Here is a 63,950-nt window from a genome sequence, read left to right on the forward strand (position 1 = left end):
GGTTGAGAAACTGTTTTGAGTTGTGAAAAGAGAGTTGAGAGATTGTGTGAGTCTATTCCTTAGGAGGCTGCAGGTTCTAGCCATGCCTGCATCCACCATTTATTCTGGTTTTGTGTGTGTGTTGTGATTTGTGTAATTTGAATGCATATGATGGGAAAGTTGAAAGGTTTTTGTCGATCCTTTCCCACTTTTTTAATTGTTTGAGGTGTATGTGTGTTTCATTATTTGCCCAGTCTCACCCAAACTCCTCCCTTCAGTCTGCCTCTTGCCTGCTTGTTGCAAGCTTGAGGATCCAAATGAGGGGACAGAAGGGTGACAAAGGGGAGGGGCAATGCTTTTATAGAGGATCCTTTACTCCCCCATCTTTTTAGGATTTTTCCTTTTACAATACCTTTACACAAACCGGGGGCAATCTTTTAAGTTTCAGAGATGTCTCTTTCCTTCTCATTTCCAAGAAGGAAATGATTACTCCTCTTGTGAAAAGGGGGGGAATGTGGGCAGTTTCAGAGAGGCAATGACTCAGAGAAAGGGGGGAGCACCCCTTTGCTCTCACAGCTCCACTCTGCTCTGCCCCTGGCATTCCAGTTTTAGAAAAGTGTGTGTGTTTTTATAAATTTTATATGGATTAAATTTTAATCACTCCTCAACATAGCACATGATGATAAAAACAGGAGAGGGAAAAAAATTTGGACAATAGTAGAGCCTCCATGGACTGGTATGATCTATCTGAATTTTTGGTTTTTTTTTCTTTTGTTTTGACAATTTTGGTTATGGAAACAGTCCAAACACTAGATGGGCTCTTATGTCAATGCTTTCTTTTTGTGGTGATTGTTTTATAGGCTAAAAAGACACTTGGAGAGGCTAGGACCAAAGGCAGGATTAACATGGACACAGCCTTTTTAGTGACAATACTAAGTCTCTGGATTGCTCCTAAGAGAAGACTTAGAGTCAGTTCATTTGAGATGGGTGACTCTATCTTGGAATTCTTAGTGGAGAAGTAGGAGACATGCATGCCATGGGGAAGAAATTTGTCTGCAGCATTTGAAACAGTTATCTGCGCAAGTCTTGTCCTTGTCTCCCTATCTACAGGAACACAGAGCCCTACTGTCGGAACAAGCAGGCATCCTTTTAAGTCTGGAAATCAAGTTAAACCAGATGGAGGGGAGTCGGCAACTGAGTTGGGAGAAACCCCAAAGAAGACACTGGTGTTGCCAAATACTGCTGGACACTGGACTGTGCAGAAAAAAAAAAATGCGCCTGAACTTTTTTTTGTCTAATACCTTGCAGTTTTGATGACCATACGGGTCCCTGAACCTGGAAAAGAGAGTCACAGGGTTCAAGGGAAGCTTTGAAGATGCACTCAATTTAGAACAATAGGGAATTTATATTTCCATATGAAAAGGGATTAGAATACAATTCTGAAATCCAGCCTACCTGTTAGCCTTATAGGCTGGTGCCTGAGTCACGAGTGGACTGATAAACAACTTTCAAAAGAGGGGGTGCTTTAAAACCCAGAAGGAATAAAAGAGATGCACCGGGAGGATCATTTGACAGTGAAGTATGTGTAGACGGGGTGGAAGTGCCTAGGGGAGTGCCGGATGAGGACAGTGGCAAGAGGCCAAATCTTGGCGGGATTTGAATCCTTTCTGTTTTGGTAGGTGACGGTTGACGGGGATATGGATTGGATCATCTATTGTGGCCAACAGGGGTTCATGAACTGTACCAGAGATGTTGTGAAGGGAATTGCAGAATGGTTGGATGCCACTAGTGGGGTGGCCTGGAAGAGTGAAATGGCATTGGATGTGCTGTTGGTGGGCTGTTCACGAGCTGGAAGCAAGCTCTCATGATGGGAATTTTGATCCTGGTAGGATTATTGTGTATCCCATGTCTCATCCCGCTGATCAAAAATATTGTTCAAAGCACAATTGAAAGTATGGCCCCCCAAAAGATTATGTACCAAAGATTAGAGGAAATTGATCCAAAAAAATACATAGAAGAAAAACACATTTTAAACATTTTGAGTTTAAGGCAGGAAATATAAGTCAGTAGAAGAAGGGGGGATTGTGAGCGGGGAAAAATGAGGGGTTCACAGAACCCCTGGATGTGCCTTAAACTCATCTAGAAGAAAAAAGGACTGCCTGAAAGGAGGCAAGGGGGGGGAGGAAAATGGGTGCTAAAACAGTCATTAGGTTTAGAATTTGTAGCTGAGATAGTGGGTAATAGCCGGCGCCAGCAAGGTCACGCAAGGGGGAGGGATTATTAGGATTGTGTAAACTTTTGTGTGAAGGGGGAAATGCAGGCCCTGATATATGTATACAAACATTAGAATTAGGATGAAGCTAAATACATTCCTGAGGATGTGATCGATATCCATAAGTGTCTCAAGGATGTGTTAATTACTTTCATCACATGTCTGTTCTTCCTCTTCCTGACAAAAAGGCAATCACGGTTATCTTGACCTTATGTAAATTAAACTAGGATCTGGTGAGCCATCAGAGTCAAAAACAACGATAAGGATTGTAAGAACATCCTGACATCCTGCTGGCATTGTAAATTTGTAAATCAAGGTGGCTACTTCAAGGTAACAGGAAGAATGTGAGCTGAACCCTCCAAGGAGGGGGATGACAGGCAAGGAGGGTATAAAGGTATAGTGTCAACTTCATTCAGGGTTCCTTCTTGCACGGAGGAACCCGCCTTTGCAAACGCGTTACAAATAAACTCTTTTCTCTGCATCATCGAACCTTGTGGATTGGAATTCTTCTGGGAGGTTTTTCCCGCTGACACCAACCACTTGTTCAATGACTGTTGAAGTTATGACAGTGCTGAAAAAGGAGACTTATGACTGGTCCTCAAAACTGCAGCTGTTGCAGTGTCCCCATGGTCATGTGATCACCATCTGCGACCTTCACAGCCAGCTTCTGACAAGCAAAGTCAGTGGGGAAGCCGGCAGGAAGTCACAAGTTGCAGTCACGTGACATCATACTCAACAACCATGTGTGATTTGCTTAATGACTGCAGCCGCAGGCTCAGCCGCATGTTTGTTGGTGCATGTAGAGCATATGCAGAGTGCTGGAAAGCGTTTGGCCTGAGAGATGAGGAAGAAGACACCATGTGTTTCAGCAAAAAAGTTGTATTCAATCAAAACAGAGAACATAAACAGATTTCATCCAGATCACTGGATGGGCCCAAAATCTTCTATTCACAAAAAAAGCATAGTTACAGTCTTACACACAGGCACACGTGCATGCTGAGCAAAAGGGCTGCTGCCAGAGCTGCTGGCTGCTATATTTAAATGCAAATCAAGCGGAGGAAGCAGAGGGCAGGTTTCAAAATAGTTTCCCATAAATGGTCATCCCACATTTAACCTTCTGACCCTTGATTACATTCCAACCTGAGAACAATGAAGCCTGACCTCTCCACCCTGCCGACACTTAATGGAAGTATTTAGTTACCATGGTTTCCTGGCCCCTCTGTGGCTTATTTCTAGCAGAATAACACATACCAACACTCCCCTTTACTGTATTATGCTAAGGGTATAAGCTGCAGACCAATTTGTTCTGTTAATTCCCTGTGTCTTGGTGCAGCAAGAGGCTTGGTTAGAATACCAACAATCATGTCTTTTGAGACACAATATTTCAACATGATTTCATCCTTGGCTACTAAATCTTTAATGTAATGATATCTGATATCAATATGCTTTGTTCTGTTCTTACATCCTTCAGATTGTACCATAGCAATACAAGCTTGGTTATCTTCATAAACAGTTACAGGCTGGTGCACTTCCATGCCTATGTCCTTTAACAGCTCTTTAAACCATAGAACCTCCTTACAGGTTTGTGCTAGGGAATAAAACTCTGCTTCTGCTGTGGAAAGAGCAACAAGTGTTTGTTTTCTAGAGTGCCAAGCAATGAGTGAGCCTGCATATTTAAGTAAAATGCCAGAATTTGATTTTCTGTCATTAAGATCTGCTGCCCAGTCAGAATCAGCATATGCCTGCAATTCTTCTGTTCCAGAGGTGGACAGCCTCAGGCAGTAAATTCTTTGTTCCTTGCAGATACCTAAACAATATTTTCAATGCTGCTTTTCCAGTAGATGTAGGCTTTTCTACCTATCTATTTAAAATTGACACAGAATTTGAGATATGTGGTGATTAGCTAGAGTGCTTGCCAGACAGAAGAAGAGCTGCTAGAGAGAGGAATGGCAGGCCGGCGGTTGAAGGTGGGAAAAGAGGAACCAGACACCAGGTCGTCTCCCATGTCTCGGGAAGAGAGCTTTGCCTTTCCTCGGCCCCATGTTCACAGCAACGTTGACACTATCCAGTTCTTTTCCTTCTCAAAAGCCATGAATGGTTCTTACACAATCCATTTCTAGACATGAAACACTTTTCCCTGTGCAATTCTCTTCTCTCATCTCCACCACCAAGGGGGATGTAACAAAAGGGTCAGCCTCTTGTCGCTATCACCCACAGCCATCCAAGGCTAACAAGCAGGCACCTCCAGGCAAACACGATCACAGCAGGGGCTGCTCATAAACCTGGAGATCCTATGCTCAAAACCACAATGCCTTTTCTCCTCAACTCAATCATGTTCAGCTGCAAGGCAGAAGAGCCTTTCCACCTGAAGCTTTACAGGGCTTTTCTCACTGCCACAAACTTCCCTAATAGATTCTCTCATAAAATCAGAGTACTCCACTCTTTTTTTCATGTATCTTTTAGATACATGTATCATATATCTGCAGCAGCTTACTGGGACGTTCTCCTGATAGCCAGACACGTGTAGTTGGCCTTTCTCAAACTAACACTTTCCATTTTCTTCTCTCCTCCCTCATCTCTCATACTGAGACATGCTTGACCTAAAAGTATCAGCCAGAAATTAAATACTTAACTTTTCAGCTGGATGTCCAATGGGAGATGAGAAGAGAAATTCAACCCTTCTCTACACTCATCACCTTCTGCCCCTTGTGGATTTTCTTGTGTCTGCAAAGGGAGAACTTTCTTGTGAAGCACTCTCCACAGGCTGGGCACTTGAAGGGTTTCTCTCCTATGTGTAAAACTACATGATTCATAAGGCTAGACGTGAGTCTGAAATCTTCCCCACAATCCGGACATTCATACGGCTTCTCTCCTGTGTGAGTCCTCTGGTGCGACACCAGGTGAAAATTCTGACTGAAACTTTTCCCACAATCTGGACACTCATAAGGATTGTACCCTGTATGAGTCCTCTGATCTATCACCAGTTGGGACTTCCAACGGAAACTTTTCACACAATCCAGACACTCATACGGTTTCTCTCCTGTGTGAGTCCTCTGGTGTGACACCAGCAGGCAATTCCGACTGAAACTGTTCCCACAATCCAGACACTCATATGGTTTCTCTCCTGTGTAAGTCCTCTGGTGTCTCACCAGTCCAAAATTCAAACTGAAACTTTTCCCACAATCCAGACACTCATACGGTTTCACTCCTGTGTGAGTCCTCTGGTGTATCACAAGCTGGGAATTCTGAATGAAACTTTTCCCACAATCTGGACACTCATACAGCTTCTCTCCTGTGTGAGTCCTCCGGTGTGCCAGAAGGTTGGAATTCTGACTGAAACTCTTCCCACAATCTGGACACTCATATGGTTTCTCTCCTGTGTGAGTGCTCTGGTGTCTCACCAGGTGGGAATTTGAAGTAAAACTTTTCCCACAATCCAGACTCTCATACGGTTTCACTCCTGTGTGAGTCCTCTGGTGTATCACAAGCTGGGAATTCTGACTGAAACTTTTCCCACAATCTGGACACTCATATGGCTTCTCCCCAGTGTGAGTCCTCTTGTGATTCACCAGGGTAGCTTCCTTGCTAAAGCTTTTGCCCCCTCTAGAACACTGGTTGGGCTTCTCCCCAGTGTGGGTCCTGTCATGCATAATCACCTGTGAGCTGTAATCTCTGCTTTTCCCACAATATACACCTCTCTAGGGCTTTTCCACCAATGATATTCTTGGACTCTCAAGGAGATCGAAACGATTTCTTTGGTGGTGCTTTGATTCAAGCAACTGTTTCCTTCCTCACAGGGTGAGGCTTGCGTTACTGTCTGCCCTCCGTGGCTAGCCAGGTGACCTCTTCCTCCCCACTGACTTCCAGGTATTTCCCACTTTTTTTGGAATTTGGAAATTACCCCCCTTGACCTTTCCATGGAATATTTGAGTTCCATATAATCAATTTTTTCCAGCTCAAAAACTCTCTTCCAGTTCTTCTCTCTCTCGTCTGTCACCTGCTAGGGAAGGAGAAGAGTTTTGGGGTTCTCTGGAGAAAGTGGAAAAGATTTCATTGCTGGCTTGATTTGCTTTCCTTTTTAATGCTGCTTGTGATTCTCAGTTGTCCAGAAGACTCTTATGGGCATCCTTTTTCTCTGTAAGATTCACACAAAAGTGTTACTTTAATTATTATCTATAAAGTAGCTGCACAACACATGCACACAACAAAAAGCATACATTACAATGAAAAATGAAAAGGGTGAAAAGGGTAGATTAACCTCTAACATTCATTATGACTCATTTGACACATAGAAGACTAGCAAGATCCAAGTTCAAATCCTGAAATTCACTTGTTGGCTTGGGTCAGTCACAGATTCTTAGCACTGCAAAGGGTTATCTGGAAATGCTGGGGATAGATTCTGCACGTACACAGATATGCACACAGAAAGAAATACAGATACACAGACCTGTGAATAGATGTATGTAGAAAATCAATGTGTATTTCAGCCTGCAAAATGTCCCAGAAGTAGGTATGGTCAAACTCTTAGGGCTACTTTTAAAGGGCTGGGTGGTTTTAACGGATGAAATAGTACCCAAAGCCTCTGCAAGATTAAAGCACCAGTTTTGTCCATTCAACTTGTTGTTTATTCGTTTAGTCGCTTCCGACTCTTCGTGACTTCATGGACCAGCCCACACCAGAGCTTCCTGTCGGTTGCCAACACCCCCAGGGACAAGACCGTCACCTCTAGAATATCATCCATCCACTTTGCCCTTGGTCGGCCCCTCTTCCTTTTGCCCTCCACTCTCCCTAGCATCAGCATCTTCCCCAGGGTGTCCTGTCTTCTCATTATGTGGCCAAAGTATTTCAGTTTTCCCTTTAATATCATTCCCTCAAGTGAGCAGTCTGGCTTCATTTCCTGGAGGATGGACTGGTTTGATCTTCTTGCAGTCCAAGGCACTCTCAGAATTTTCCTCCAACACCACAGTTCAAAAGCATCGATCTTCCTTCTCTCAGCCTTCCTTATGGTCCAGCTCTCGCAGCCATATGTTACTATGGGGAACACCATTGCTTTAACTATGCGGGCCTTTGTTGTCAGTGTGATGTCTCTGCTCTTAACTATTTTCTCGAGATTTGTCATTGCTCTTCTCCCAAGGATTAAGCGTCTTCTGATTTCCTGACTGCAGTCAGCATCTGCAGTAATCTTCGCACCTAGACATACAAAGTCTGTCACTGCTTCTACATTTTCTCCCTCTATTTGCCAGTTATCAATCAAGCTGGTTGCCATAATCTTGGTTTTTTTGAGGTTTAGCTGCAAGCCAGCTTTTGTACTTTCTTCTTTCACCTTCATCATAAGGCTCCTCAGTTCCTCTTCGCTTTCAGCCATCAAAGTGGTATCATCTGCATATCTGAGATTGTTAATGTTTCTTCCAGCAATTTTAACTCCAGCCTTGGATTCCTCAAGCCCAGCATGTCGCATGATGTGATCTGCGTACGAGTTGAATAGGTAGGGTGAGAGTATACAGCCCTGCCGTACTCCTTTCCCAATCTTAAACCAGTCCGTTGTTCCGTGGTCTGTTCTTACTGTTGCTACTTGGTCGTTATACAGATTCTTCAGGAGGCAGACAAGATGACTTGGTATCCCCATACCGCTAAGAATTTGCCACAATATGTTATGGTCCACACAGTCAAAGGCTTTAGAATAGTCAATAAAACAGAAAGAGATGTTTTTCTGAAACTCCTTGGCTTTTTCCATTATCCAGCGGATATTGGCAATTTGGTCCAGAGTTCCTCTGCCTTTTCTAAACCCAGCTTGTACAACTGGCAATTCTCGCTCCATGAATTGCTGAAGTCTACCTTGCAGGATCTTGAGCATTACCTTACTGGCATGTGAAATGAGTGCCACTGTTCGATAGTTTGAACATTCTTTAGTGTTCCCTTTTTTTGGTATGGGGATATAAGTTGATTTCTTCCAATCTGATGGCCATTCTTGTGTTTTCCAAATGTGCTGGCATATAGCGTGCATTACCTTGACAGCATCATCTCGCAAGATTCTGAACAGTTCAGCTGGGATGCCATCGTCTCCTGCTGCCTTGTTATTAGCAATGCTTCTCAAGGCCCACTCAACCTCACTCTGCAGGATGTCTGGCTCTAGCTCACTGACCACACCGTCAAAGCTATCCCCGATATTGTTATCCTTCCTATACAGGTCTTCTGTATATTCTTGCCACCTTTTCTTGATCTCTTCTTCTTCTCTTAGGTCCTTGCCATCTTTGTTTTTGATCATACCCATTTTTGCCTGGAATTTACCTCCGATGTTTCTAATTTTCTGGAAGAGGTCTCTTGTCCTTCCTATTCTATTGTCTTCTTCCACTTCCACACATTGCTTGTTTAAAAATAATTCCTTAGTCCATTCAACTCCTCAGCTCCAAATAAGAAAAGGGCAGAAAATACTGTCCCCACCCACTCTGGGGACATCACCATACAATACAGGGAGTTCTCTTTTCTGAGTGCAATGGCGACCAGCAACTCTGTCACTAAGCAGCTTCATCATTAAGTTGCTCACCGAGGGAGATTGGTGGGGAATGAACTGGATATATAAATCAAAAAATAAAGATGACATCACGTGAATGCACAGACTTAAGTCACTTTGAGGGCAAGTTTGAGGGCCACTCCAAGTCTCCTTTTCAGCACCATCCTAACTTTGAATGGTCACTAAGCAAGTGGCATGCGAAGACTCCCTCTACACCTGAACATCCCAAAGGGTCCTCAATGGCTATTTTACAAGAAGCGCTGGTTAAGAAGAGTTGAACCCGGTTAACACGTGGATGGGAGAGTCTCTTGGCTGGACGTGGTAGTGAAAGACCATCCCAGGAGGCGGCAGGGGCAGATCAGTCCTGTTTTGTTGCCAAGAAAGCAAATCTGATCCCGCCCCACGGAGGACCCTAAGCAGCCCCGGCGCTCCCCACACCCGTCCCCCGCTAGCCTTCCGCAGCTGCTGCCGCTCCGGCCCCGCGAGACCGCAGGCCCCTCCTCCAGCCGCTCTCCCCAAGGCGGGAGCCGGAACAGGAGGTTCCTCTACCCCTTCCCTCCTCCAGCGTCCCCTCTAGCAATCCAGCCCTCCATTGTTTCAGTTCCCCCGCTCCCCCTCCCGTTCTGTGTCGTCCTCAGCAACCACAGACCCCGCTGCTGGGTCGACGGCTTTCTGGGCGCGGGGTTGCTCATTTCGAGAGCGCCATCTAGCGCCACGAGGCTGAAACACCCGCTCGTCCGCTCTCCACCCGAAAGCGTCGGCGGGATCTTTTGCTTGATTCTGGGCCATCCAGTCCTTTCCGACGCCCGGCGACCACATGGATGGCTCTTCTCCACGATCTTCTATCCCTGACCTGTTCTTTCGGGTCTCCCAAGGGTGCACTCGTCGCCACTACAGCTGAGCAAAACTGCCGTTTGCAAGACGCAGGAAGGAGCCCGAGGGAAAGCATCGTGCGAGGAAATGGGGCGGGGGAAATGGGGCGCAAACAGGCAGCGACAAAACGCAGCTCCCTTGCATTTTGGGACCTGAATCTCGCTGGAGGGGAGGATTGCTCTGCGCGGCCTCCCCGATTCCCAGAGGAGGTCTCTGCCAGCTTTGAGAAGTCCCAGGCCGCTTGGGCACAACCCGTGGAGGGCACTCGCTTGCAGATCCAAAGCCGATCCAAAGATTCCTGCGCTCTTGCAGGGCTTGGCTCTGGATGGAGATCAAACCCTCCCCGCCTCCTGAAACTTCTTCCTTCCTGATTTCCTGGGGCTCAAAAGGATGCCGGACCCAGGAGCCCCAACTGGGCACGGGCTCCACGAGAGCCAGCCTCCCCCATGCTGGCCAGGGCTGCTCCGAAGCGCGCCCGGGGTCTTGGGGCCGGCGTTCCCGGGCAGCCAGCTTTGTTCCCGCAGGAGGTTCTCACTCTGCTACAGGGCCAGTGCCATTGGGGGGGGGGGCTGCAGGTGGCCTATTTTGGGATGGGGACAGGAAAGAGGCCTGAACCCCAGACTGGCATCCCAAGGCAGGCAGTAGGACTGAATACTGGGGGGAGAAGAAAAGTTTGGGGTAACCAGGGAAGGTGGGGGTTGGGGGGAGTGAAGGGCTGGGAGACCCCAGTAATAAAAAAAGGGAACTCTTTGCTACTCGCTCCCGCCAGAACTCCCCGCGCCAACCTGGCCTCCGGGAGGCTCGGTCAGGGAGTGCTCCTTCCTAGAGGGGCAAAGCGCCGCAGGCGACTCTCCTTTCCTGCCCTTGGCTAGAGAGCCTCCCCTCGGCAACGAGTGCTGGCAAGGGTCTTCTGCGCATGCCCAGTTCCTAGAAAGCCGACCGAACTCCGGCGCTGGTGGAGCATTTGGCCGGCCGGCCGGCCGGCGGGAGGGGATGCGGGGGCGTGGAGGAGGGCGAGGGGTCGGGGATGATGGGCACGGCGGAGGCTGAGCGGGGGCTGGAGAGAGCGAAGCGGCCTCCCTCGGAAGCGCCGGGCCGGGCGGGCCATCCGAGGCAGGCGCCTCTTCTCTGGCGAGGCTCCGGACACGTTTCTCCAGCGCGTCCCTGGGATGGGAACGGGCGTAATTGTTGCTTCTCTGCACCTGGGATTTCCCTTCGCCCGTCCCAGAATCCTCTTCGAAATGCGGCTGTGCTGCTGGGACGGGGGGGGGGAGAAGTGGGGGGAAGACTTGATGGAGGGCGCTGGAAATGGGGAAATGGGAAGAGGAGCCCCAGGGCAGGCGTCCAGCGAGTAAATTTATTCATTTATTAGTAAGTAAGTAATTGCTCTCCAGGTTCCTTCAGGCCAGTGTGGTTGAGCTCTCTGTTGCCTTAATCCCTGCGTGTCCCTTTTTCTAGAGTTCGGTCTCGCCTTTATCTTCTTTAGTTTCGATTTGTTCAAGGCTTGACTTCTTCTTTGCCTTTTCTGCTTGGCTGTTCCTGGCTGGTTGATTCTTGAAGAGTGGATCCGGTTTCAAGAGGCTGCAGTACCAAAAAACAAACAAACCCCAAACAAACAAATTGACCCCCCGAGCTGGGTTTGGCCCTCTAGCTGGGCTTAAATGTGGGGCTCAGTGTCGCTGGCTATGATGGTTGGGGCTCAGATACCAGGAAAAGAATACACGGAAGGAGACACCAGGGAGATTACGGTGCATAAGGGTTTATTAATAAAGTCCCACTGCTTGCGACGTTGAAGAGTTTCTTCCCTGAGATGCATCGGGAAGCTCCAGTGGTGAGGAATAATTGCCATGGGAAGTGCTCACAAGGGGTTGCCTTTATGGGGCAGATCTGATATCCCCTCACTCCTGCCCCCACCCGAGGAATGCTCACCCCGCTCAGGAGAGGACAGACTTTCCAGCTGCTGCTTCCCCAGAAGTCCCCTCTGCTCCCAGGCTGAATGGCAGGAGGAATTTTTGCTGCCCCCAACAGAGAACTGCAGTCGAAAGCAGAATCACAATGTTCTCCTTTAGAAACCCCTTTTCCCCAATGGCTCTTTTAATAAAAATCCCTCCAGAGTGAAATTCTAGGCAGGCGGTCTGCAACCAGCAGTCTTTTTAGTTGGGACACCTCTCCCTACCCCCCTGCAAGGTCTCTCCTTTCCCCTGGAAGGTTTTTCTGGTGGGGGAGGCAGACTGAAGAGGTTGGAACAATGGAAGAGAATTTAGAACGCAATTGAACTACTACTCTTCTGTTCTTACACGGGGAACCTGCTAGTCCTAGAGTCTTCATAAAGAAGATCAAAAGAAGAAAAAAAAGACAACAACTGAGAGGATGAGCTTCAGAGGAAGCTGAAAGGGGGAAATCCAGACTTCGGTCTGAGGTGTTGGGATCAACACCAATCAGCTGAATGCAGGAGCAGAAGCCACAGCTTGGTCCCCATCAAATTTTCCAAGTTACAAGCAGGGATGGGGCAGTGCTGTGAGTGGCTGCTGGGGCGTATGGATAGGGAAGTCTTTCAAAGGACACCTCACCCTGATTCTAATCCATATTATTTTATCCCCCCCAAGCCAGGGGTAATGCATTTCAGGGCGTTCAGAGAGCCCAGCCTTCCATAAGCATTCGAGAAGGGATAGGATTTCCAGAGGACACGAGGAGAGAACCCTTTTCTTCCACAATTTCAGAGCGTGCAGCTGTGAAGCTCACAAATGGCGATCACACAATCGCAGGACACTGTGACAGTTGTAAATGCCCACCAGTTACAATTGCAAGGACCACCTGTAAATCTACTTTTTCAGCACCATTAACTTCAACGGTAACTAAACAGAGCAGTTGTTAAGCAAGGACTATTTGTAATGCAAGAAAGATACGTTTCTCAAAACCACACGTGCGCCCAGTCAGATACGGAAATAAAACTTTTCTATTGTAGAACTAATTACAACTGAGCACCAAGGGTATCATTACTTCATCAAAAAATTCTGTGCCCTGTATTCAATATAGACCTTTGGGGATATAAAAAATGTTCCAACACTGGAGTCATCTTTTGGAAGGCTCCCCACACCCCATCCATGTTTGGTCTGATTGCAAGTCCCTAGAACATCCACAGACTTGGCAGAAACTCAATCAGGTGGGCACTTTTCATATATAATTTATATTCCTTGCTCACAAACAGAGAGAGAGGCTTTTTTTCACAAGCCTGAATAGTGTGTTCCCTATGGCCCATCTCAGGTCACCAATCTGAAACTTGAGAATTTTGCCACCTCCTGCTGCATTTTGATTACTGAAACCTTCCTGATTTTAATAAATGAGTGCATTTGCAACAGCAAAACCCATATGTGTAAGCTTGGATGGATGATCTTCAAAGAAAGAAATTTCTTCCCATTTTCTTAGAATGGGGGATAACATGATGCACATTTCACCTTTTCCAGGAAATGTAAATCTTACCCAAAAGTGTTTAGAGTTGATACCCAAAGATTTGCTGAGTAAAGATAATAAATCCTGCAAATACAATATTCACATCAGGAATAGTATGTACTATTCTGCATTTAGAAAGATCAGTAAACGAAATGAAATTATTCTTTTTATCTTAAAAGAGATTTTGCAAGGACATAAAAGTACATAAAAACAGAGCATATTAAATTGATTATGCAAGCAACATGTATAAAAAACACGTACTACCAAATCCTAGACATTCTTTCTATCTTAAGAGGGTTGAACAGAGAGAATCTACTAATCTAGCATCAGCTTTTCTATAGTTAAATGAACACTCCTCTCAGCCAGCACATTTCTAATTATTTATTGCCAAGTCAAAGAGTCACCCGGGTCTACACGGTCATGTTTAACACACAAAATTACAGAACAATGAACTTTTGTACTCTAATTCCTATCTTAAGGTACTGCTTGTACATGCCGCCACCTCTCAGCGATGTCCTGATCCTCTAGCACGGTAAACAAAACTGCAGGTTATTTTGCATTTTTAAAATGATGCACCCTTTATTTTGGGATTTTTGGGCCTCACGTCATAGCAAATGTAAAACGTGAGTTTCCTCTTCACAGTTGCTGTTGAGTCAAACCTTTAACTACCAACTCTGACAGGTTGTTATACCCTGTCTGCTCTTGGGATTTTACTACAGATTTATCTCCTGAGTATCAGAAATCTGATTGCTATTTCTGTAGTCTCAGATTTGTTTACAAAAATGGTTCGTTTAATTCCTTGTAAGCATCTCAGCCAGAAATTGCCAGGCTGTTAATTGATAATGTATTTCAGTATAGTTACACCATTTTGAAAAGAGGGGTCCAATTTACAGTATAAAATAAGACTGGGAAAGTCTTATTTGAATTCTTCAGCTTTCAGACTCATTCATCCTCCACCTATTAGTCAGTCAGCCGGTATCACAGAATGGCCTAATGCAACTCTAGAGTAATACAGGTGTTCCTTGCTTAACAACCACTCATTCAGTGACCGTTCAAACTTATCACAGCACGGAACGAGTGGTACTTAAAACTGGTCCTCGAACTTAACAACAGTTGCAAGCCCCACAGTCATGAGATTGCATCGTGGGCACTTGGCAACCATCCTGCAATTACAATGTAGCAGCATCCCAGTCACACGATCGCCATTTGCGACCTTCGCTGCTGGCTTACGACAAAGTTCATGGGGAAGCCAGCAGGAGGTTGCAAATGATGATCATGTGACAGCACGCTTAACAAAAGCACAGGATCCGCTTAACAATGGCAAATGGAACTACTGTCACTAAGCAGCACAGTCGTGCAATGTTGCGCTTTGTGGTAGTGTTGCTTAGCAACAGAAATTCCGCTTCCAATTACCACTGTTAAGTGAGGATGACCTGCACCCTTGTTGGTCTTTCAACCAGCAGCAGGACAATTGGCCCGGCTTCCTACCTTTGAATGAGGCTGCATCTAACACTATAGTGCACCCTACTGCCACACTGCCTTTTGGGACTTACTCGACTGCTTCCTGCTAGTTTTGGATCTCTCTCTCTATCCCTTGTGCTCCAATGACCCTCCACCTCCACCCATTTCTGGCCAGGGAGGGGGGAGGATGGATTCAAGGTGGAACATATTTTGGATTCCTGACGCAGGGCGGGTTGGAGTATTTAATTCGCTGGAAAGGCTGCCCTAACAGGTCCCGGAAAGCTGTAGATGTACGACGACCCTGACCTCAGTGCCAATTTCATTTGCAATAGCTATATAAACAGAAGCCCCCCTCCTTCGTTACCTGACACACCTACAAATTCATTGGACTCTTATGGAATTGGAACTCAGAGGCAGGGGTGACATTTCCGGTGGAGGCACGGCGAGCTAAACACGTCTCCAGGAGAACAGAGATGACGACCACGGCGAAGACGGAAGAACCAACAAGCAGACCCTTTTCCACTCCAACCTGGTTTTGGATCAGCTGCCTGCCTCTGCCCCTGATTTGGACTCTTGTCCCGTGATGTTATGTCTATGGGGAAGCCTCACCCCAACTCTGAGCAGATGGACTCTGATCTGGCCCTTGACAGGTAGGGAAGTGTACATTACCTTCAACAGACTTCTGGCAGGAAAAGAAGGGCTACTCTTTGGCTTCCACCAGAACTGCTGCAAAACTGTTGCCCAGGATGATGGGGCCTCCAGATACCGAGATTGCGACAGGAGGCCAGCTTAATGGGGGAGGCCACATACTGCTATGTTCACCACCCAGGAAAGATTCATAGCCTGTCTGCCTGGACATTCCTCTTTTATCAATCAAGGGAACAACTTTCTCACCAGTTCACAGTGAGTGTGAACTGTAACAGACTGGGGGATAACAGGGTTCCAAAAGTGACAGGATCCAATTGTTTATATTTCTGTAACTTTATTACAGTGTCTTCAATAAATCTTGTTCAAAAAAACCCAGAGGACTTGCTTCTTCTTGAGTTGGGCTGCCAACAGCTTGACAATATACTTTCACCTCCGTGTGAATCCTCTGATGGGAAGTAAGGTCACTGCTCCATCTAAAGCTTTCTCCGCACTCCTTGCATTTATATGGTTTCTCCCCTGTGTGTATTCTTAGATGGTTGGTAAGGGCACTGTTGCTACTGAAGCTCTTTCCACATTCCAGGCATTCATATGGTTTCTCCCCTGTGTGAACCCTTCGATGGTTGGTAAGGGCACTGCTGCTACTGAAACTCTTTCCACACTCCTTGCATCCATATGGTTTCTCTCCAGTGTGTATCCTTCGATGGTAGGTAATGGCACTGCTACTACTGAAGCTCTTTCCACACTGGATACATTCATATGGTTTCTCTCCTGTGTGGATTCTTTGATGGTAAGCAAGCGCACTGCTGCTACTGAAGCTCTTCCCACACTCTGTGCATCCATATGGTTTCTCCCCTGTGTGGATCCTTCGATGATAGGTAAGAGCACTGCTGCTACTGAAGCTCTTTCCACATTCCATACATTTATATGGTTTCTCCCCTGTGTGGATTCTTTTATGAATGGTAAAATCATGGTTCAAAATGAAACTCTTTCCACACTCCATACATTTATATGGTTTCTCCCCTGTATGAATCTTTTGATGGCAAGTAAGGTTACTGTTTCTACTGAAGCTCTTTCCACATTCAGTGCATTGATACGGTTTCTCTCCAGTATGGGTTCTTTTGTGTGTCGTGAGGCTACTGCTCTCACGGAACCTCTTTCCACACTCCGCACATTTATATGGTTTTTCCCCTGTATGGATTCTTTTATGTTTTATAAAAGTATTGTTGAGACTGAAGCTCTTTCCACACTCCATGCATTCATATATTTTCTCTCCAGTGTGGATCCTTTGATGGGATGTAAGGGCACTGTTCTGACGAAAGCTCTTTCCACACTCAATACATTCATATGGTTTCTCTCCAGTGTGGATCCTTTGATGGAAAGTAAGCGCACTGTTCTGACGAAAGCTCTTTCCGCACTCCAAGCATTTATAGGGTTTCTCTCCTGTGTGGATCCTTCGATGGCAAGTAAGCTGAGGGCTTGTATTAAAGCTCTTTCCACACTCGGTGCATGTAAATGGTTTCTCACCTGTATGGATTCTTTTATGTACTGTAAAATCACTGTTAAAACTGAAGCTTTTTCCACACATCATGCATTTATATGGCTTCTGTCCTGTGTGGATCCTTTGATGTCGAGTAAGAATAGTGTTTCTACTGAAGCTCTTTCCACACTCTGTACATTTATATGGCTTCTCCCCCGTGTGAATTCTTTCATGTGTCATGAGGCTACTGCTCTCACGGAATCTCTTTCCACACTCCACACACTTATATGGTTTCTCTCCTGTGTGGATTCTTTTATGTTTCATAAAAATACTGTGTAGACTGAAGCTTTTTCCACACTCCATACATTTATATGGTTTCTCTACAGTGCAGAACATTTGATGAGATGTAAGGGTACCGTTCTGATGAAAACTCCTTCCACCGTCAAAACGATTACATGGTTTCTCTGCTGTGTGAATCCTTTGATGGCAAGTAAGCTGAAGGTTTGTACTGAAGCTCTTTCCAGCATCTATATACTCAAATGATTTCCCTCTGGTGTGGATCTTTTGGTGGGAAGTTAGGGCACCACTCTGACAAAAGCTCTTTCCGCACTCCAGGCATTTATATGGTTTCTCTCCTGTATGAATCCTCTGGTGGGAGATAAGGGCACCATTCTGACTAAAGCTCTTTCCACACTCTGTACACTTATATGGTTTCTCCCCTGTGTGGATCCTTTGATGGCAAGTAAGGTGAGCACTTTTACTAAAACCCTTTCCACACTCCATGCATTTATATGGCTTCTCACCTGTGTGGACTCTTTTATGTACTGTAAGATCACTGTTCAATCTGAAGCTCTTTCCACACTCCACACATTTATGTAGTTTCTCACCTGTATGGGTCCTTTGATGGCGAGTAAGAATACTGTTTCTGTGAAAGCTCTTTCCACACTCTATGCATTCATAGGATTTCTCACCTGTGTGGGTCCTTTGATGAAACATGAGGGCACTGCTAATACTGAAGTTTTTTCCACACTCAGAGCATTTATATGGCTTCTCACCTGTGTGGACTCTTTTATGTACTGTAAGATCACTGTTAAATCTGAAGCTCTTTCCACACTCCGTGCATTTATATGGTTTCTCACCTGTATGGATCCTTTTATGACGAGTAAGAGTACTGTTCCTACGGAAAGTCTTTCCACACTCCACACACTTGTACAGTTTTTCACCCATGTGGGTCCTTTGATGGAAAGTAAGGGCATTGCTGCTACTAAAGCTCTTCCCACACTCAGAGCATTTATATGATTTCTTTTCGGTGTGAAATCCTTCAGTGGGAGGAGGAGGACTGCTCAGACTGAAATTCTTCCCAGTCTTTAGAAAAGTATGTGAATTATTTTTCCTATAGAGTTTTTCAGGTAAATTAAGAGGGAAGGAAAGAGTGATACTTTCCTCATGCTGTCTGTATTTATATTGTTTCCATTTAGTCTGGGTTTTGCAATACTCATTTAAATCAAATTCATTTTCATCTCTTTTGCCATATCCTGGATATTTCCCCTTTCTGTTTCTTTCTGGATCTGCCTGGATTGGGAAGTTATGGAATTCAGCACGCAGAGGAAGAGGAGATTTCTCCCCTCCACTCTTTGAGTAGATTCTGTCTTGCTTTCTTTGATCCCCTTGATTTTCAACCATCACTTCTTCCAGCTCACGCTTGGTTGTTTGCAAGGGCACTACCCTTGCCTCCTTGTCATGCTCATTCTCCTGACCATCACCTGCTTCGAGAGAAAAGAAATTCCTGTTATAAATTTTATGCAGAAACTGAGACAGCCATTAGGCAACATGATCCACTAACTGCAGCTGTTACCTCATAATTGTTAAGATTTCCCCTGTTCAGTCTTTCTATACTTTGTTCAAAATAAGTAGGCCTAATTAATGTTGAAAAAAGTCCTTCTGATGCTTCTTGCTTTTAAGGAGGTCCTTCTCTCTCAAGAGGAAGAAATACATCAAACTTTGCTGGAATCTATGGCAGGAGGGAAGGGGGGAATGTTTCCCAGCCTCTGCATGAAAGAAACTAGCAACCCTCCTTATGCTAAATAATATTAATATGCTGGCCAGGTTTTCAGAAAGAACCTGTGAGCGGAATGTGGAACGGTAGATGTGTACATCTACTGCATGGTTGAACGTACATTCAACTCCTTTGTTATTTATACCCAATATATAATTTATATTATTTGTAAGGTGGAGTATAAGCAAAAGGAAAGTTGAAAAGGAACTAAAGGAGGTAAGAGAAAGGAAAATAATTAGGTATTGCATAGTTAGCCTTCAATACACGAACTGATACAGGTGTTGGAATGGTTATTAGTACATCTGTTGTACGCAGACCTATGAAAGCATTCGGAGGGTAGAAAGTGGGGTTTCTGCCTGTTCTAGGTCCCCTGCTCCTTGTTCAAGAACAGATGAAGGCAGTGGGGGGACAAAGAGGGTCCAGTAAAGGGAAAGAGTCTACAGACCTGGGAAATACTGGAATCAACAGCTGCCTGACTTTAAGCTTTCAGGCAAAATGATGCGTAAACACAATGAAAGGCAAGATTTCAAATTGTAGAGTTAAGTTTGCGGTGGTCTCTCAATATAGGTGGTTTAGGAAATACAATCAAATGTACAAGAATTGCAAAGTATCTGAAATCAATCAAGTCACCTCTAATAGTAATGTTGCAAAATACAAAATTAAGTCACAAGTACTTAAGCAAACATGGCATCCAGAGAGAACAATTCTGGGAGTGCAAGGTACAATTGAAAGCCATGCCATTTTTATGGGATGCCTATTTCGCAGCTGGCTTGCTATGTATTCAAGAAATTACCGTTCCACGAATGGATGCCCCTAGTTAGAGTCAGATGCAAGATACCTATCTGTAAAGTAAGCTGCTGGGAAGGCCAGAGTCACAACCTCCTCAAGCCATTGATTAACTTGGTCTTGATGAGATTAGAGAGAATGTGGAAGCCTCACTTAGGACATCCTCACCTCCGAGATGGGAAAGGATCCCATCACACATCTCAGGGGGGACCTGCTCATCTCTTCCCTTTCTTAACACTCCAGATATTTCATTTATCCAGATGTTCCCTAATTACCTCTGACTACAAAACACCCTGCCTAGTTTATTGAATCTAGAGCAAAGAGGGCCCTTACCGAGAATAGCCACATTCCTAGAAATCTCCAGCATGACCTCCCTGTACAAAGATTTTTGGCTAGAATCCAGCAGTGCCCACTCCTCCTCTGTGAAATACACGGCCACCTCCTCAAAGGACACGGAGACCTGAAAGGAAAGGAAATAATCCTTAGCAGACAGTCCCACGAAAGACTTCTAAGTTCCTTCTCTTCTTTCACAAACCAGAAAAGCAGAGCTTTGCAAAGCGTGAATGGATCTTTTATTGTAGGAAGCTCCATTCGGCTTTCTCTCTGGATGCCCAGTTAGTCGCTGTGGTGGAGGGCTCTCCAGCGGTGATACCGGTGCTGAACGTACAAAACGTAGCATCCAGGTTGGAGAAGGGACAAAGCAGAGCGCCATTCGGAGGGTCTCCTGCTGGTCCAGAATGATGCAGCAGAGATCCTGGGGGGTGAATATTCCCTTCCCCCACCTGCCTGGGCTGAGCAAATTACATCAGTCTTACACAACAGCATCCATATGCTTGGAATTTGCTTCCTACAAGAATTCAGCATTGGAGATGGTGTTGGAAATCCTAACTCTCTCACAGCTTCAATCTCTCTTTTATATTCTATTCTACTCTAAAAAAAAATAACAACATTTTTATTGTAGCAGCCATTTAGCCCACGACTGTATGGGGTTTTTTTACATGGGGAATCTGTAGTTGACAGTTAATTTAAATGTGCCTGCGTATGTCTGTAGCAGCTTGTATAATACCCATATTGTTTCAATTATCTGGTTTTATTTTTTGTTTTGAGCACTCCTGTATAAGCAGAAGAATTTGCTATTTTTACACATGTTGCAGACATATTTGTTACTATAAACTACCACACAGGAAAAGTACTCAACTCTTTCAATTAATTACTGTACCTTTCCCAGTATTAGTCTCTCAGGTCAGCCCATAGGTTTTCCCCCTCCTCTTTGTATCTCCACAACAATCTTAAAAAGTAAACCAAGCAAAGTAAGTTTGAGCTCTCCATATTGCTAAGGAAGTGGCCACGCAGAGTCCTCTAACAAGATTTTGAGCCCCCAAACGGTCCCCTGCTCTTCTGAAGCACCCCCTACCTGAACTGGAGGCCCAGCTGCCGTTTCTGCTCCATCCCAAAGACCAGGCGTTTCAGGGATTTCCATCGATGCCCTTCTGTTCCTGTGAGTGAGAGAAAAGCAGGGGAAACAGACTATCTGAAGGCCTTGTGAAGAAGCTCTAGGCTAGAGAAGAAACCTCCTTTTAAACAATGAGATGACCTAAATTGGATGCTCCTCACAGATACTCCTAAAAACGCTACAGACCCCATCTGCAAGAGAATTTCATCTGGCGGGGTCCCGGAGGCAGGCCTTCTCTGCAACAGCCCCTGCCCTTTGGAATATCCTTCCCCCGGAAGTGAGATTGGCTCCCTCCCTCCTGGACTTTAGGGAACAGCTAAAGACCTGGTTCTGTAATTATGCCTGGGGTGGGAGAGAGAGCAGCCATTCCCGGGGATGGTTAGTTTCTTAGAAGGACCCAGCTCCGCCTGCAAATCAGAGAACTTCCAGCCATCGGGGTTTTTATCATATTTATTTTATTGTGTATTATAGTGTTTTACAGTTTTGTATTTTTATTTATGTTTTATTGTAAACCGCCCAAAGTTTCTTTCGGGAGATGGGCGGTGATAAATTTGATTAATAATAATAATAATAATAAAAAGCAGCTGACAAGGACTGGACAGATCTCCCTTTCCCTCAGGATGTCTTGGGACCACCTCCATCAATGGCTCCTGCACCTGAAAGACCAGTCACCATAAAAAAAAAAGAGCCTAATTTATCAACAATTTTCCGATGAGCATAATGGCACGACTTGCCTTGCCTTTGGCCTTTCCACCAATACCTCACCAGTGTCCTCTTGCCAATCCTGCTCTTCAAACTGATACAGCTCCGTGATTCTGCTGTATTTGCCTGCCTCACCATTTTTATTACTTCTATTCCTTTCTTAATTCTAATTATCAGTTCTTTTCCTCCTGCCTTCTGCTCCCATCTTCAGTGTATGGCCTTTCTATGGTTGTAGTTTTACTTAAGTCTGTTTTACCTGTTCTCCTTGGAGAATTCTGGTTTCAGTGTAGGAACCTGCTTGGTTTCCTCCGCCTGTGCTGCCGGCAGCCAGGCGGGGAAGCGCTTTCCAAGCTCCCTGGATCGCTGCAGGCGCCGAGAGGCAGCCGGGAAGCTGCGGCGAAGCGCCCAGGCGGCGCCTCCCTCCCGTTTCACCGCCGGGGGCAAAACAGTCCCGCCTCCCCCACTCACCGGCCGCTCCCTCCCTTCGGCTCGCGAGAAAAGCCGCCGCCGCCGCCGCGCATTCCCGCCTCTCCGTCCCGGCGGAACTTCCCGCGGCCCCCAGGAGGCTCGGAACGAGGGAGAGCGAGCGCGTCTTCCTAGAGAGGCAGCACTTCCTGCCTCAACCCGCTGCGTCCCGTCCGCGGGGCGGCAGCGGCTGGCCGAGTTCTCTCGCGCATGCTCTGTTTCATTCGGACGCTCAGCAGCGGGCCGGGCTCCGTGGACTGGATCCCGCCGTTATTCCTGTGTGGAATCGCGGTGGGACCAGGGCCGGTTGGGGGGAAGTCGTGGTCGTTGGCCGCTTCGTGCGAAGCATAATGTTTGCTCCTCCCGTGAGCAAAAGCAGCGGGGAAGCGAAGCCCCGAAACTCCCAAAGGGACTTTCCGAGACATCTGCCTTCCACGCTCCTTCCTTCCGAGCGACCGCAGAGGACTGTGGGTGGCAGCGGGTGTGTTGTGCGCATTCGGTGGTGCACGGAGGGGAGAGGCCGGAAATACCCCCGCTGCAGAAACTGGAGTGCTCCTGCTTCTCGTGAGACCTTCCGTTCTGCTCCCGCTGCTCTCCTACCCTGCTTGTGGCTCAGACCCGAATGCATCCTCTCCACTATATGCTTCCCCGTGAATGGTAGGACTGCGTCAATCCCTCTCACAGCCACCCACATCCTAAATCCTCTGGTGATGTCCCAGCAGATACCGTACTGCCATCTTCCTTGCAGCTTTTCTTCATGTACTTGAGCACAGTTCCTGTATTTCCCTCCAGTCCCTTCTGCAGATTGAACTGTCCTTCCCGAGGATGTGTTCCCCACCACTCTTGTGCTACCTGGGAGCCTGGAAGGAAGATCCTGTTGCTTTGGGCATGTTTCGTACAGGGAAAGTGGATTTTGGGTGGGTGGGTGGGTGAAGGTGGGCACCTTGGAACAAAATGCTGGAAATGGAGGTGGGAGTGTTTGAGCACAGGACAAGCGGCTGCACGGAAATCTGTCTGCACCTCCCAACCTGTGCAAAGGACACTTTGGGTCACACGATTGCTGGTGTAACAGATTTTACACCCTTGGAGACTGGTTGCACAGTCTCAGAATAAGGGGAGAAATGTTTCTTTGACCCCATTATAGCTAAGGAGAATCAAAAGCTTGTGGGGACCATGGTATTCACAGCACTTATTATTATTATTATATCCCACCTTTATACAATTCATAATGCTCCCAACTCGTATTTTCCTCACACCAACAGCCCTGTGAGGCAGTTTGGGCTGAGAGGGACTGGCCCAAAGTCACCCAGCTGGCTCTCACACCCAGGGCCGCAACAAGGGCACCAAAATGAGCACTGGAGGGGCGCCAAAATGGGCATGGAATCCATGTTTGCCCCGGGTGACACAGACCCTAGTTACGGCCCTGCTCCCAGCTAAGAGAGGACTAGAACACATGGTCTCCTGGTTTCTAGTTCAGCACCTTCACTGCTGCACCAAACTGGTCCTCTGGGTTGGTTTTCTTCCAGCAGAAATTTCATTTCCAGGCTGGCTGAGATGGACTGGAGGTCAGAGAAAGGCAGCGTTGAGAAAAGGAAACAGTTGTCAAGACAGGATGGGGAACATGGCCTATGTCCCCCCTCTTTCCACCACTTCATTCCTCCAGACTAGTGTTTCTCAAACTCAGCAATTTCAAGATGCTGGCTGGGGAATTCTGGATGTTGAAGGCCACGCAAGGTAAAGTTGCTGAGTTTGAGAAACACTGCTCCAGGTCAACCCTCTCTGGGCTCAGATTCCCGCTTGCCTCCTCTTGAGCCCTCATGGGCACTGGAGGGCTCAATCCGCCATTCCTGCAGCCCCAAAACAATACTAATATAAAATGACATTTGCTTTGGGGAATGTTACGTTTTACTAGCCATGGGCAATCAAGGTGACAGTCACGTGAATCATTAGACGGGCAACCACATTTGACTTACTGTCTGAGAACCAAACTGATTGAAGTCCAATTACAGTGTTACAGTCTGTGCTGTCTCTGCGACCTTCTTCCATCTGTTTCCAGCTTTTCTGAAAGAAACTGCTTGAAGCGAAGACAATAAACTTCCTCCTGCATTTCCTTTCATGTCACCCATGATCAGGCGCCGTTCTCCTGAACCTGATTTACCCTCAGCCGAGTCAGCAGTGCCCCGCCCACTCCCGCCAAGCCACGCCTCCCCCTCCGCGGCCCGACCGCGGTTCTGCTTGGCTTGCGGAGCGTGAGATCGTTTCTCGGTAGGCTGAACGTTGAGCCTCCAACCGGCCGCACCTCCGGCGACAAGTGCCTGGACCGTGACCGAAGGTGACGTTCTTTGGGGGCGTCGAGAAGCGTCGCCGATGGGGGTTCTGGCTGGGCTGGCGTTGGTCCTCACGCTGGTGGGCTGCTCAGGTGAGTGCGGGGCTTCCAACCTCCTGTACTGGGCTGCAGGTCCCATCTTCCCGGCCCAGGCGTGTTAGATCGGGACGGTGGGGTGCGGCGCACCCGGCGGCTGCGGGTTGAATGGGGTGTGCTTGTTTATGTATGCCCTTCCGAGGTAAACGCAAGTGCGGTTTCCGGCAAGCCCCCTTCTGCGTGCACGCATCCAAACCCGAAGAAAGGCGTCGGGGGAACTCATGGAAGGTGCGTTCGGCTGCATTCGCACAACACGCAAAGCCAGGTTGATTTTAGCCTTGGATCGTTTCTGTGGCTTAGCGTATAGGGCGAACCCAGCCCGTTCGATTTGGTGACGGTTCACATACGGGATAACGGAGAGTTAGGTCCGGTTCTGCGTATTGTGTGGACGCAGCCCTTCACGGACTTCTCCCCCTCCTCCTCTGTTAATTCGAGTCTTGGCACGGGCGCGGGCGGCGGGCGGCGGGCGGAATTTCCCGAACTCCGGTGAACTTTCGCTTTCGGTGGCTCCGCGTTTGGCGCGAGGCCCGCCTAGCAACCGGCGATGCAACCGCAGCTGCTGCTTTTCCCTCCGTTCACCGCGAGGAGCGTCGGCAGTTTCCTGGTGCGTGGCGGAGAGAACCGCCCGGAAAGAAGCGCGAGAGCTGCGGGGCTCGAGGGGGTGTCTGATTGTGGAGGGGGGCGCGTGGGTGCGAGGGCTGCCGTACCTGGGTGCCGAAGCTCGGGCGGCCGCTGGATGGTAGCCGGGCGTGTGCGTTTCGTGTGCACCTTGTCGGCTTGGGCTGCTCAGATCTGCCTGGAAGCGGAAGATTTTTGGGCAGCCTCGTTGGGGGGGATCTTCTGAGGGGAGGGGAGACCTTGCCGGGCTCAGGCCCTCTGAAAGGGAAGCAGCAGCTGCTCAGCCTCTTCCTCCCACCCCCACTTTAATTGCTGCACGGGGTAGGGAGGGGCGCTCAGTCAGGCCCGCAACTAGGGTCTGTGTCACCCGGGGCAAACAGGGATTCCGTGCCCCCCCCCATGGGTTGGTGAGGGAGGTGTTGGCAAGTTTTATTATTCTATTATAGATTAAATTAATAAAACATTCAGTATACAAATATTTATGGGGGCGTAGCTCAGTGGCTAAGACACCAGGCTTGTCATGAGTAATGATGGTGAGCAGGAGGGGCTCTCTATCCAGGGGGGAAAACGCATGCATAGTACTGAGGAATTAAGCAGCCATTCAAAGAGACACAGATCAGGCCCGCGTTAGCTTTTGGGGTTTATATGTCTGGGTTTTTCCCAAGCTTATTCAGTTTGTTAGGATTCTGTTTATGTAGCAGTAATAAACACTAGAGACCTACTCCTCGTCTCAGTGTGTGTCTCACTGTTAGGACAAGGCTCATCCACTGGAAGGTTGCAAGTTCAGGGACCTGAGTGCCCCTGGAAGAGTGAGCTCCCACACTTGCAGAAGTGTCTTCGGACAACGCTGGCTCTTCGGCCATGAAACGGAGATGAGCACCACCCCCTAGTGTGTCATTAGACATGACTAAATGGGAATCTTTACCTTTATACAAATACTAGTTTGTCATTTTGGCACACACACACCCAGCATGGTGCCTGGGGCACATGGCCCACTTGCCCACCCCCCCCAGTTGCTGCCCTGTTCCCCTCCCTCCTCTTTTCCTGCTGGGCAGCCAACTCACCAGCCCCTTCCAAGGCAGCTGTAGTTTTAAGTAGCAGCCCAAACTACCCCGGCCTCTGCCCGCTACTTTCTCCCTGCCCCCAGAGAGGGAGAAGGCTCTTGCCCTGCAGAAGGAAGACCTCAGATTTACCATATAAACTGTGAATGTTTATACGGTAAATCCTTCCTTCGCACTTGAGTACATGTATGTGCCATCAAGTTGGTGTTGACTCTTAGTGACCACATAGATTTTCTCCTGAATACTTCACATATTCTATGTACTAATGTGGTTGCTAAGAGTCAACACCAACTTGATGGCACATACATGTACTCAAGTGCGAAGGAAGGATTTACCGTATAAACTTTCACGGTCACAAGTTAAATAGCTGCTATAATAAAAATGTCTTTGCCAGACTGCTTAAAGTTGTGTGACAAACTCATAGGGCATACTGATTGGCTAAGGTAGTCACATTCACCAGCATCTGAAAAGTTGCAAATTAAATTTTATTATTAAAAACTTCAAGATTATAGAAGGCGCATACACACACAGTCTATGTATGTCTGTGTGTATATGTGTGTGTGTGTGTAATTATAAGATTATAAAAAGCACAGATTTATTTATTTGTCATATTTTTATGGCTGTTCATCTGTTCTGGCCACCCATCTGAAATTTATTTATTTATTTATTGTATTTTTCCACCACCCATCTCGAAAACATCTCTAGGCTGTTTACAAACAAACAAAACAGTAAAGATTAAATATCAATTAAAAGATACATTAGAAAATATAAATACACAAATATAATAAAAGCCCTAAAATATACAATATTTTTTCAGTGTTGCAGATGCGCTAATTTACAGGTAGTCCTCACTTAATGACCCTAAGTGGGACCAGAATTTTCATCTAACAACTTCAACAACAATGAAGTTGTTAGGTGAACCATCACAGCCTGAAGTTGTTCCTCCAGTATTCTGAAAAACAGAAGAAAAACACATGTTCTTCCTTCCTTCATCTCCAAGTTTAAGCTCTCAATTGAAATTACACACTGCTTCCAAGGAAGGACAGCAAAACTGGACTGAGTTAGTCCTTTTCTTGAGCATCCCAAGGGATCCATGGTCACTGATCAAGTGAAAGGCTACAGCTTAACCAGGAATGAAGGACATGAGACTGTGCATTAAGCAAGGCAGCCATCTTGGTATAGTGGTCAAGGTGCTGGGCTAGAAAGTGGGTTCTAGTCCTCCTTTAAGCCAGTTGGGGGACTTTAGGCCACTCCCTCCCTCTCAGCCTAACCCACCTACAGGGTGGTTGTGGTGAAAACAGGAGGAGAGAGCATTATATAAGCTGCCTTGAGTTGCACAAAATAAAGATGGAACACATCTAATAAATAAGAGCTACTCAGCTCCTATTCTGAGTCCTCTCTTTCAGGCTGTAGATTCAAAATCAGAATTTTGAAAACTTATTGTGGGCTCTCTTGCATAGAGGCTGCTGAGTGGGGAATTCAGAGTTACTCTTAAATTGGCCCTATTACACCTAGAACAACAGTGAAGTATCGGTCTGTTGGGAAAGAGGCTTTCTTTACACCAGCTCCCAAGTTCATGAGAAGACCAAGGACTGAACTGAGAGCACCTTCATTCATGCTATTCTTATAGGAGGTGGTGGTATCTCATCAAAGCTTCATAGATGGGATCCAATTCATCTTTGAATGGGAGGCTAGCAGGAAATCTCAGGGCTGTAAACTACATTGAGAAGTTGAAAACTCATCCTCAGACAAGGCAGTGGGAAACCACTTCCGTATCATTGTCAAGAGGAATATATGGACATGTACATACACCTTGACTCGAAGGACATTTCTTGATTCGTGACGCAGCTCGGGTTTTTTAGTCACCATTTTAGACCATCTCTTCGTTACTCTAAATTTTGGGTGGAGATTTTGGAAGCCATGAGTCTTCTGAGAAGCCCTTAACCTCTTCTTCGAGGACTGTTTTCCCACCATGGCAATTTCCAGGTGTGTGCACTTCAACTCCCAGAATTCCACAGCCAGCATGGCCATTTAGGAGAATTCTGAGAGTTGAAGTCTGCCCACCTAAAAGTTGCCAAGGTTGGAAAACAAGGCCTTAAAGCAGGGTCTCTGACCAGGGTTCCGTGGCACCCTAGGGTTCCTGGGAGATCACAATTTATTTAAAAAATTATTTCAAATTCGGGCAACTTCACACTAAAGAGGTCAGTTTCATTCTTTATTTTCAGTTTAAGAACTGTTAATGCATATACTGTATACAGGCCTACCCATGAAACTAATATCATAATTTTGTAACTTCCGGCCTATATTTGAGCCTGAATGTGCAGCGGTTCCCTGAGGCCTGAAAAATATTTCAAGGGTTCCTCCAGGGTCAAAAGGTTGAGAAAGGCTGCCTTAGAGCCTAAACAAGAATGACCATTCCCTCTTCCCAGTTAGATTTTTTTTTTAATTTCCTTACCAGGTTCGTTTCTGAGCCGGGACCAAAGAAACAGGCAGTTACATTTGAACTTAAATATTATTTTTCACCCAAGAGCAAAAGCTGTGAGGTGGGCGGCCACGCAGAACCCCCCTCCTTACAGCCCATTATGTACCTTCCCTTCAGCTCCTTCTTTAGAATACCACCCCTTGCTCAGTTACCCAGACTCCACCTTTGCATCATTGCATACTAGGAACTTCCTTCCTTCCCTCTATCTTAACATCATTCCATATAAGGAACTTCCTTCCACCCTTGCTAGGGCCCCTTGACCATTACTGAACGATGCCTTTCCTCTGGAGAAGCTGTCCTTGGAATGTACACCTTACCTTGTTTCTAGGGACACAGCTATCTATCAAGGCCTGTGAGAAAGGAAGAGTAAGAAGGCCAACTCTTCAAGGAAATCTAACATGGTTTCAGAGCCATCATAAGAGTGCAAATGTTTCTAACATATGCATACTAAATATAAAATATATGAATATGAAATATATTTGTATTTAAGTTCTATATATGTAAAATCTTCTATCACCACAAAGGCATCTGTAACTTGGCATCTCCAGCATACTTACTAAAATATCCAAGTAACACAGCCAGCGGAAGGAGAGCAACCGCAGTTATTCCCCATCTGAAATTCAGAGGTTGAAGCTGCAACGGGAGAAGAGGAAAAGGGATAGTTTCCCTGCTGAAATGTGACTGAAATACTTGGATGTAATCTGGAGCAGTTCCTTCTTTCTAATGTTATGCTCAAGTTTGTATGAAAAAGGCAAATAATGTTATGCTTGTAAATCGATATCCTAAATTCCAATTAATATTGATAGAATATTCTTTCCTTTTTTTTAATTTCTAGTACCCTGTTATCTAAACAGCAGAATGTCAATCATTTGAATTAATACTGTACAAATAAGATTGTATCAAAACAATATAACGTATCAAGATTTACAACAATATAATAAAAAGAAAAAAATGGGACTGGATATGCCCTCGGGATTTTTAATGGGAAAAAAAATTGAAAGCACCAGACATGCAGCTGTAGAGTAAAGGCAGTCATGGGAAAGTAAAAATAAATAAGAGCAGAGTCCAAGCGAGATTTATATGCATTTCTTGGACAGACAGATGTGAGCCCCAGTAATAGTAAGTAATCAAAAAGAACCAGTCGTGTTTACATTTCTGAGACCAGACAAGGCAAAATAAAGCAGACTGATAAGATTATAGTTTGTTTATTGAGTAATCCAATTTATAAGGATCACAGGCCTTCAGGACATCTGGCCACCCTGTAACAAATGAAATCATAAATAAGAAGATCCACAAGTCATTTGGTAATAAAATGAGGCCCTTGTGTCTTTCAAGGCTTTTTCCCTCTTGTATAATACAGCTCTTATATTATACATATCCTCCTATTTAGGTTTTGTCTTGCTGTAAAAATCCCCCCACCCCCCGCCCAAGAATCAGCCAGGGATCCCTTCAGGTCAGACAGCCCTGTCTCTCCCCAGCCTCTCACCAGGCTCTTCCATGGCCACGTCCACAGGCTCCTGCAGGCTGCCATACTCCACGTGGCACCAGTAGCGGCTCCTCTCCTTGGGATCGATCTGGATACTGAGCCAGTAGTGGAAGGTCCCGTCCGCGTTGGGGGCCACAGACCCACAGAGGGTGTCCTGCAGCCAGACCGCCCCGTCCCTCCTCCAGGAGACGTCGATCTCCTTGGGGTAGAAGCCATCCATGCAGCAGACGTGCGTCTCCATCCCTTTGTCAGCCTCCGTCCTGTTGCTCACCGTCACCACTGGGATCTGTGCAGAAACGGCACCGCCGGAATTAACTCCGAGCCCCTCCAGAGCCTGGAAGGTGGAGGAGAAACCTAACAGGCAGGAAAGCTCCCACTACTTAGTTGTAACGCAGGGATTTAACACTCCACCCCTGAAGCATCTCCAAGAGTTTTAAGAAATGCTCCAAATCTGAAAATGCTCAACCACAAGGACTCCTGATTTTGACTCCTTCCCAGGGACCCAGTCTGAAAAATCACTGGCAGCAAATTGAGGGTCCAAGGAAATTCCACAGGGACTGCTTTGAACTCATGGATCTTGGGCTGTTCCCTTCAGAGGAGGGATTCTGGAGCTGCTCTTTTAAGTCCCCTTTCAGAAAAACAACACAGAGGTTTCTCCCTCCTTTTTGGGCCCTCTTCCGCTCCCCTGAATCTTAGGCTGCTCCAGGCCTCTTTCCAAGGGACAAAACCCAAATTGCAAGAGGGGGAGAGCCAGGCTTTCTTTTTTGGCTATGAGGCCAAAGCCTTTTCAAAAAAGGTTCTTGGTCAGTATACTGGACTCTGCTGGGCTGCACTGGTTTGTACTGAGCCCGTAACCCTTGATGGAGTTTTTTAAAGGTTAATAAAAGAACTCCAAGCAGCTAACAACAATCTTGCAAGGTAGAAGCATGAACCAAAAGAGAACTTGCACATTAAGCTTAATTAAGTTCAGAAATAAATTCAGTCTTCACACAGTAGTTAGATGAAGAAAAATAGAGATAGCTTGCTTTTATTCAGTAGATCTGGTTACAGGTAGATTCATAGTAGAAAGTATTTAATCATCACTGGTTCTCTGTGGACATTTCCATAGAAATAGAAATGCCTGCATGCAAGCGAGATGAAAGGAGAGCTGCATTCTGCAGCACCTCCTGCTTGCAGGTCTGCCAAAAGAGTAATGGAGATTGTTAATCCCCAAACCCAAGAAGGAGGAGGAAGTGGAAATCAGGTGACCCATATGACATCGCACAAGAACAATAGAGATGTGTTTATTAGAGAGAGACCCCCTTATGCTTATGAGACAATGCAGAGTTGACCCCTGATAATTCCAACAGAAATTTCCTTGAGCTGAGCTGAATTGTTGTGGTGACTCCCTTATCTCAACTGACACCATCCTAAAGAACGCAGCCTGGGAACGGAGTGGTAAATCAAAAGCAGCTGTAAAGATTCAATTTCAAAAGAGAGGCAGGAAAACACAATGGACTTAATGAGGGGGCTGCGGGAACTCAAATCACTTGTGTCTTTGCAGGACAATGGACTACATCTCAATAAAATATCTTTCCTACATCCTAAGTGGCTTGTAGTGAGGCTTATTTCCATTGAGGTATCTGGCCCCACAATCCTCACAACTTGCTTGTAATGATGTGATTCTGAATAATAGAATACAAGTGGGATTTTTATTAGGGTCTTTACCTCAGAGTTTTTCAAGTTTTGCTGCCAGTTATAGAGGATCCAGGCAACCCCATCAGACTTGATTCAAGAATTAAAGTCTGAACATAGCAGGCAGGCCTCCTATAGAAATTCCAAGCAGACCTATCATGAGGCAGGCTATTTTACAAAGGTGCCTCAGGGCAAAGCTGGTGTTCAGAGGCAGAGGAGTGATTCAAAAACAAAGAAACCCATCAAGTGTCATTTTTGCGGCAAGAGCGGGCACTTAAAGACAAAATTTTGGGCCAGGAAGGCAGATCAGAAAAACAAAGAGAAAGCTCCAGAAGCGAGTCTTCTTGCATTTTCAGCCATTAATAAAAGTTGCTCCTCCATCATAGACAGTGGCTGCAGCATGCATATGATAAAAGATTGTGATCTCTTCATTGAATTGAATCCGAGTTTAAAGGAAGGGATTGGCTTGGTTGATGGAAAAACACGGGCACCTTAGGACGGGCTCTCCTAAGGTGCAAAAATGGCGCCACCCAGAGGGATATGATTGCAACTAATGTTCTGTTTGTTTCAGATTTAAACTTGAATCTAATTAGTGCATCTGCGCTGATGAAGAAGGGCCATACTCTTCGATTTAAAGGTGACAAAAGTGAAATAATGGATCAAAAAGGTGTCATTTCAACAGGATTCCTAGATCAAGGATTAATTTTTCTGAATTGTGAGAGGCCAGACATGGCATGCTTTTATTCAGTAGATCTGGATACAGGTAGATTCATAGTAGAAAGTATTTAATCATCACTGGTTCTTTGTAGACATTTCTATGGAAATAGAAATGCCTGTGTACAAGCGAGATGAAAAGGATGAGAGCTGCATTCTGCAGCACCTCCTGCTTGCAGGTGGATAAGGCTGAGCCTGTAGACATAATCTACTCCAGTTTTCAAAATGTCTTCGATAAAGTCCCTTATCAAAGACTTTTCAGAAAGCTTAGCAGCCATGGAATAAAAGGGCAGGTCCACTTGTGGGATTCCCAGTGTCTTGTCCTAGGACTGGTTCTTTTTAATAGATTTTTAAAGGATCTGGAATCAGGCATGATTAGTGGAATTTGCTGATGAGACTAAATGGTGCAGTGGTAAAAACACTAAGGGACTGCGAAGAGCTCCAAAGGTTCTCTGCACATGCGGGGGAGTGGGCATCAAAACTGTGTTGCAGAGTATTGGAAAGCGTTTGGCCTGAGAGATCAGAAAAAACACACCAGGCATTTATATAAAAATAAATGTATTTAAAGAAAGCATAAAACACAAGCAGTTTCCATATCCAGAGCCCTGGATAGGCACAAAAGCTTCTTATATAAACATATTTACAAGCTCATACACGCACACATGTGCTCTGAGCAAAACGAGCTGAAGTGGGCTAGAACGAGAGGCTGCAAAAACGAAACTGAAATTTCTGGTAGCAAGTCCAGGCAAGTCCTCCAGGCTTTTCCTTATTTGGTCATTCTTTCCACACCCCAACCTGAGGACAATTAAGTCTGACCTTCTGCCGATACTTAAGAAAATATTCAATTACCATGGTAACTTCTCTGCAGCTAAATTTTCTGGCAGAAAAACTGTAGAGGTCAGCTGATGTGATGCCCCCTGGGGCCAAAAATCCTAACTGCATTAGGATTTAAGTGAATGGGATCAGAGCTAGTTGTGACAAATGAGGAAAGAGATTGTGGACTGATGGGAAACAGTTCAATGAAGGGGTCGACACAGTGTGCACTGCTTAGGTCCTTCTGTCCCCCACTTGGACAGACTTGGATGGTGCCCCAAGTCTTCTGGGCTTCCCACCACCTGGCTGGGCTCCTTCCTCCTTTCTCCACCAGGGGGAGCTCTGGCTGCTTTCTGGGTCCAGCTCTGCTGCTCTGAAGGGCCAGGAGGGGCCCTGGGAGGCAGGTGGGGAGACCCTCCAGGGAGCAGGGGCACAACTAGCAAAGCTCTGGTGTCTGCCTGAGGGGGGCAAGAGAAGGGCAGAAGAAGTGGGGTGGCAAATCCTTGTGATGAAAGAAGGGAAAATGGCTTATGCTTCTAGAGAAGGTTTATCTCAGCAAAAAGCAGTGTAGAGTTTTACACACACACACACACACAAACCTGATTGCAGCCCTCCCCTAAATAAAATTCCTTTAAAGTGAATCTTGTGCCCCCAAAGATGGCAGAAGTGGGGGCTGCTGAGGAAGGGCTTCCCCCCTTAAGGGCAGCCCCACTGAGAGGGGAGTGCAGGAGTCCAGCCCTGATGGATCAAGGCTGGGGAGCCACAGCAGCTCCCACCAGCTCAGGAAGGCCCCAAATGGGGGGGGGGTCTTTCCTTTTTGCCATCCCCCCCAAGATGGGATGGATGCCAGGAGGGGTCCTGTGCCCCCTTCCAGAGCCCCAGCTCCACTTGACATCCCTGCCCAATTCTTCCAACTGGAGGCAGAAAAGAGGCTCCTGGCCTTTGGGCCCCCCTTGCCCCTCCAAAAAGGGGGTGCAGAAATGCTTCTCCTGGGATAGGGGGAGCCTGGGGGGGGATCTTGAATCTGCACTTGATCCCTCTCTTCTCTGGGAGGGAGACAGACAGAAGGAGAAGGACTAGCTTCCACCAGGACCTTCTTGGGACCCACCTACCTTCTGTGGATGTGGGGGGAGACCTGCTATTCCCTTCCTCCCCTTTCCTGGGGGAGAGTCTGGGGGACGGACAGGAGATTTTATCTCATTTTATATTACTATTTTTTTTTACTTTAAAAATATTTTTAGTAACTATACTCTGCACAGAGAACTTCAGTTATATGGCAAGGATAAAATTATCCTAATTTTTTAAAACACTAAACTTATTTTTAAAAGAACCTTTATAAAAAGTGTGGAAATGGCCTTTCCCCTGGGAAGGACCCCCTTTCTCCCCCCTTCTGCTCCTGGGGGGGGAATGTGGGGCAGGAGGAGCCCCCCGACCCATCACTCACCGCTCTGGTTGTAGAGAATCCTCAGAGTCTCCAGGTCATTTCTGAAGTCCTCCTCAACGCACTTTCTGGGTCTCTGTCCCAGTACTGGGGGTGTTCCTTGCCCACCTTCTCCATCCAGGAGACTCGAGACTGAGCCTTCTTAATGTTGCTGTCATAGTAAACAACGACTTGACTGTCCACGTACCCCAGACCAACAAACTGGGGCAGCCCCTGACTGGGGTCCAACATGGAGCTGTAGAAATACTTCATGGAGTGCGAGGAGGAGCCTGGAAGGGACCCAGAAGGGCAGAGTTACTTTGAGGGGCTTCAGCTGAGGGACCCCGTTCCGATGGGGCACAGCAGGGTCCAATGTGAGGGTCTGGGGAGGAAGAAGAGACTTGGGGGGGGGCCTGGGGGCAGAGGGAAAAGGGGGAAAGGCGGGAGAGAGGATGGAATAGGAACCAGAGGCTGAAGGGGGGAAGAGGGAGCGACCGAGAGGCAAAGTGGTGGCTTCTGGAGGACCTGAAGAGTTGGGGGGCAGAGAGGTTGGGGGGTGAGAGCAGAAGGGGAGGGGAGGCTGGGCCAGAGGGAGAGCAGGACCCCCAAACCCCATCTGTCCCCCCAATGGTTCCCTCCCCCCTCCCAGTGAGGCCTCCCTCCCACCCTCTCCTGGATTGGGGAGACTGCCCCACAGAAGCTGCAGTCACCCCACAAAGAGGAGGAGGTTCCACCCCAGAAGGTCAATAGCAGCAGGAAGCCCCACCTGGTCACCCCAACTTTCCATTTACAGAAAAAAACCAAAATGGATTGTTAATAGGTGCAGATTTGAGGGGAGATTTTATAAAATGGGGGAGGAAAGGGGGTGAGGAGGCATCCGGGTGAGGCCAGAGTCCTGGGGGGGGCAAACCCAAACTGCTTGCCAGGGAGATGTGGGCAGGCAAAGCGGGGAGCGAAGGGGGTGAGAATGGAGCCTTGCAACCCCCGGGAATCTTCCTGCTCGGCCCCTGCCTACTGGGAGGTTCCCCCTCTGGGCCCAGAGTTGAGGCAGCTGAGCAGGGACTGGCTTTGACCCCAGGACTGAATGGGGCCCACCCTCATTCCGCAGAAAATCTCACTGCTGATTATCCCAAGATTCCTTCCTTTCAGCAACACAATCCGGGCACTGAAACCTTTCTTGCAAGGCACCAGGTTGACTCCAGATCAGGGCTTCTCAACAGGGGTTCTGCGAGGTCACTGGGGGTTCCCTGGGAGATCATGATTTATTTAAAAAATTATTTCAAATTTGGGCAACTTCACATTAAAGAGGTAAGTTTCATTCTTTATTTTTAGTTTAAGAACACTCTTAATGCATATACAGGTCTATGCATGAAACGAATATTGTAATTTGTAACTTCTGGCCTACATCTGAGCCTGAATGTGCAGGGGTTCCCCGAGGCCTGAAAAATATTTTGAGGGTTCCTCCAGGGTCAAAAAGTTGAGAAAGGCTGCTCTGGATCTAAAACCCTTGGTTCACTTTCCAGAGCATGTTCAGGAAGTTGTCCTCCTTCCTGGCCAATCCGGCACTTTTCTTCAGCAGCACTTTGGAAATCACCCTCGACAAGCAGAAGCACAGCCTCTGCGTGTTGGAAAGGGCCACGGAGGTCATCTAGTCTACCCCCGCTCAGTGCAGGAACCCAAATGAAGGCCTCTTTCTTCCCTCCACGATGGCTCTGGCCTCCGCTTGAGCCTTTCCAGGCAAGGGGAGCCCCAACTCTAGCCAAGGGGTTCCCTGGTCAAACGGCTCTTGCTGAAACCTTCAAGCAGAATTTGCATCCCTTTCACTGAAATCCATCACTTTATGAATTATTTGTTTGGATTTTTCTAATCCAATTAAGAGAAAACTTTGTTACGGCCAAAGAGCAGCACAGAATTATACCATGAAAAAAAGGAAATAATTGCGATGAAGAAGGGCAACATACAAACACCATCATCACAGAATCAGATCTACCACAAGAATTACAAAAACCAGTATGGCAGGAGAATCAAGTCCATAAAAATAGACAATAGGCAAACCAAACTTTAGCAGAAATAGATAAGGCTGTCATGCGCTGCCTACTACTAAGTAAAACACAGACACTAATTCAGGGAAGATCAGGTTCTGGTTTATTTCAGCATAGTGCATAGCTAGAAAAAGCTGAGAGTGAAGGGAGCGTGCCGGTGTGGGGTTTAAATAGCCCGCGCCGGTCAGCGCCCCCCCACCTTGGGTTGTGTCATCCCCCCAAGTCCTGTATGCTTCGTTGCCGGTAGGTGAGGGGTCGCGGGGCCCCTGCTGGTGCCCCGGGCTTCACTCATAATCGTTTTCTTCCTCCGGCCGGTGATTGCTGTCAGCTGGGCGATATCCTTTGCGTTCCTGCTGACAGCTTCAGGTGTGCCTCGTGATCCGCCCTGTCTTTGTCGCTCTTTCTTTCCCCTTTGTGTTCTCTTGACTGGTTTTTCCGGCCGGGGTCGTTCCCTTCTCCTCGGGGTCTGTGTCTGTTGTTGTGCGTCGCTTTGCTTATCTTTTAATCCCTTACTCTTGTTTCCGTGGTATTGTCATGTGTGCCGTTGTGCTGATGCATTCAGCTCAACAGTGCTCATGACAAAGGCATGGACAAATCTAAAGCTAATATTAAATTATCCCAGTTACAGCAGCACTCCCATCAGAAAACAGGGGAGATGTGAAAAACTCCTGGGAAGTCTCCCAGCAAGGGTGGGATGAAGGTGCTTTGCCCATGGCTGTAAGAGACAAGCTAGCTGCTTCCCCCCCCCATACACACACACAGGGGCACAGTCCTTTGGGGAGGTCTTTTCTGAACCTCCCCTGGGGCACCCCTGAAGGAAGAGCACCCACTCGGCCAGGGGGAGAGCTCTGCTGGGCCCTGAACAGACCAACGGGGAACGGTGAGAGGCAGGATTTGGGAGGCAGTGATGCCCTGACCCACTGGCATTCTACAGGCTTGGCCTAGATCGGTTTGGTGCTCCACGCCCATAAGGCACTGCTTGATAAGCCATGTTGCCTGATCATAGCCCTTACCAAGTACCTGTCAGGGTCAGTCTCGCTTTGCAATAAGACACAGACTCACTTAATGGGTCTTAAGGATTTCTGGTTTATTGGAATGGTGGCTGACAGAATGAAAAACAGGAACGGGGGGTGTGGTGTGGAGGTGCCCCTTTTATACCCTCTCGTAGGGCCCTGGGCTCCTCCACCCTTCATTGTCCCAATCCCTCTTGATGGGGTCCTTGATGGCTGCATGGGCGTTTTCCCGGTGTCTTCCTTTGTCCCCTCGAATTGGGTGTGTCCTCCAGGGCACCAGGTGCGGCTTATCTCTGCTCGTCCGATGTCCTTCTTTTCAGCTGTCTATGGGTCCATGGGTGTGGGTGCTTTGGGTGCTTGTTTTAATCCCTGGTTTAATTATCTCCTTCCTCTATTCCTTAATGATCATGATCTACGTTGTGAGGCTCTTTTGTGCCTTGCAACGAGGTCATGACATGCTGCCCCCCAAAGATGTCTTTATGGTGCTGGTTTCTCTGGGTATGCCTCGTGGAACTGTCTAGCTAGTTGTCTTGCCATGACATGTTGTGCCTGGACCCACTCTGGGTGTGGGAAATGTTTCCATTTAACGAGGTATTGCAGCTTACCTCTTTGCTTTCTTGAGTCCAGTATCTCTTTTACTTCAAAATGCTGTTGGTTGTCTATCATTACGGGTGGGGGCGGAGGTTCTTCCGTATGCCATTTGGATGTGCTTGTTGGTTTCAGTAGTGCACAGTGAAATACTGGGTGGACCCGTCTCAAGTTGTGGGGCAGTTCCAGTTTGAAAGTAACTGGGTTGATTACCTGTGTGATTTTGAAGGGTCCGATGAATTTCGGTGCCAGTTTCTTCGAGGGTTGTGAGGTTTTTATGAACTTAGTGGAGAGGTAGACCCTATCTCCCACTTTGTAGTTCGGTGCTTCTGCCCTGTGGTTGTCCGCATATTTTTTGTACGTGGTTTGTGCGTCTGCTAGGGCCGTTTGGATGATTGGCCAGGTTGTTGCCAGCTGTGCCGCCCAGTCGTCTGGTGAGCAGGGCAGGGTTTCAGGTTGCGGCAGTTCTGGTATTGGTACAAAGTCCCTTCCATAGACCACCTTAAATGGGGTGTGGCCAGTGCTCTGATGTACTGCATTATTATAGGCTACCTCTGCGAAAGGTAGTAGGTCTACCCAGTTGTCTTGTTGGTAATTTATGAATGCCCTCAGGAACTGTTCCAATGTTGAGTTTAGGATCTCTGTAGATCCGTCCATGTGTGGATGCCACGCAGTGGACAGTGCTTGCTTGGTTCCGATTAGTTTTAAAAATTCCCGCCAAAACTTTGACGTGAACTGTGTGCCTCTGTCGGTCACCAACCTGTAGGGGGCGCCGTGAATCCTGTATATGTGTGTTAGGAACAAGCGTGCCAGTTGTGCGGAGGGGATGGTTGCGCACGGGATGAAGTGTGCCTGCTTTGAGAAATAGTCTTTTACCACCCATATCACTGTTTTCCTTTGGCTGGGTGGGAGGTCCACAATAAAATCCATGGAAATTTCTTCCCATGGGCGGGAGGGGCTGGCTACTGGCTGTAGCAGCCCTTGGGGTTTCCCCCCTTTCCGTTTGGTGGTGGCACATGTGGGGCAGTTGGCCACGTAGTCTTTCACGTCTTTTCTTAGGTTTGGCCACCAAAATTGCCTCCTCGTTAGGTGAAAGGTTTTTACGAACCCAAAATGTTCCGCAGTCTTGTCATCGTGCGATCTGTGTAAGATTTCCCCCCGCAATGATTCTGGCACATACAAGGCTTTCTCTTTCCAGGCGATGCTGTCCTTGATAGATACATGGTGTCGGTTGTTTTGCAACCATGTATCTGTTTGTAGTGCTTGTGTGAGTCTTTGTTGCCAGTTCGGTGAAATTGAACGGCGGCTCCGATCGTTCCCTGTCGTTCGTGCTGGCGTGCGCTGATTCCTTGTCTGGCTGCGCGTGACAGCTGGGCAGCCCAGCTGTTTCTCTGTCCATACCGTCCCCACGATGTCGGAGGCTTGCGTGTCGTCCTGTGGCCATCGGGAGAGGGCATCCGCCAGGAAGTTCTTCTTGCCTGGTATGAATTTCAGCGTGAAATTGAACTGGCTGAAAAACTGAGCCCAACGCACCTGCTTCGGGCTGAGCCGTTTTGGCGTGCTGAGTGCCTCCAGGTTCTTGTGGTCCATCCAAACCTCGAAGGGGCAGGTGGCCCCTTCCAGCAGGTGCCTCCACGTTTCCAGAGCTGTCTTTACTGCGAACGCCTCCTTTTCCCATACGTGCCATCTCCGCTCTGTTTTGGAGAATTTGCGGGAAAGGTAGGCGCAGGGTTTTAGGTGGTTGCCGGAGTCCCTTTGAAGCAGGATGGCTCCAATGGAAAAGTCGGAGGCATCTGCCTGCACCACAAAAGGCTTGGTGGGGTCAGGGTGTTGTAGCACTGGCTCAGCTGTGAAGAGGTTTTTTAGTCTCTCGAATGCCGTTTGACAGTCAGCTGTCCAGTTTAGTAGCGCCCCCGGGTTTCTTGATTTGCGCATGTCCCCCAAGCCCTTAGTCTTCAGCAGGTTAGTTAGGGGTAAAATCGTCTCTGCCAGCCTTGGCATGAACCCCCTGTAGAAGTTAGTGAATCCGAGGAGGCTTTGAAGTTGTCTCCTCGTGCGTGGGCGCTCCCACGCCAGTATGGCTTGGACCTTGCTTGGGTCCATTTCTATTCCTTTAGCTGAAATCCTATACCCTAGGTAGTCAATTTGTTTCTTGTGAAACTCGCACTTGGAGAGCTTGGCAAACAGCTCTGCCTTGCGGAGTTTCCTGAGCACTTCTTTTACCAAGCGTTCGTGCTCACGTTCCGTTTCCGTGTAGATTAATACATCGTCGAGGTAAACCAAAACCCCCTTAAAAAGGTGGTCACGCAGGACCTCATTAATTAACTGCATAAATACCCCCTGTGCTCCTGCCAGTCCGAATGGGAGCACCTTATATTGAAACGCCTCCAATGGGGAGTTGAAAGCAGTTTTTCACTCATCCCCCTCCCGTATCCGTATGCGGTAATAGGCTTCCCTTATGTCCAGTTTAGAGAATACCCTACCCTTTGCCAGGTGGGACAAGATGTCCTTTATTAAGGGTAGGGGGTATTTATTTCAAATGCTTGCTGCGTTTAATCCGCGGTAATCTGTACAGAGCCGCAGTGACCCGTCTTTTTTCTCACGAAAGAGGACTGGCGCTCCTACTGGAGAGTTTGCAGGCTCGATAAAACCTCTTGCCAAGTTTTTGTCCACAAAGTCCCTTAATGCTGCCAGCTCCCGCTGGGTCATGGCATATATTTTGGGTTTGGGTAGGGGTACCCCCGGGACCAGTTCAATGGTACAGTCCATTTTTCTGTGGGGGGGGGGAGTTTGTCCGCCTCTTTCTCGCCGAAGACGTCGGCGAAGTCCGCGTATTTGGTTGGCAATCCCTCTGGCAGTGCCGTTTCTCTGTGCTCTGCAGTCGTCGTTGCCCCCCCCATGGCCGCTCGGGGGACCCTGTTCCCTGAAGGTGCTTGGTAACACCCGTCAGCAAACTTAATCTCTCTGGTTTTCCAGTTGATGACTGGGTTTTGCTGCACGAGCCATGGGATCCCCAGTATGAGTAGGGGTTGCCCCACCGGTGCCACGATGAAAGCCAATTTTTCCTCGTGGCTGCCGAGCCTTAGCATGGTTTCTCCGGTGTATTGGGTGACCGGGCCCCCTCCCACTGCAGATCCATCGAGCTGCGTGAACACCAATTGGTGCTGAAGTGGATAGCAGCGGAGGTTAAGCGCGGCTGCCAGGTCTGGGTGCATTAGGCTTTTGGAGCAGCCCGAGTCAATTAGTGCCCAGACCTTTTCAGTCTTATCCCCATGGGTGAGGGTGACACGGACGTAGAGGGTGGGGCATTCCTCACTCACCCCTTTGTCGTTGCGCCTGTCAGTGTCCTCCACCTGTCCTTCGGCGCCCCTTAGGCCAGGTGGTTGTCGTTTCCCATCGGCTCGTCGGGATTGCTTCCCTCCTCCTCTGAGCTGTAGGGGAAGTGTCTGCGTCGGTACTTCCCCTTCGCTGCTGGTCGCTTTCTTGGTGCAGGGGTTGGTGCGGTTGGTGCCCTCCTCGTGCTCTCTCTGGGTGTCGATTTGGGGCATGCTGCTGCCTTATGGTCTTCCTTGCCACACGTGAAGCACTGCCCTTTAGCGAAGCGCTGGTCCCGTTCCTCCTTCCATGGTTGGGGTCTCACCTTCCCCTGCCTTGCAGCTGTGCGTGGGGCTCTCGTTGCCTCCGTCTGCTGCGCTTCCTTCTTGGCGTGAAGGAACGTGTCGTGGGCGTCCTCTGCTTCCCCCGCCAGCCGGATCCATTCGGTCAGGGAGTTGGGATTGTTGCGGCAGAGTGCCTACCGGATAACGTTTAAGTTGAGTCCTTGTTTGAATTTCTCAATCAGAGTCGATTGAGACCAGGTGTCCACTTTTCCGGCTAGGGCTTGAAACTCCATGGCATACTCTGCCACGGAGCGCTGGCTTTGTCTGAGTGTGTTCAGTGCCCTTTTCGCTTTTTCTTGCTCCAGGGGGTCCCTGAAGTGCAGCTCCAGCGCCTGCAGGAATTCTGTGCTGTCCTGCAGCGCCCGGGCTCCTGATTGGCACAGCTGGACGTACCAATCGGCGGCCCGACCTTTTAGCTTTATGGCCAGGGCATTCATTTTGCCCCTTTCAGTTTTGAAACAGGGACCCCATTCCTCGAGGTAGTACCTCGCGTTCGTCAGGAAAAAGGAGAGTTTGGAGGGGTCCCCGTCAAACTTTATGCCAAAGTCCTTGGCAGCTGTTCTGGTTTGGCTCCCGGCCCCCTCTGGGCCGTGCAGCGGGCTCCATGGGGCCCGATGCGGGTCGGATTGTCTCCAGTCCTCTTGCGGTGTTTGTGTCTCTCTCTGGGTCTCCTCGCAAGTCCGTCGACCCGTCGCCCGGGTGGGGGGGTGGGACGTTCTCCCTCGGGTGGGCTCCTGGAGCCAGGCTCCGCTGTCGTCACCGCCGTCCACCGGGTCATCCCTCCGCCTCTCATTCGGGTGCGCCTCCAGTCGTCGGGTGGGTTCCTGGGACCGGGCTCCGCTGCCGTCGCCGCCACCGAGGTCGTCCCGCCGTCTCTCACTCGGGGGTGCCTCCGCGCTGCTGCCGCCGCGGGGTCCCTGCACTGCCGTCAGCTGTTGTAGCATCAGCCATATCGCCTGCACCCCTTCCTCCAGCACGTCGAGCCTCGCCGCCGTCTGCAGACTCCCGCTGGTGCGCTCGCCATTCTGCTCGCCCTCGCCGTTGGCCGTCGTGGAGGACGGACCTTCCCTTGGTCCCTCCGGGGTGCCAGGTGCTCCCTCGCCTCCGTGCGCCCTGGGTGGCGGTTCGTCTCGCGCTTCCTCCAGGGTTGCCTGTGAGCCTGGAGAGGGTCCCCTCATCTCGCCCCCGGTGGCCCGCGGGCTCCAGGGCGCCGGGGTGGTTCCCTCCCCCTCCGCTTCCCCCAAGCTGGATCCCATACTTACCGGGGCGTTACACCGCCCGGACCTCAGCCACATCCCGCCCGAGGGGAGCGGGGCTTCGTCGCTGGGTGCCGAAGGGTTGCGCTGCCTCGCTCCGTGGGTCTCCATACCTAGCTGGGTCCCTCACAAGGTTGTTGGATAGGTGCTAGGTAAAAAAATTTTGGGGGGTTCCCGTTTTTATGTCAGGGTCAGTCTCGCTTCGCAATAAGACACAGACTCACTTAATGGGTCTTAAGGATTTCTGGTTTATTGGAATGATGGCTGACAGAACGAAAAACGGGAACGGGGGGTGTGGTGTGGAGGTGCCCCTTTTATACCCTCTCGTAGGGCCCCGGGCTCCTCCACCCTTCATTGTCCCAATCCCTCTTGATGGGGTCCTTGATGGCTGCATGGGCGTTTTCCCGGTGTCTTCCTTTGTCCCCTCGAATCGGGTGTGTCCTCCAGGGCACCAGGTGCGGCTTATCTCTGCTCATCCGATGTCCTTCTTTTCAGCTGTCTATGGGTCCATGGGCGTGGGTGCTTTGGGTGCTTGTTTTAATCCCTGGTTTAATTATCTCCTTCCTCTATTCCTTAATGATCATGATCTACGTTGTGAGGCTCTTTTGTGCCTTGCAACGAGGTCATGACAGTGAAGCAAAATGACATCACCAAATTGTGACTGTGAGGCTGAAAAACAAACTATCCAACATATAGTGACAAATATTGAAGACTGTCATGGCCAGGTCCAAACACTGTGGCAATCCACTTCATCTCTCATTCATTTGATGAATCTGTTACATGCAGAGCACTCTGGGATTTCTTTGGATGAAGCCGCTCCAGTACTCAGCTAACTAGTAGATTTAGGATTGAAGTAGCTGGAGGATGGATTGGCCACAATCATACTATGCCTGGGACAATCTGTGGTAGATAGGATAAATTAAGTAGTCTGATTGACATGAAGGCCACAATAGAAATGGTGGCAGAACAGAACTTTTTAAGAGAAATATTAGCACTTTATTTTCACATAGTGATTTTAATGGTTTCTCGCGTCTGTGCATCATCTTCTGTGTAAAAAAGCTATCACCATGGCTGAAACTTTTCCCACAAACCTGGGATTTCTATGGTTTCTTCCCCATGTAGAATCTTTTATGGGAAGTAATGGCATCATTATCAATAAAGCTCTTTCCACACACCATGTATTAACATTTCTCTCATGTGAGAGTCCTTCGGTGAGAATCAAGGCCACTATTCACACAGAAGTTTTTGTCACATTTTGCATGTTTAATATGGCTTTTCTCTTGTGTGGATTGATGGGAATTAAGGCTGTTTACACGAAAGCTCTTTCCACACTCTGCACATTTATATGGTTTCTCTCCTGTATGGATCCTTTGATGCGAATTAAGGCTACCATTCACACGAAAGCTCTTTCCACATTCTGCACGTTTCTATGGTTTCTCCCGTGTGGATTCTTAGATGGGAAATAAGGTTACTGTTCTGACTAAAGCTCTTTCCACAAACCATACATTTATAAGGTTTCTCTCCTGTGTGGGTCCTTTGATGGAAAGTAAGGCTACTGTTGGTACTAAAACTCTTTCCAAATTCCAAGCATTGGAAAGGTTTCTCCCCTGTATGGATCCTTTGGTGGGAAGTAAGGCTTCTGCTATTACGGAATTGTTTTCCACACTCCATACATGCATATGGTTTTTCTCCTGTGTGGATCCTTTGATGGCAAATAAGATTAGTAGTTCTTCTGAAGCTCTTTCCACACACCATGCATTTATATGGTTTCTCTCCTGTATGCATTCTTTGATGGGAAATAACGCTACTATTCACACTAAAGCTCTTTCCACACTCCATACATCTATATGGCCTCTCCCGTGTGGGTCCTTTTATGGTAAGTCAGGCTACTGTTCACACTAAAGCTCTTGCCACATTCCATGCATTTATATGGTTTTTCTCCTGTGTGGATTCTTTTATGTCTCATAAAGTTTGTCCTTTCACAGAATCTTTTTCCACATACCACACATTTATATGGCTTCCCTCCTGTGTGGATCCATTGATGACAAATAAGAAGACTGCTCCTGTTGAAGCTCTTTCCACACACAAAGCATTTATTTGGTTTCTCCCCTGTGTGAGTCCTTTTATGGCAAGTAAAATGACTGCTGCTACTGAAGCATTTCCCACACACTGTGCGTTTATATGCTTTCTTCTCTATATTAAACCCTTTGAAGGAAATAAGATGATTGCTGAAAGTGAAATTCTTCCCACATTTTATATATGGTTTCTGCTGAATATGTAGTTTTTGATGTAAAGTAAATGGGAAAGAATGACTGGGAGTTTCCCCATCCTGTCTGGATTCTGCAACATTTCCTTAAATCAGATTTATTTTTAGCTGCTTTGGCATACTGTGGATAATTTCTCCTTCTTTTTCTGGGATCATTTTATTGGGTTAGGCAATCATGGATTTTCACATACAGAGAAGTAGATTATTTCTCCCCTTCATCCAGTGAGTGGTTTCTCTCATAGATTTTTGGTTCCCCTTGATTTTCAAACATTACTTCTCCCACTTCAAGTTTGACTCCTTCTAATGGCACTAATCTTGGCTCCTTGTATTTCTCATTTTTCCACCCACCACTTACTTGAAGAAAAGAAAAAATCCTGTTAGAAATGTTAAATTAAAACTGAGGCTATCATTTGGCATAATCACCCATTACCTTCATCCCTCTTTATGTATTTTATCAAACTAAACAAACTTGTTTATGGCACTTCTGGAACATTTCTCACTTGTCAGAGGGACTTAGGCCAGTGACATTGAGTTAATGTGCTCTTGATGAGATTAGAGAGAAACTGGAAAACTCACTCAAGAGCATACAGGCATCCAAGATAGAAAATGATCCCAGCACGCATCTGAGTAGCTATCTCCCAATCTTACACCTTCCTGAAGGATTTTGATAAACAGAGTATCTCCTCCTTCTAACCAAGAAATGTCTCCTTAGCACTTCTTCCCCAGGTGTTGATCCTAGAGGAAAGAGGGTTCTTACCCAGGGTGGTTGCATTCTGATTAGAGAATTCTCCGGCATAACTTCCCTATACAAGGCTCTCTGGCCACAATCCAGCAATGCCCACTCCTCTTTTGTGAAATATACAGCCACCTCCTCAAAGCACACAGAACCCTGATGGAGAAAGAAAATGTTGCTTAGTAGACAGTCCCAATGTCTGCAATGGAGTCAATGGACCTTTTTTTGCAGGATACATTTTTTGAGTTTTGTGTCTGGATGTCTAGTCACTATAGTTGGGAGGCGTCTCCACTGCTGATGCCAGTACTCTAATTGCACAAAACATAGCTCAGTTGCATTCTGATTAGAGAATGGCAAAAGAGATGCCTTTGGAGACTCCCACTGGTCCAGAACAACTTAAAAAGGGTGATTCAGGGAGCAGTATCCCCCACCCCTACCCATCAAGTAAATTATATGGAATTTACACAACAGGACATATGGCAAGAATGTTTCCTGGTATTGTTGAAAATGCTGAAGATGACCTTGGAAGCTAAGGAAGGGCAGGGACAGGGTGCATGCAAGTATAGGGAGGCCAGGGAAGGAGGGTGCTGCTGGGTGTAAGTATGTGTGCAAGTGCAGGGAAGCTGAGGAAGGAGGGTGCTGGTGGGTGGGTGCGTTTAAGTGTAGGAAGGCCTGGGAAGGAGGGTGCTGGTGGGTACATCCATGTGTGCGAACACAGGGAGACCAGGAAGGGAGGACGCTGGTGGGTGCGTGCATGTGTGTGAGCACAGGGAGGCTGGGGAAGGAAGGTACTGGTATGTAGATCCATGTGTGCAAGCACAGGGAAGTGGGGAAGGAGAAAGCTGGTGGGTGCGTGCAAGCATGGGAAGGCCCGGGAAGGACAGCACAAGGTGCATGTGAGCATAAGAAGGCCTGGGGAGGACGGCACTGGTGGCTACATGCATGGTACATAGGAAGTGGGGGGGACTTCCCAGAGCAACTTGCGACCTTCCCTGCCAGCTTCCCATTGTCTTTGCTTGTGGGAAGCCTGCAGGGAAGGTCGCAAATAGAGATCACATGACTGCAGGACACTGCTGCAACTGTGGTATGAGACAGTTGCCATGCACCTGAATCACAATCACATGACTGCGGGGGTGCTGTGACAGCCAAAACTTTGAGGACCAGTCGTAAGTACCACTCCTTCAGCTCCGTTGCAACTTCGAATGGTCACTGAATGAGTGGTTGGTAAGCAAGGACTACCTAAAATCATTTAGCTTTGTTTCTGATATTTTACAAGGCAGTTCCGTATTTCACATTAGTATTGTTTAGTCCTTCTGCAGTATGTTTTATGCTGTCCTTGATGTTTAAATTCTCTGACTGTATTTACATTGTTTTTAGCAATCCAATCCAAAATAGAAGAATTTGCTATTTTTCCTGTCTGTCTGAAGGATTCTAGTTGTAGTAACATACCACAGTACCAAAAAAGAAAGAACTGCAATTTTCCCATAAATAAATTTTATTTCCTGATACCAGCCTTTCATGCTGTTTCTTTGGTTCTTCAGAACAAGTCAAACCAAGTCAAGACTTCCTGGTGACCCTCTTCAAGGTTAAATTGATATTGCTCTATGAGGGCTGCTTTGTATTTGGCTCTTATTTCCAGTTAAAATGCCCTGACGTTTTGCCAGATGCTTTTGTTCTTCTTTTCCTTTCAATTATCCATTCTCTACCTTTTCTTCCCTTCAAGCTTGTGGCCTTTTCTTATTTGCAATTGCATCTATGTTTATTTTTTCTGCTCCTCTTGAGGTATTATGATTAGAGTTAATGTTCTGCTTTGTTTTTCTTTGCCTATTGCGATAGGCAGCCCCCTGGGTCCACAAGCCTAGCAATCAATGCCCAATATGTTTATCCTGAAGGCACATAACCTGAACATATTATAAATGGGCTTGAAGGGCAACTGTGATTCCTTCCAGTCTCTAATTGCTTGTCAGGTTTAAGTTTTTAGTTTCTGTATTTTACCAAATATATGGCCTGATGTCATGAGTAAGGATGGCGAGCAGGGGGCTCCCATCCAGACTGTTAAGCGCATGCGTAGCACTGAGGAATTGGGCAGCCATTCAAAGAGACACAGATCGGGTCCGCCTTAACCTTTGGGGTTTATATGTCTGGGTTTTTCCCACGCTTCTTCAGTTTGTTAGGATTCCTGTTATGTACAGGCAATAAAACATTAGAGACCAGTTCCTTGTCTCAGCGTGTTTCCTGGCTGTTAGCTATATTTCACCCAGTTAAAAGTGCTTTTTATCTTACAATGTTTTTTATTCTTTATCAATTCTTTCTACTAACTAGCACTTTTAGAATATATCTGTGCTTCTTTTTAAATTATTTATTGTAAAATACTGACAGTCACCTTGATCGAAAAACAGAACCTTCCCATACTGGTCTTTCATCAACAGGTTCTGTTCTTAAATACAAGGAATCACATTTCTAATGGATATTCAAGGCCATTGACAACTGCTTATATTTTTAAATAGTTCATAAGCACTGCCAAGCATGAACTGAAGGGAGGGAACTCAAAGTCAGATATGCCTATCAGGATATGCCTTAAAGACACAAACTGTATAGGAAATGTGTTTCAGATGGACAATTGGTGGATATATAAGCACCCCTTTGATTCTGGGTTGAGGTTTACCTGAAATTTGGAGGACTCATGTTATCACTCTCTTTTTTGTCTGTATTTGTAAAAGGAATATAAGTATTATCATGTATAAAACATCAAACCTTAACATTTGTTTTGCCACATTTATTTAACAATAGACTAATTAAAATAATCTGCATTGTTTTTCTGAGTTTGTGTCTTGCTCAGCATTTCAACATTCAAACTTCAGTAAATATACATGGGACTATAGCACTTATTTCCAAAATTGTGTTTTCTTGCCAAGACCAGAAGTAAGGAGCAGTTAAGTAGGAAAAAGTGCTTCAATGAACTATTTGTTCCAGGAGCAAAGAAGAGGAGTTAAGAAGAGACACATGGGAAACAGATATCTTGTCCTCTGCTCCAATTCTTGTATCTATGGGATGGAAATAGTCTTAGGTTTCCATGCTCTCCTCTGGAATTATCTGGAAGATGAAACAACTATTTGCCTAAAGAGGAAATAAAAATCTCCTCCTGCTATAAATTCCAAGAAAGACTGACTAGACATTTAAGAAATTATGGACATTGCAAGATACATTATTACCCATGCAGCTACCAGAATGAAATTCTCTCACCAGCTTCTTTCCCAGCTCCTCATCCTCTGCTTGGCTCAGGAGGAAGCCTTCAGCCAGGGCCACTGCTTGGGAACAGGTTTCTGCTTCATATTCCCTGACCCAACTCTCCATATCTGGGGGCAGGACAGCCAAGAACTGCTTCAGGATCACCAGGTCCAGCACCTGAGCTTTTGTGCTCCTTTCTGGCTTCAGCCATTGATGGCAGAGCTGGTGCAGTTGGCTACAAATCTCTCTGGGCCCTTTGGCCTTCTCATAGCAGAAACTTCTGAAGTGCCAACACTGAACTTCTGAGCTGGCAGTTTCCTCAAAGAGGATCTTCTGCCTGGTTGTTTCCCAGAATTTTCCACTGCTCCTAGTTTCAATGCCAAGAGGCATTGAAACAAGGCATTTTGCTACTCCCAGTCCTGCTGACCTTTGTACTTCCATTTTCTCTTTGCGTTCCAGTGTAGCTCCAAACATAACAAAAGAAGTGACTTCCATTCATAAAGTTTTAATTTTATGAACAGGCTCTGTACAAATATCACAAGGCTAATGTTCCCTCTTTGGTTAAGAATTATTTTCAGATATAGCCGTAAAAACACTTCAGAAGCAAATTAACATGGTTCAAGGTTCCAATCTGAGGTAAAAAAACATCAGAATAGCAAAGAACTAAAATCAAAGGCAGAATCACAATGCTTTTGTTTAGAGACATTTGTTCCATTGGATCATTTAATTAAATTTCCTCCAGAGTGAAATGGGACACAGCTCTTCCCTTTTTTCTCTGCTGGCATTTGAACAGGAGTATTATTGACTGCAAGCTCTTTTTTTTTTCCAGGTTTGAGCAAAAGGGGATCTTTCCCAGCCTGGAGAATCAAGGTCCTCTTAGCTGAAAATGTACTGCGGTAGCTCTCCATACAATCAGCAGACCCAGTCCTGGCCTTACCTCCAGTGCCCTTGGCAAAGAAGGGCCCTTCAAACACCTTTAAAAAGCAGAAGACTAGACACCGACTCCTGCACGACATACAAGGCAAACTGTCATGACCTCGTTGCAAGGCACAAAGAGCCTCACAACGTGGATCATGGTCATTAAGGAAAAGGGGAAGAGGATAATCAAACCAGGGATTAACACAAACACCCAAAGGCACCCACACCCATGAACCCATAAACAACTGAATGGGGAGACGTCAGAGGAGTGAAGATAAGGAGCACATGGTGCCCCGGAGGACACAACCGTCGCAGGGAGACAAAGAGGACACTGGGGAAAACGCCCAAGCAGCCATCAAGGGTCCCATCAAGAGGGATCGGGGCATTGAGAGGTGGGGAAGCCCGGGGCAATACAGGAGGGTATAAAAGGGGCACCCCCACACTACCTACCCCGTTCCCGTTTTTCGTTCTGTCAGCCATCCTTCCAATAAACCGGAAATCCTTAATACCCATTAAGTGAGTCTGCGTCTTATTGCGGAGTGAGACTGACCCTGACATAAAAACGGGAACCCCAAGAAAAAAAATTTTCCACCTGGTACCTATCCAACAAGCTTGTGAGGGACCCAGCCAGGCATGGAGAACCAGGAACCGAGGAGGCGCAACCCTTCGGCGCCCAGCGACGAAGCCCCGCTCTCGCAGGGCGGGATGCAGCTGAGGTCCGGGCGATGCAACGCCCCGGTAAGTATGGGACCCAGCTGGGGGGAAGCAGCGGGGGAGGGACCCACCCCGGCGCCCAGGAGCCCGCGAGGCACCGGGGGCGAGACGAGGGGACCCTCTCCAAGCCCACAGGCAACCCCGGAGGAAGCGCGAGACGAACCGCCACCTTGGGCGCTCGAAGGCGAGGGCGCGCCTGGCACCGCGGCGGGAACGAGGGACGATCCGTCCTCTACCACGGCCAACGGCGAGGGCGAGCGGAGCGGCGAACACCTCGGCGGGAAGCCGGGGACGGCGGAGAGGCTCGACGCGTTGGAGGAAGGGATGCAGGCAGTGCGGCAGATGCTCCAACAGCTGACGGCGGCGCAGGGACTCTGCGGCGGAGGCGGCGCAGAGGCACCCCCGGACGAAAGGCGGCAGGGCGAGCGGGGCGGCGGTGACGGCGGAACCCGACCCAAGGAGCCCAACCGACGACCGGAGGCGCACCGGGATGCGAGACGGGGTGGAGACCCAGTGGACGGCGGCGACCACGGCGGGACCCGACCCCAGGAGGCCACCCAACGATCGGAGGCGCGCCCGGACGTGAGACGGTGGGACAACCTCGGCGGCGGCGGCGCCCGGCCCCAGGAGCCCACCCCACGACGGGAGACGCGCCAGGCTGAGAGGCGGAGGGACGACCCAGCGGGCGGCAACGGCGACGGCGGAGCCTGGATCCAGGAGCCCGACCGAGGGAGAACACCCCGCCCTCCCCCCTGAGCGACGGGACGACGACCTTGCGAGGAGACCCAGAGAGAGGCACCAATGCCGCAAGAGAACCGGAGACACCCCGACCCGCAGCAGCTCCCGCAGAGCCCGAGGCACGATGTAGAGGGGGCCAGGAGCCAGACCAGGACACCCGCCAAGGACTTTGGCATAAAGTTCGATGGGGACCCCTTGAAACTCTCCTTTTTTTTGACTAACGCGAGGTACTACCTCGAAGAATGGGGTCCCTGCTTCAGAACTGAGCGAGGCAAAATCAATGCCCTGGCCATAAAATTAAAAGGGCGGGCCGCCGATTGGTACGTCCAATTGTGCCAATCAGGCGCCCGGGCACTGCAGGACAGCACTGAATTCCTGCAGGCACTGGAACGGCACTTCAGGGACCCCCTGGAGCAAGAAAAGGCGAAAAGGGCGCTAGAGACACTCAGACAAAGCCCGCACTCCGTGGCAGAGTATGCCATGGAGTTCCAAGCCCTAGCCGGAAAAGTGGACACTTGGTCTCAATCGACACTGATTGAGAAGTTCAAACACGGACTCAACTTAAACGTCCTCCGGTGGGCACTCGGCCGCGACAACCCCAGCTCCCTCACGGGGTGGATCCAGCTGGCAGCAGAAGCGGAGAACGCTCACGACACGTTCCTCCACGCAAGGAGGGAAACGCAGCAGATGGAGACAGCGAGACCCCCACGCACCAGCGCAAGTCAGGTGAGGGCGAGACCCCAACCCTGGAAGGAGGAACGGGACAGACGCTTCGCTAAAGGGCAATGTTTCACGTGCGGCAGGGAAGATCACAAAGCAGCCGCATGCCCCAAAACGACGCCCAGAGAGAGCCCAAGGAGGGCACAAACAGCACCAACCCCAGCGCCAAGAAAGCGACCAGCAGCGAAGGGGGAGTACCGACGCAGACACGTCCCCTACAGTTCAGAGGAGGAGGAAAGCAACCCCGACGAGGCAGCGGGAAACGACAACCACCTGGCCTAAGGGGCGCCGAAGGACAGGTGGAGGACACTGACAGGCGCTTCGACAAAGGGGTGAGTGAGGAATGCCCCACCCTCTACGTCCGTGTCACCCTCACCCATCGAAATAAAACCGAAAAGGTCTGGGCACTCATTGATTCGGGTTGCTCCAAAAGCCTCATGCACCCTGACCTGGCAGCCGCACTCGGCCTCCGCTATCCACTTCAGCACCAATTGGTGTTCTCGCAGCTCGATGGATCTGCAGCGGGAGGGGGCCCGGTCACCCAATACACCGGAGAAACCGCGCTACGGCTCAGCAGCCACGAGGAAAAATTGGCTTTCATCGTGGCACCGGTGGGGCAACCCCGACTCATACTAGGGATCCCATGGCTCGTGCAGCAAAACCCAGTCATCAACTGGAGAACCAGAGAGATTAAGTTTGCTGACGGGCGTTACCAAGCACCTTCAGGAAACAGGGTTCCCCGAGCAGCCATGGGGGGGGCGACGACGACTGCAGAACACAGAGAGACAGCACTGCCAGAGGGACTGCCAACCAAATACGGGGATTTCGCCGACGTTTTCGGCGAGAAAGAGGCGGACAAACTCCCCCCCCACAGAAAGACGGACTGCACCATTGAACTGGTCCCGGGGGTACCCCTACCCAAACCAAAAATATATGCTATGACCCAGCGAGAGCTAGCTGCATTAAGGGACTTCATAGACAAAAATCTGGTGAGAGGTTTTATCGAGCCAGCAAACTCTCCAGTGGGAGCGCCAGTCCTCTTTCACGAGAAAAAGGACGGGTCATTGCGGCTCTGTACAGACTACCACGGATTAAACGCAGCAAGCATTTCAAATAAATACCCCTTACCCTTAATAAAGGACATTTTGTCCCACCTGGTAAAGGGTAAGGTATTCTCCAAACTGGACATAAGGGAAGCCTACTACCGCATACGGATACGGGAGGGGGATGAGTGGAAGACTGCTTTCAATTGCCCATTGGGGGCGTTTCAATATAAAGTACTCCCATTCGGATTGGCAGGAGCACCGGGGGTATTCATGCAGTTAATTAATGAGGTCCTGCGTGACCACCTTTTTAAGGGGGTTTTGGTTTACCTGGATGATGTATTGATCTACACAGAAACAGAACGTGAGCACGAACGCTTGGTAAAGGACGTGCTCAAGAAACTTCGCAAGGCAGAGCTGTTTGTTAAGCTCTCCAAGTGCGAGTTTCACAAAAAACAAATTGACTACCTAGGGTATAGGATTTCTGCTAAAGGGATAGAAATGGACCCCGGCAAGGTCCAAGCCATCCTGGCGTGGGAACGCCCACGCACGAGGAGACAGCTGCAAAGCCTCCTGGGATTCACTAATTTCTACAGGGGGTTCACGCCCAGGCTGGCAGAGACGATTTTGCCCCTAACTAACCTGCTAAAGACTAAGGGCTTGGGGGACACGCGCAAATCGAGGAACCCGGGGGCGCTACTGAATTGGACAGCTGATTGTCAAACGGCATTCGAGAGACTGAAAACCCTCTTCACAGCTGAGCCAGTGTTACAACACCCCAACCCCACCAAGCCTTTTGTGGTGCAGGCAGATGCCTCCGACTTTTCCATCGGAGCCATCCTGCTCCAAAAGGGCTCTGACAACCACCTAAAGCCCTGCGCCTACCTTTCCCGCAAATTCTCCGAAACGGAGCGGAGATGGCACGTATGGGAAAAGGAGGCGTTTGCAGTGAAGATAGCCTTGGAAACGTGGCGACACCTGCTGGAGGGGGCCTCCTGCCCCTTCGAGGTCTGGACGGACCACAAGAACCTGGAGGCACTCAGCACGCCAAAACGGCTCAGCCCGAAGCAGGTGCGATGGGGTCAGTTTTTCAGCCAGTTCAATTTCACGCTGAAATTCATACCGGGCAAGAAAAACTTCTTGGCAGACGCCCTCTCCCGACGGCCACAGGACGACACGCAAGCCTCCGACATCGTGGGTACAGTATGCACCGAGAAACAGCTCGGCTGCCCAGCTGTCACGCGGAGCCAGACAAGGAATCAGCGCACGCCAGCACGAACGGCGGGGAGCGATCGGAGCCGACGCTCAATTTCACCGAACTGGCAACAAAGACTCACACAAGCACTACAGCAAGATACATGTTGCAGAATAACCAACAACATGTATCTTTCAAAGACAACATCGCCTGGAAAGAGAAAGCCTTGTACGTGCCCGAATCACTGCGGGGGGAAATCTTACACAGAGCGCACGATGACAAATCTGCAGGGCATTTTGGGTTTGTAAAAACCCTCCACCTAACGAGGAGGCAATTTTGGTGGCCAAACCTCAGAAAGGACGTAAAAGACTACGTAGCCAACTGCCCCATATGTGCCACCACCAAACGGAAAGGAGGGAAACCCCACGGGCTGCTACAGGCGGTAGCCAGCCCCTCCCGGCCATGGGAAGAAATTTCCATGGATTTCATTGTGGACCTCCCACCCAGCCAAAGAAAAACTGTGATATGGGTGGTAAAAGACTATTTCTCGAAACAAGCACACTTCATCCCGTGCGCGACTATCCCCTCCGCACAACAGCTGGCACGTTTATTCCTAACACACATATACAGGATCCACGGCGCCCCCTACAGGTTGGTGACCGACAGAGGCACACAATTCACGTCAAAGTTTTGGCGGGAATTTTTAAAACTAATCGGAACCAAGCAAGCACTGTCCACTGCGTGGCATCCACACACGGATGGATCTACAGAGATCCTAAACTCAACACTTGAACAGTTCCTGAGGGCATTCATAAATTATCAACAGGACAACTGGGTAGACCTACTACCTTTTGCAGAGGTGGCCTATAATAACGCGGTACACCAGAGCACTGGCCACACCCCTTTTAAGGTGGTCTACGGAAGGGACTTTGTACCGATACCAGAATTGCCGCAACCTGAAACCCTGCCCTGCTCACCAGACGATTGGGCGGCACAGCTGGCAACAACCTGGCCAATCATCCAAACGGCCCTAGCAGACGCACAAACAACGTACAAAAAATATGCGGACAACCACAGGGCGGAGGCACCGAACTACAAAGTGGGAGATAGGGTCTACCTCTCCACTAAGTTCATAAAGACCTCGCAAGCCTCGAAGAAATTGGCACCGAAATTCATTGGACCTTTTAAAATCATACAGGTAATCAACCCAGTTACTTTCAAACTGGAACTGCCTTACAATTTGAGACGGGTCCACCCAGTGTTTCATTGTGCACTACTGAAGCCAACGAGCACATCCAAATGGCACACGGAAGAACCTCCACCCCCACCCATAATGATAGACAACCAACAACATTTTGAAGTAAAAGAAATACTGGACTCAAGAAAGCAAAGAGGAACACTACAATACCTCGTGAGATGGAAACATTTCTCACACCCAGAGTGGGTCCAGGCACGACACGTCATGGCTAGACAACTAACAAGACAGTTCCATGAGGCATACCCGGAGAAACCAGCACCATAGAACATCTTTGGGGGGGCATGTCATGACCTCGTTGCAAGGCACAAAGAGCCTCACAACGTGGATCATGGTCATTAAGGAAAAGGGGAAGAGGATAATCAAACCAGGGATTAACACAAGCACCCAAAGGCACCCACACCCATGAACCCATAAACAACTGAATGGGGAGACGTCAGAGGAGTGAAGATAAGGAGCACATGGTGCCCCGGAGGACACAACCGTCGCAGGGAGACAAAGAGGACACCAGGGAAAACGCCCAAGCAGCCATCAAGGGTCCCATCAAGAGGGATCGGGGCATTGAGGGGTGGGGAAGCCCGGGGCAATACAGGAGGGTATAAAAGGGGCACCCCCACACTACCTACCCCGTTCCCGTTTTTTGTTCTGTCAGCCATCCTTCCAATAAACCGGAAATCCTTAATACCCATTAAGTGAGTCTGCATCTTATTGCGGAGTGAGACTGACCCTGACAAAACTCCTTCACGGGAAAGGCATTTTCCAAGCTCCCTTCACCGGTGGAGGCGCCAAGAGCCTGCCCGGGATCTGCAGGGAAACCCAAAGCACTCAGTCGATGCCTCCCTCTGTCCAGAGCTTCTCCTTCTTGTGATTTTCTTGCTGGGGAAAAAAGATTCTCCCCTCAACCCACTGATTACCCCTTCCCAAATTTCCGAGGAAATATATTTGGAAAAATTTTGGGTTTCCCTTGTGAGAAGAGCAGCTGCAACTTACATCCAGGTCTCCAGTCCCCCCAGAACTTCCCACAATCTCTAGGGCTCCAGGAGGTTTGGAATGAAGGTTAAAAAGAGATAGAGCGTCTTCCTAGAGAGACAAGTTGATGCTTATTTCCTGTCCTTCCCTAAAAAAGATATCCGGCTCATGCTCTGTGTCATTCAGATCGAGATACTGAGAGCTGTTTTCTGAGAGCTGTTGTGGGGCCTCTGCTGTGATTCCTGCGCATCCTGTGAGGGACAGGATCGGGGAGTGTTGAAGAAGGGTTGTAGTCATTGAGCAGAGGAATCTTGAAGCAGAAACAAGATACAATCTAACCATGTTGGCAGATTGCTGGGAAAGCCTTTGGCCCAGGAGAGATCAGAAAAGTCACACACCAGGCATTTCTATAAAAATAATTTATTTACAGAAAGCAAAACATATTTAAAAGGCTTCTGCATTCTTGCAGGCCCTCAGTGAGAGCTACATGCCTACACAGAAAAGAAACAAACTAAAACAAGTCCAAGCAAGTTCTTCTTTCCCCAGGTGCAAAAATCAACGTCTGAAAAGGGGACAGTTGAATTCAACCTTTTCACCCGGCCAAAATGATTAGTTACCGTAGTAACTTTAATCTGTAGTAGAAAACATTAACAAACCACCTGTCAAAACAATCTACAACAAGAATCAGTTGGACTGGGTGTACGCTTAAATGTGAATTGCTTAATATTTGTTTCTCCCTTCCTTCTGAAAATTGACAATCCAGATTTCATCCAAGTTTCAGTACTGAGCAAGGAATAAGGCAAAGAAGTGTGATGTCTGTTTGGTTATGTAATATTGTTGTGCTGGATGCATAAGGAGTTCTTGTGATAACTTAAAGGTACAGTATGCTGGCTGGGGATGTGAACGTGTTTCTGCTTTTGTAGCAGAAACACATTTTTGGCCGAGAATTTGAATGTGAAGCAAATGTTAGATTGAATAATAAACATAATATAAACATAGTTACGTTTTACAAGGGAAATGGAATGAATGTGTGCAAGTTATATATGAATGGCAAAAAAAAAATTGGAGCAAGTAGATGAATTTGTGCTGCTTGGTAGAATGTTTACTAAAGATGGGGAAATGGAGAAATGTTAAGATGAGTAAATCCTGCTCTGAAGATAGTGGGTAGTATGTGGTTCTATTGCAATGAATTAATGTTTGTTGAAGGAAACAAAAACAGTTGTCCCTAAGAGCATACTTCTGTCCACTTTGTGATATGGAAGTGAGAGGTAAGTATATAGTAGTAAGTTAACTGTAGGGGAAAGGATTATAAAAAGCTCTACAAAGAGATGTGGGAAGTTTAAATAAGAAAAAACAGTGTATGGATAGCTACATAGACATGGTGGAAGCACATATGATTGGCAAGATAGAAAGGTATGGAGAGGTTTAGAGAATGGTGTTGCTCTAATTCAGAGTTCAAGTTTCACCACCAAAGGAGCCACACAGGAGAAAAACCACATAAATGCCTGGAGTGTGGAAACTGCCCCCTTCAGAGACTCATATAATCCCATATGACCTTTTCTCCTTGCAGGCTGTGGCTCTGCCTGCCTCAGACCCTCCCTCCCTTCCCTTCTTCCTGCTCTCCCTGACAGACTGTGTTCCAGACAGTTCAACGGCTCTCCCGCCAAAATTCCATGCGGGGGCTTCCTCCCCTCCCTCCTATTCCGGCAGGGGCGATGATGTCATACCTCACACATTCCTCTGAATTACATTTGACCCATAGAAAACAAGCATCTGCATAAGCCTGAGAGATAAGCTTTAAGTTCAAAAGACAGAGGGTTTTTGGCAAAAGCAGAAAAAAAAATTTTTACGACTTTGCAAAGAAGGGTGCTCTACAATGCTGCAAGCAGAGACACACCCCAAGCAGTAAAGCATGCATATTTTATACCCTCTTCTCCAGAGCGCAAGTTCCCTCCTCCTTTTCTCCTTTGATTAGGTACTTCGGAGTTTACAACCTATCCGAAACGCCTACCTCACATATACCATCCTTCTTCCTCCAACCCCCAGCCCCAATATTTCCCTTATTCAGCTTTCTTCACAAAACAAGGAACCTTTGAAACCTACTGTGTGCTTATCAGGCTGTTCCTGGAACATCATGTTGAAGTTTGGAGACTTTTCTCATCTTACACGCTTGTTCTCAATACTTTTGTTTCATTCTCACTACAATAGCTTCTAACATTCTACAATTCCGCTGAGAGCACCTTTTATTATCACAGTTTTGCACTAACTAGCCCTACTGGCATCTTTTAAGAATTAACTCATGTCTCACACTAATGCCCCTTTTCTCTCCTCCTTTGCCCCTTTGAATAGAGCTCAGGAGTTTGCAGTTAATCTGAAGCGTCTAAGCAAAATACATTATCTCTGCCCCTGTTTGCTTACATTAACTCAACCCAGACCCTTATTTACAGGTTACCTTATTTGGTTTGAGGAACCTGGAACTTACAGCCTTACCCAAAGGCCTCAGGTCCTCAACTTTCCATCCCTTTATTTCTTTAATCCAACTTGCAAACAGGACCAATTTCAGTTATCTGTTCGTGCAATTAAACTATTCCAGTTAGCTATGTACAGATAATATTCAAGCTTTATTTCTAAGAAAGAAATCCTCTTGTTAAAAATTAATTTCATTTCTCACAAGCCCTATATCACTCTTCAGAATGAAGCTTTTCTCTGCTTATCTGTAACAGTTTGGAGTAAGATTTAGACAGAACAGTTGCCTGCGAAGCCTCCTTAACTCCGTTCCATTAGGAGACTCCCGGTGGCTTCTTTCTTCATCTCCTCGTAGCCTTACAGTAGCAGTGCCCTCAACAAGCACCCTCCCTGATCCTTTCCCCTTCAGAGGCTCCGGCTCGCCTTCCCTCCTTCCGACAGACAGACGCCTCCGCGCCCTCACAGGCTGTGGCTCTGCCTGCCTCAGACCCTCCCTCCTTCCCGCTCTCCCTGACAGGCTCTCTGTTCCTGACAGTTCAACGGCTCTCCCGCCAAAATTCCACGCGGGGTTTCCTCCCCTCCCTCCTATTCCGGCAGGGGCAGTGACGTCACACCTCACATTCCTCTGAATTACATTTGATCCGTAGGAAACAAGCATCTGCACAAGCCTTATATCAGCCTCGAGAATGAAGCTTTTCTCCGCTTATCTGTAACAGTTGGAGTAAGATTTGGACAGAACAGTTGCCCGCGAAGCCTCCTTAACTCCGTTCCCTTCGGAGACTCCCGTGGCTCCTTTCTTCATCTCCTCGTAGCCTTACAGTAGCAGTGCCCTCAACAAGCACCCTCCCTGATCCGCTCCCCTCCAGAGACCCACCCAGTAACAGCCCCCTTTTTCTCCCGCTGACCGGCTCCGGCTCGCCTTCCCTCCTTCCGACAGACAGACGCCTTCTCTCCCTGACAGGCTGTGGCTCTGCCTGCCTCAGACCCTCCCTCCTTCCCTTCTTCCTGCTCTCCCTGACAGACTCTGTTCCAGACAGTTCAACGGCTCTCCCGCCAAAATTCCACGCGGGGGCTTCCTCCCCTCCCTCCTATTCCGGCAGGGGCGGTGATGTCATACCTCACATTCCTCTGAACTACATTTGACCCATAGGAAACAAGCATCTGCATAAGCCTGAGAGAAAAAGCTTTAAGTTCAAAAGACAGTTAGAGGGTTTTTGGCAAAAGCAGAAAAAAAAAATTTTACGACTTTGCAAGGAAGGGTGCTCTACAATGCTGCAAGCACAGAGACACACCCCAAGCAGTAAAGCATGCATATTTTATACCCTCTTCTCCAGAGCGCAAGTTCCCTCCTCCTTTTCTCCTTTGATTAGGTACTTCGGAGTTTACAACCTATCCGAAACGCCTACCTCACATATACCATCCTTCTTCCTCCAACCCCCAGCCCCAATATTTCCCTTATTCAGCTTTCTTCACAAAACAAGGAACGTTTGAAACCTACTGTGTGCTTATCAGGCTGTTCCTGGAGCATCATGTTGAAGTTTGGAGACTTTTCTCATCTTACACGCTTGTTCTCAATACTTTGTTTCATTCTCACTACAATAGCTTCTAACATTCTACAATTCCGCTGAGAGAAAACCACCCAGCTGGCATCATTGCTCTTCCTGACAGTTTAACTATTTCCCGCCAAAATTCCACACGGGATTTCCTTCCCTCCTTTCTATTCCAGCATGGGCAATGATGTCATACCCTCCCATACCTCTGAATTACATTTGATTCATAGAAAAGCCTACCAAAGCATTATGTCACTGCTCAGAGTAAAGCATCTATTTGCTTTGCTTTTCAAAATAGTTGATCGGTCTGGAATAAATCTTAGATGGAGCAGTTCACAGCTGTGCCTAAAGGTGAAGCCTCCTTAATGTTGTCCCCGCCACACCCCCATAGACTAAGGCAATCCTTTTTTCTCCTCCTGGCTCTCCTTCCCTCTGACAGTTTAACGGCTTTTCCGCCAAAATTCCACGCGGGGTTTCCCTCCCCTCCCCTCCATTCCAGCAGGGGCAGTGACGCCTTAACTTCCTCTTGAGTTACCTTCGCTGTTAGGCAAAACAATTCATTCCAATGGGAAGAAGTTAAACCAAGTGAAAGGTGGTTTTCCTGTAGCTCTGATTTAATACGTTACCGTCTTTATTTCACCGCCCTGAAACGTGGTATCAAATATGCTAGTGAAACTCTGGCTATTTGAAATAGGCGTCAAGCCAGCCCCGCAAACTTTTGGGGGCTGAGGGGCAGATTTGGATTCCGGGATGCGTGTTCGTGGCGCTCTCCCCAAATGGCAAATCCCCCCGGCGGCCGTGGCCAGTCACCAGCTGAAGGCTGCCCCTCCTCAGCCCGCTCGCTCTCCATTTAAGGGATAATTTTCTCCTCAGAAAAACTAAAAAGCAGGAAAACAGAATCCGGGGTGGGTGGATGGAGCCTGGCGGGCCATGGTTTGCTTAACTGCGGTTGGTAGAAAGAGAGTCCTGGAGCTGCGCTGAGGTCAGAGAGCCTGGGCACCGACATTTCCGGCAAGGTCCTCGGCTCGGATTTCGCTCCCGATGTCCCGGTGAGCATCCTTCCTGCGTTTTCCAAACCGGAGGCGTGAATCCGTCCCTCGGCCAGGCAAAACGGCGGCACCGCAGCACTGGAGGCTCGCCCGAGGAGCTCCGGGGGCTGCAGGCTTAAACCCTCCCCCCCGCACGTCGCAAAGCCTAGTTCTCCTATCCTCCCTCCTCGCAGGGTTGGGGTAAAGATGAAATGGATCCAGCTTCAGTTTGGCTCCAAAGACACCTCCCCCCCGCCGCAAAAATTCAGCCGGAGCCGAGCAGTACCTTTCACGTTTCCACCCAGCAACCGATGACGGCACCGAGACACCTTTTCTCCATTGGCCAAATCATTCCTTCCCCGCCCACTCCTGACGTTCCCTGCGGATGCCTCAAGTCCGCAGCCGGCGAGCGAGGAAGGCGACGGGAAGGACGCGGTGCAGTTTCACCCGCGCCTTTTCCCGAGGGTGGAGGGGCAACTTCTGGTGAGTAACTCTCGGGCTTTAAGCAATTCCACCTGCTGGGCAAGGAAGGCGCAGAATCCCGCCTCCGAGGGTGCTGCTGCGTCTTCTTTAAGGCAAAGCAGAGCGGGGGACCGTCCGGCTGGGCTGTTTTGGAAGCGCTCTGGGGCAGAGCCGCCTTCCTCCCCGCTCCTTTCTCTGCCCTGCGCAGTGCCTGCCTCCCTAACGAGCCAGGCCAGCCAGTTTCGTAAGGGAGCAGGAGCGCTTTCCCACATTTGCTTTTGTAATACTTCCAGGCAGGGCCGCAACTAGGGTCTGTGTCACCCGGGGCAAACATGGATTCCACGCCCATTTGGCGCCCACCCAGCGTTCATTTTGGCACCCCCCCAGCACGGCCCCCGGGGCACATGCCCCGCCTGCCCCACCCCCACCCCGTTGCGGCCCTGCTTCCAGGCGAGATGAGCTTCATTGAGCTCCTGCCACTGCAGGAGGAAGAAGGTCGGTGGAGTAAATACAAATACAGATAAAAATATTTACCCCAAAGAAGATGACCTTGAATTTCAGCTACTGAAATTAGTATACCAGGATATTGACTTCACTGGCCATTACTTAGCCTTTTTTTTTTCTGATTTATTCTTGCCATTGCCTTTCAATTTTCCTACCTCGAGCAGCTGCTTCGGTTTCCTCCCACCAATTAATTTTGGTCCCATCAAATTGTGGGCATATAGCTTCCTTAACCCCTCCAACTTTAATTTCTGGAGTTACCTGCTTTACTTTTTGGTTTTAATCCAAGAAGGTAGTAGCAGGTATTTGGTGGTGGGTTAGCTTTGGCAGTGGGTGGGGGGGGAGTGATTCTCTGGGAGCAAATTTAGGAGTAAACTAATGTGGGGAATATCTAAAAAGGTGTGGTTACCTAGTGACTTCAGGGACATGCTAATATGGTTTTCTTGACAGTGCAAAGGAAATGGTTTGTTACTGTTTTCTTTCAGATATTTTTTCAACCCTAAAACTATAGCATTGGTTCATACAGTTCAACTAAGAACCAGGTCCAAGCCTACTTAACTTCTAAGATTTGTTTTGTGGGCAGGCCAGCTGGCAGGCATCCCTCTTTCCATAGATCGACCCAGGGCCTTTTTAAACTCAGGAGGGGTGGGGCAAATGTTGAGTTACCCCCATTCCATTATATTATCCCACTTGTTAATGCAATTTTTCTTCCTTGAATCAATGGTCTGGTAAACAGAAATTATGGAGATTAGGGCAAACACCCCTAACTTCTTGCTTGTAGCT

At 48.0% G+C, this 63,950-nt stretch overlaps 2 protein-coding genes and 1 pseudogene across 3 annotated transcripts; all 3 read right to left on the reverse strand.

The window, feature by feature from the left end:
* Nucleotides 1-4,716: 4,716 nt before the first annotated feature.
* LOC134491910 (zinc finger protein 420-like) lies at nucleotides 4,717-21,072 on the reverse strand. Of its 2 annotated transcripts, XM_063295971.1 has the most exons (4): nucleotides 20,928-21,072; nucleotides 19,847-19,973; nucleotides 15,642-18,437; nucleotides 4,717-5,894 (listed from the first exon to the last, which is right to left on the reverse strand). In XM_063295971.1, the coding sequence occupies exons 1-4, from the start codon at nucleotides 20,991-20,993 to the stop codon at nucleotides 4,924-4,926; spliced, it is 3,960 nt and encodes a 1,319-aa protein (XP_063152041.1). In that variant the 5' UTR covers nucleotides 20,994-21,072; the 3' UTR covers nucleotides 4,717-4,923. The 2 variants fall into 2 exon arrangements, with proteins under 2 accessions (XP_063152041.1, XP_063152040.1); XM_063295970.1 differs by lacking the exon at nucleotides 4,717-5,894 and having other exon boundaries at nucleotides 15,517-18,434.
* An 8,886-nt stretch (nucleotides 21,073-29,958) lies between these two features.
* LOC134488852 (patr class I histocompatibility antigen, B-1 alpha chain-like) lies at nucleotides 29,959-36,471 on the reverse strand. Its single transcript, XM_063291185.1, has 4 exons — nucleotides 36,340-36,471; nucleotides 34,910-35,129; nucleotides 33,659-33,861; nucleotides 29,959-30,578 (listed from the first exon to the last, which is right to left on the reverse strand). Exons 1-4 carry the CDS (start codon nucleotides 36,469-36,471, stop codon nucleotides 30,171-30,173), a joined length of 963 nt encoding a protein of 320 aa, XP_063147255.1. The 3' UTR covers nucleotides 29,959-30,170.
* An 8,296-nt stretch (nucleotides 36,472-44,767) lies between these two features.
* Nucleotides 44,768-49,998, reverse strand: LOC134488853 (zinc finger and SCAN domain-containing protein 2-like; annotated as a pseudogene).
* Between the last annotated feature and the right edge of the window lie 13,952 nt (nucleotides 49,999-63,950).

This window comes from Candoia aspera, chromosome 2 (assembly GCF_035149785.1).
Source record: "Candoia aspera isolate rCanAsp1 chromosome 2, rCanAsp1.hap2, whole genome shotgun sequence".
NCBI lineage: Eukaryota > Metazoa > Chordata > Lepidosauria > Squamata > Boidae > Candoia > Candoia aspera.

What these genes read in the sequence shown, in the direction of transcription:
- LOC134491910 (XM_063295971.1), bottom strand. Translation starts at nt 20,993, where the DNA reads ATGGAAATCCCTGAAACGCCTGGTCTTTGGGATGGAGCAGAAACGGCA. An exon ending in CAGCTGGGCCTCCAGTTCAG is followed by an intron (nt 19,974 to 20,927) that starts GTAGGGGGTGCT and finishes CTTTCCTTTCAG; the next exon opens with GTCTCCGTGTCCTTTGAGGA. An exon ending in CAGTGACCTTACTTCCCATC is followed by an intron (nt 5,895 to 15,641) that starts AGAGGATTCACA and finishes TGATTATGCATG; the next exon opens with ACAGGACCCACACTGGGGAG.
- LOC134488852 (XM_063291185.1), bottom strand. Translation starts at nt 36,471, where the DNA reads ATGACCTCCGTGGCCCTTTCCAACACGCAGAGGCTGTGCTTCTGCTTG. An exon ending in TCCTGAACATGCTCTGGAAA is followed by an intron (nt 35,130 to 36,339) that starts GTGAACCAAGGG and finishes TAACTCTGCCCT; the next exon opens with TCTGGGTCCCTTCCAGGCTC. An exon ending in CACCATCCAAGTCTGTCCAA is followed by an intron (nt 30,579 to 33,658) that starts GTGGGGGACAGA and finishes ACAACTAAGTAG; the next exon opens with TGGGAGCTTTCCTGCCTGTT.